General features: G+C 55.6%; 5 protein-coding genes across 8 annotated transcripts in view; all 5 read left to right on the top strand.

The window, feature by feature from the left end:
• The window catches only part of CSRP1 (cysteine and glycine rich protein 1), a 7,972-nt gene extending 826 nt beyond the window's left edge, over positions 1-7,146 (top strand). The window contains exons 2-5 of the mRNA XM_027706251.1: positions 3,913-4,081; positions 4,476-4,602; positions 6,251-6,344; positions 6,692-7,146. Coding sequence (XP_027562052.1) covers positions 3,913-4,081; positions 4,476-4,602; positions 6,251-6,344; positions 6,692-6,768 — 467 coding nt within the window. The 3' untranslated portion in view covers positions 6,769-7,146. The remainder of the gene's footprint in view (positions 1-3,912; positions 4,082-4,475; positions 4,603-6,250; positions 6,345-6,691) is intronic.
• Positions 7,147-10,857: 3,711 nt separating this feature from the next.
• Positions 10,858-12,799, top strand: PHLDA3 (pleckstrin homology like domain family A member 3). Its single transcript, XM_027706250.1, has 2 exons — positions 10,858-11,759; positions 12,156-12,799. The coding sequence occupies exons 1-2, from the start codon at positions 11,408-11,410 to the stop codon at positions 12,275-12,277; spliced, it is 474 nt and encodes a 157-aa protein (XP_027562051.1). The 5' UTR covers positions 10,858-11,407; the 3' UTR covers positions 12,278-12,799.
• A 10,706-nt stretch (positions 12,800-23,505) lies between these two features.
• TNNI1 (troponin I1, slow skeletal type) lies at positions 23,506-28,104 on the top strand. Its single transcript, XM_027706249.1, has 7 exons — positions 23,506-23,562; positions 24,361-24,402; positions 24,988-25,119; positions 25,207-25,296; positions 25,774-25,950; positions 27,286-27,396; positions 27,722-28,104. Exons 3-6 carry the CDS (start codon positions 24,994-24,996, stop codon positions 27,391-27,393), a joined length of 501 nt encoding a protein of 166 aa, XP_027562050.1. The 5' UTR covers positions 23,506-23,562; positions 24,361-24,402; positions 24,988-24,993; the 3' UTR covers positions 27,394-27,396; positions 27,722-28,104.
• Positions 28,105-35,563: 7,459 nt separating this feature from the next.
• On the top strand, positions 35,564-47,482 carry LAD1 (ladinin 1). Of its 3 annotated transcripts, none has more exons than XM_027706245.1 (10): positions 35,564-36,011; positions 39,410-39,550; positions 40,890-41,397; positions 41,814-41,954; positions 42,692-42,741; positions 43,673-43,745; positions 44,224-44,355; positions 44,722-44,811; positions 45,974-46,051; positions 46,397-47,482. In XM_027706245.1, exons 1-10 carry the CDS (start codon positions 35,974-35,976, stop codon positions 46,403-46,405), a joined length of 1,260 nt encoding a protein of 419 aa, XP_027562046.1. In that variant the 5' UTR covers positions 35,564-35,973; the 3' UTR covers positions 46,406-47,482. The 3 variants fall into 3 exon arrangements, with proteins under 3 accessions (XP_027562046.1, XP_027562045.1, XP_027562047.1); XM_027706244.1 differs by having other exon boundaries at positions 41,811-41,954; XM_027706246.1 differs by lacking the exon at positions 44,224-44,355 and having other exon boundaries at positions 41,811-41,954.
• Positions 47,483-47,984: 502 nt separating this feature from the next.
• TNNT2 (troponin T2, cardiac type) lies at positions 47,985-59,815 on the top strand. Of its 2 annotated transcripts, XM_027706248.1 has the most exons (18): positions 47,985-48,066; positions 50,427-50,474; positions 51,411-51,421; positions 51,561-51,578; positions 52,184-52,213; positions 52,989-53,045; positions 53,579-53,611; positions 54,213-54,248; positions 54,508-54,529; positions 55,496-55,556; positions 55,686-55,802; positions 56,432-56,509; positions 56,642-56,752; positions 57,168-57,277; positions 57,920-58,010; positions 58,425-58,465; positions 59,159-59,164; positions 59,734-59,815. In XM_027706248.1, exons 2-18 carry the CDS (start codon positions 50,437-50,439, stop codon positions 59,780-59,782), a joined length of 909 nt encoding a protein of 302 aa, XP_027562049.1. In that variant the 5' UTR covers positions 47,985-48,066; positions 50,427-50,436; the 3' UTR covers positions 59,783-59,815. The 2 variants fall into 2 exon arrangements, with proteins under 2 accessions (XP_027562049.1, XP_027562048.1); XM_027706247.1 differs by lacking the exon at positions 52,184-52,213.
• Positions 59,816-66,552: the final 6,737 nt, after the last annotated feature.

Here is a 66,552-nt window from a genome sequence, read left to right as displayed (position 1 = left end):
ACTCAGTGCTGAGCTCCCTTCCTCCTGTGCTCTTTGAGATCCTACAAGTACTGCTGGTTTCCTGCTGCAATCCCCCAGACACCCTTCCCCTCCCTTTGGGGATACCAGGGCCAGTAGTGTTACAGTGCAGCTCCATAAACCTGGGGCATTTGCAGCCAGAGGGGCTGCAGGACCTTTGAATCAAAAGATGAGCACTGTCCTCAGCCTGTGTTACCAGATTTCTGCCCCCTGCCCTTGAGGACTATCATGTACCAGAACTAGTGATTCTCCTGTGCTCACATGAGATGGGGCTTGGAGCAACCAGCTCTAGTGGAAGGTGTCCCTGCCCATGGCAGGGGTTGGAAGTAGATGAGCTTTAAGGTCCCTTCCAACCCAAACCATTCTGTGGTTCTATGGGCAGGAGCACACACGTTGCCTGTGTCCACTGATGGCTCCTCAGCACATTTCACCTGCCACAGAACAGCAGGAGTGCATCTTCAGAGCTGCCCTTGCAGCAGATCCTCACTCAGGTGTAACGTTTTCTCAGCTGGTCCCAGTGCCCTGGTCCCACTCTCACCATTCTGTCACAGCAGGGAGCACAGACAGGATCTTTCCCTTATGGGCAGCAGGCAGAGCTGGGATCTGTAAACAGGCCCACTCTGGGACCAATCTCGGTAGAGCTATTGCACAGGGAAATACCAGTGCCCTCATGGGAGGATTGATCCCTGCCATGATCCTGTGTCCACCTGGCCCAGCTCCTGGTTACTTCTTGGCCATCCTGCCTGGGATGCAGCACACACAGCTGAGTCCAGATGTGAGATAGAGAGGCTGTTGCTGTGTCTCTGCTCCCTGCACAGTGTGGAGGGCGGCCAGCGCTGGCCAGCAGCTCTCAGATGTGGGAGTTTCCAGGCTGGAAACTTGCTTTGGCTGGGAGGACTGAGCAGGGCAGTCATGGAGAGGTTTTCCCTGGCAGGGAGGTGGTGGCAGCTGAGTCCTTATTGCGGCTGTTCTGCAGGAGGAAGTCCTGTTTCTTCGGAAAGAAGATAAGGAGAGTGGGCAATGTTACCCTCACCCCCTGTGCTCACAGCTGGTTTGCCAGGGAAAGCTGCTGCCATGAGATGCTGGCACCCAGAGAGCAGGGCAGGCCTCCAAGAACCATGAAATGAGGCTAAAGGCATTGCTTCCAGATGGGAATACATGGCCAAAGTAGGGAAAAAGGTCATCCAAAATCTGCTCCTAGAAGGAAGTCCCCAGGGAGTGGTCCTGAGCTCAGGGCTCCTGTCCCTGTGTTTTGCAGTCGTACATAATCACACTCCACATGTGCCCAGCAGCTCTGCCTGTCCTGGCTGTGGGCTCCCCAGCTCAGGCCATGGCTCATGTGCCAGCCCACCGTGGTGCCCACTGTTCCCAGCCCTGTGCCACAGGCTGTGGGTGGTGCCCCCGAGCTCCTGCATTCCCAGCCTGTTCCCCAGTGCTGCGTTTGGGCCTCCTCGGGGAACTCAAAACATTAGCTTTAGGGGAGAATAACAGATACTTTGACCCAAGCTGCCAAAAAAATCATCAAAAAGGAGCCAAACCTACCACAGTGCATTAGAGCTGGAGATGGGCTCAGGGAGTGACTTGGTGATTGACTCCTGGCCTCGATCCAGCTGACAGGGTAGTACAGCAGAAATGTGCTGTAATGAGCCTGCTTGGCCTTGGAAAGCAGAGGCAGCTCATTTAATTGTTTTGTGGAGCGACTCAGCTGCTCTTAGAAAAACAAAGGGTCCTTAACTCCATGAGTGCAGCTCGCTGGAATTTCTGCAATGCAGAAACCCGGGAGCTGGGGAAAGAATTTTTCTGCTGCCCCTCACAGCTCTGTGATGAGTACAGATGAGGAACTGTGAAAGCTTAGGTTGGAGCTCCAGATCCACTGAGATGTCATTGAGATCATTCACTGCCACCCCGGGACAAAGCTCACAACAAAGCTCTTTGAATGTGCCAGTAAAAGTTCCCAAATTCCCCTCCTGAGGGTGTGCCTGGGTAATGCAGGGTAATGCAGAAAGCTCCAGGGTAATGCAGAAACCCCACCAGCAGCCCAGTAGCTTGGCAGCAGTGGGGGCAGTTGGGTGTGGTGGTGGCCACAGTCCTGCTGTTAGTCCCTCTGAACATCAGGAAAAATGCATTTGCTAACATTTCTTTGCCCTGAGTGCTTCTTGCTGTGTATTTGCAGGGACGAGCTGTGGGGCCAGGACATCCATCCCTGGGCTTGGGAATCCTGCAGTGATTTGTAGGGAAAATTCAGGAGACCAGCATCAAAAGGGTTAACAGAAAGACCAGGGTGGTCTTTCCCAACAGGGACACTGGATCCATCCAGCTCCTGCTGTGGTGGGAGCACATTGCCAGGAGAGGATCCAGCCAGATCCTCCTTAGATGGCAGGAGATGTTTCCCCGTCCACCTCCTTCTCCCGGCACAGCTCCCGGGGCCCTGGAAGAGAAGCACCATATTTAGTCACAGGGCCGAGGAAGGGCTGGGCAGCCACGTGTTCAGTGCTGTGGTTTGTGCTGCTCCAAGGGCGGGGCTCCTCTTCTCTGTTTGCATTCCTGTGATAGTGGTTAAGGCAAAGTAAGTGTTCTGCTGGCCAAGAGGCTGCTGGAAGCCTCGACGTTTAAGATGTGTGGCAGCTGCAACCGGATCTGTTTGGGGCTGGCTGCCAGCGCTGTGGACTCTGCCCCGGGTGTGGGGATCCCGCATGGGGCATGGAAACACTGGAGATCACTCTGAGTTTGGGTGCTGCTCACCTCCCGCTCCAGGGCTGTGTTCCAGGAAGGGTTTGGAAGCTGACGTGGCAGCTGTGATCAGGGCTGGGACAGGAGTTGGTACTTCCAGTACCTTAAGGGGGCTTGTAAAAAAGAGGCAGAGTGTGATAGGCACAGGCAGATAGTGACAGGCCAGGGAAGGATGGTTTTGAACTGAAAGAGGAGAGATTTAGATCAGATATAAGGGAGAAATTGTTTCCTGTGCGTGTGGGGAAGCCCTGGCACAGGTTGTCCAGAGAAGTTGTGGCTGCTCCATACCTGGAGGTGTTCAAGGCCAGCTTGGACAGAGCTTGGAGCAACCTGGTCTAGTGGAAGGTGTCCCTGCCCATGTCAGGGGTTTGGAATTGGATACTCTGGGTCCCTTCTGACCCAAACTGTTCTGTGATTCTATGATTCTAAAAATCAGGAGAAGGCCTGAGCCCAGCACCAAGCTGAAACTCTGGATAGGCTTAGCAGGGACCCTGAGCCTGGCTGCTTTCTCCTCCTGTCCCATCTTACATCCCACATTGACCCCCAGGGCTCCAACACCCAGCTGAGTTAGTGTTCATTCCCTGACACCACCTCAAACAGGGCACACACCCTCAAAACCAGGGCACAGTCCAGGGGTGACGTCTTACACAAGCCCTCCCATCGTCTCGGGCTCTGGAGAGGTGACTGTGCACAAGGTGCAAAGCCCCTTACAGTTCCTGGGGTGTGGTGGTGGCCACAGGCCTGCTGTCAGTCCCTCTGAACATCAGGAAAAATGCATTTGCTAACATTTCTTTGCCCTGAGTGCTTCTTGCTGTGTATTTGCAGGGACGAGCTGTGGGGCCAGGACATCCATCCCTGGGCTTGGGAATCCTGCAGTGATTTGTAGGGAAAATTCAGGAGACCAGCATCAAAAGGGTTAACAGAGCTTTCTCTTGGTATCAACCTCTTGGCTTTGGTGGTTGCTTCCTTTTAAAGCCAGACAATGTTCTTGTTGTGATCCTTATCTCTGGTGGTTTGCATTCACTCCCTGCAACTGGATCCTGTCTAGGGTTTCCTTGCTCCTTGAAAGCTTAGCTGTGCTCTCCCTGTGAGGACTTGTTTTGCCCAGCTAATTAGTGAGCTCTGGATGAGCAGGCTGATGGCACACCCTCCTCTCTTTTCTAGTGGTCTGTAAGAAGAACTTGGACAGCACCACTGTTGCTGTGCATGGAGAGGAGATCTACTGCAAGTCCTGCTATGGGAAGAAGTATGGCCCCAAGGGCTATGGATACGGGATGGGAGCAGGGACCCTGAGCACTGACAAGGGCGAGTCTCTGGGAATCAAATATGAAGAGTGAGTTTTGAGTCTTGTTTTTGAAACTGGGGCTGTTGTGGGCACCTTCTTCCCCGTGTCTGTGCTGTGCTGCTTGGCTGGGCAGCCCGTGCTGAGCTCCCAGCAGTATCCAGCTGGAGCCGTGGGCTGCCCTGCCTTTCTGCTCCTCAGGGGAAATCCACTGAACCCTGTTTGCCAGGTGAGATGGGGCTTGACAGGACACGTCCCAGCTGCCTGAGCACGCTGCCCACCCCCTCCCAGCACACAGCCCTCAGGCTGAACTTTCCACGGCGCTCAACACATTGTGCAGAAAGCTCCAGGCCCTTCAAAACCAGGCTGGGATTTGGGATCCCACAGCTCTTCCCTCTCCATCCTGCCTATGCATCCCTAACCACGAGCTTCCTCCCTTCAACAGGGGCCAGCCCCACCGACCCACCAACCCCAATGCAGCCAGGATGGCCCAGAAGGTGGGAGGATCTGATGGGTGCCCTCGCTGTGGCCAAGCTGTGTACGCAGCCGAGAAAGTGATTGGAGCTGGGAAGGTAAGATGGGGGATGGAGTGGATGTGGCACAAGTTGCTGTGTGGCAGGGAGACCTTCAGAGAGGGTCTTGACCTGACCCACAGGCTGCTGCCAGCTGGGCTGCCAGAGCCTCTGGCCAGGGCTGACTTTGGGGTCTGGTGGCCACACTCATCTGGAAGCCTGGCACCAAAAGGAGATCTTGACATGTCTGGACACCAGGTTCCCCGGGCTGCAGTGCTCTCACAGACTTGTAGATGGGAGAGAAATAAATTCAGTATTAAATTCAGAGCCCTCCTCAGCAGAGGTCACTGTGGATGTCCCTGCTGTGGATGTGTTGGGAGGATGAGCAGTGATGTGGGCCATGGCCACCGCCACCACTAACTGAAGAAGTGCATCATCCAGTGATCCTTTCCACCCTCTGCCCCAGGCTGGGATGCTGCAGCCTGAGTTCAGGGCAGGGAGTTAATTCTCGTGGTCAGTGCTGCCCATGGCAGGGTGGTTGGAGATGTGGGCACGGGCTCGGGGCACCTCCCTTGGGCCGCTCTGGTGTTGGACTGGGTCAGCTCAGGGTCGGATGTGAAGGACACTGTAACAGCTCTGGTACTTCCTTTGTCAAATTCATCACTTTATCAGGGTCCTTTGCATCCTGAGCTGCGGCCTTGTCACATCACTGGTGGGTGACCCTGCTGTGCTCTGTCCTCCTGGGGCCTCTGTGCTTGTCCTCTGTCCCCAGAGCAAGGAGAGGAGGCGTCTGGTCACAGAAAGGGCCTCCCAGCATCATCATCACCCAGCTGGCAGGGCAGGGACCTGTGATGGACGTGTTGAGGGTCAGCCCAGGGTCAGAAGCCAAACTTACCCTTAAAACAATGATCTGGGCTTCCTGGTCAGCTTCTGGCCTCAATGTTTATTGGGAACCAAAGTTGGTGAAGCAATTAGACTCAAGCAAACCCAGAGAGGATTCCAGAGCATGTATTTCATGTGCTAATGTTTGCTGGATGACTCCATCTGCTACCTCCTCCTCCTCCAGCCCCCTAATTTCACATTTTTTTCCAAAAAAGGTTTCATGTTTTCCAGAGTGTTTATTTAAATTCCTCCGTGAGCAGCTCTGGCTACTCAAGGTCTGCCCGAAGGCTGTGAGCTCATTTATCTCCAGGGGACTGCTGGAACTGTGTGTGGGGGGTTATTTTTAAACACTGGCTGTTTTTTGCATTCTTCCTGTCCGTTTGCTGCCTTCCTTGGAGCTGTGGTTGTGTGGGGGCAGGTTTCCCAACCCTGCTGCCACCCCCAGGCTAACGTCCAGCAGCCACGGGTCTCAGCTGGATAACTGGGGGGGGGAATTATCATGCTGGTTGAGGAGGACAATCCCCAAAGGGGGGGGATTGCTCCTTAAAAATTATTGTACAAATTATTGTACAAATTACTTCTGTGAGTGGGGGCAAAAGGTCTCCAAAACCAGATCAACACGGGAGCAGTGACCCTGGTGTTTTCCTCTCTGTATCTTCCCACTGGGGCTGGGAGGTCAGAGCTTTCCAGAGAAAAGCTTTTGTCCCATTGAGAGCTCTTTGCCAGCAACTTTGGGTCAGAAATAGAGAAGTGAGCCCATTGGTAGCCAAAGCCTGCTGCCCTGTCCCTGGGTGTTGTCTGACCAGGCTCTGCTCCTGTCCCACAGTCCTGGCACAAGTCCTGCTTCCGCTGTGCCAAATGTGGCAAAAGCCTGGAGTCCACCACCCTGGCAGACAAAGATGGGGAGATCTACTGTAAAGGTGAGTCCCACCTTTTTTTGTTGGCTTGTCCTGGGCTCTGAAGGGCAGTGGCAGGGGCCCAGGGACCCTGGATGGGGTGGAAGTTGCAGGGAGGTTGTGGCAGGGACCAGGGATGTGCAGGGACCCAGGATGGGGTGGAAGTTGGGGAGGTTGTGGCCCTGGCAGCTGCATATGGGGACTGGCTGTGCTGACTGGCCATGGAGTCAGGGAATTTCCTGCTGGGCCTGTGGCCTCCCTGTTTGCCCAACAAATACGGCAAACCCTGTCCTGTTTAGGCAGTGCCTGCTCCGGGAGGAGGACCTGCTCATGTGCCAGCCTTACCTGTCTCTTCCTTCCGTCCTCTGCAGGTTGTTACGCCAAGAACTTCGGTCCCAAGGGCTTTGGCTTCGGGCAGGGCGCCGGGGCGCTCGTCCACTCGCAGTGAGGCACCAGGAGCCGGGCTCTGTGCTCGCTCAGGGCTTGTCCAAACCAGCCTGTGCTGCCCGACCCTTCCCACGCCCGCCGTGAGCATCCTCACCGTCATCCAGAGCCACCCGCTGCTTCGCAGCACGAGCCTCTCCCTGCCCGCCCTGACCCAGCACACCCTGGAGCCAGGGCAGTCCCAGCACTGTCCCCACCGGGTCCTGCTGGGGCAGGTGCTGGTCTGGGGGCTGCTCACCCCCACCTCAGCGAGGCCCTTGTGCCCAAAACGTTCTGCTCCGTGTGTCCCATCCCAGGATGAGAGCTCGTCCTGCCGGGATGAGTGCTCAGCTGCGCTGTGCCGCGTCACCAAGCAAGCAATAAACATCCAAAACATCAAAGCCGACCCAGGCCTGACCTTGCCAGAGAATTTATTTCCTCTCTGGGGCTGAGGAGGTGCACTGGGTGCCCAGGGCTGGAGGTCAGGAGGTGAAGGGAGGAGAGGAAGTGTTGGCACTTGTGGTTTGGCAGGAATGTATCAGTGCTGAGTTCTGCAGGTCGGCTTAGCTGGGCTCTCCCCCTGCTCCCACTATGGATCATCACAGAACGGTTTGGATTGGAGGAGACATTAAAGCCTGTCTTGTTCCAACCCCTGCCATGGGCAGGGACACCTTCCACTAGACCAGGTTGCTCCAAACCCTGTCCAGCCTGACCTTCAACACTTCCAGGGATGGGGATAACTATTCCAAAAGCAGTGGTTGATGCTGGGAGGCCCAGGACAGCCTTTCTGGGGTGTGTCAGTAGCACAACATGTGTGCTCACCCTATCAAAACCCTATCAGTGCTTTTAGGTGGCACCTCTCCAAACAGGCGTACCCAGCAGTGCCAAATAATTAACAGCTTTTCACCTACTCCCTGGATTTTTAGCAGCTTGAGGATCATTAAGCCTCCAGTTTGGCAGCTGCCCAGGTTTAATTCGTTTTCATCTAAACTCTTTACTCCCTTTCTGTGATTCTCTTGTTGGACCGGTGTGACATACCCACAGCTCAGCTTCAGTGCAGCTCAGAATCAGGAACTCCACAGGGAATTTAGTTCTGGGGTTTTTAAAAGTTATAGACATTGTGGTTGAGCAAATGAGATGGGTAGTGTTCTGAGAAGCACAACAGAGGTAGAAATCCTTTGGTGGGGCAGGACCTGGGCTCCTTTATCAACTCAAGCACTTTCAGCTGTTCATCGCACGCTCATGTTTTTGAACACCCATGGTGCTTTTGAAGCTGAGATGGGGAGTAAGCTCTTTAACACCTCCAAAAATCCCTCCCCCCTCCAGGTTTCCCAACCTGGGACCCAGAATCTTGTAGGTCCCTTTGCTCTGGGGTGTGTGGTTGGGTTTGATGGTGGCATTTGACATGTGGAGCAGCAGCCCAGGTGCAGGGATGTGGTGGGGTCGGGAGCTGCAGCACAGAGGGCTCATGTACCACCCTCAGTGTGGAGACAGAAACCTGGTTCCTTCACTTGGCAGAGGCCCTGCTTCCCCATGGAGGCGTGAGGGGGGTCAGGAAGCTGCTGCCTTTTCCAGGAGCATATGGGAGATGTTGAGCTGCTGCAGCATGTCAGCTGGATGTGCCACAGACTGGATCATGCTCAAGCAATGCTGGTTAGTCAATAAAACCACAACAAGTCAGTCTTTAGTCCCTTCTGCCCGTAGCTGTAGAAGTTCTGTCAGAGAGGGGAGGAGTGGGAGCCCCTCTGCTCTGGAGACAGGCTGGGAGAGATTAGATGTGGGTTTTGGACATCCCCTGCCCTGCAGCAGGACAGCTCCGACCATCTGCTGGTCACTGAGCATGGCAGGGCCCCGGCCCTGGGGGTGTCCAACTCCCTTTAGAGGCAGCAGACCCACCCTGTGTCCAACAGTTCGCACCCCTCGGGGGCCTGCCAGCCTTGGAAAGGGGCTGTGGGACCCAAACCTGCCCCTGAAGAGATGAACCAGAGGGTCGGCTCGTGGCCAAGGACCCTGGAGCCTGGTGGTGATGACACCACTTAAAGGGTCAGACTGGAGCCTCTGAGCCCCATGGCCAGTGGCCCTTGTGGCAGGGGATGTCACACTGCCACTGTGCTTTGTGGGGATGTCACCTCAGGGCAGGACTGAACCCCATTACCTGCCCTGAGGGCTGTGTGTGGATGGGATGAGCGTGGGGACCATGGGCGGCCCACGGAGCATCCTGGCACAGCGAGTCCTGTTGGCTTTGCTGGAGAGCAGGAGCTGCAGGGTCACCCCCCAGGCAGCCCAGCAGGATGGGCCTCCTGCCCTGTGGATCTGGGAACAGACAGACAGGGAGAGGGGAGTGGGAAGGACCTTGTCAAAGCTCCTTCACACCCACAGCTGTGGGCCCATCACCTTCCCTTGGTGTCTGGAGTCCAGAAAGGCAGAGAGCACAGCAAGCAGCAGAGCTGGCATCTTGGGCAGAGGGTTTGGCAGCCCTTGGCTCTCCCTTGTGCTGTGAGGATGGAGCTTGAGCTGGATGCTGAGCCAAAACTGCCCACAGCCATCCCAGCTTACCAGAGCAGCACTGGGAGCAACCGTCCCAAAACTACTCACCCCCAAGCTTCCAGGGCTCAGCATCCCCAGAGCTGAGCTTTACCTGTGCGTGGGAAAACAGCCTGTGGAAGGGAACCCACACATCTGCTCCTCCTGGAGGTGCTGGGGTGGCTCAGGTGACCTTTGGGGAGGCACTGGCTCCCCGGCTGGGGGGGTGGTGAGGGCCGCAGGGGAGCCGGGGCCGCCTGACGTCAGGAACCCAGGTCTCCTGGGACACCCGGGATCTCTGCCAGCGTGGTGAGGTTGGCCCCAGGGAGCACGAACCAGTTCCTGGCTCCGACAGCCGCCCTGCCCTCTTAATGAGGGATAATGAGGTGCATCTCATCACCGCTGCAGACTTGCCCCCTGGCCACAGCAGCTGCAAGCAAAGCCCCCGGGAGGGACCGGGAAGGAAGGATGGAGGGACTGGGGGAAGAGGGGCTCCAGCCGGGGGCTCCGTGGGGTTGTGATCTGCAGGGGCACGGGCAGGGTGATCCAGGAGGTGGGTGCTGGGGTGGTGGCTGCGTGCCAAGGAGCCATGGGCTGATTGGTGGCCTCCAGCCCCAGTCGATGACCCTGGCACATCTCCGGGGGAACTTTTTCCCATTCCAGACCTCACCTGGGTGAAGGAACCACACCCTCAACATCTGTGAGGGCACATCCAGTAGCCCAGCAGGCTGTGACCGTCGCCCTGTCCAGTAGCCCACAGCCAGCACAAGTCCCCAGGTGTCCCCCTGGCAGCCCGGCACGGCACCATGAACCCCTCGGTGCCAGGTGCTGGCACGGGAACACACGGAGCTGCAGTGGCCGGGAACGAGACGGGCTGGAAAGGAGACTGGTGTTTCGCTGCAGGGGAGGGAGGACTCAGGCGGGACTGGGCTGTGCTGTGCTGCCCCGGCCCCGCTCCGACGGCTCATCCCCCCTGCACAGGTCACACGAGGCTGGGGGATGCTGCTCCTTGCTGTGGGACAGCCTGGGGACTTCAAATCCCTGTCCCAGCAGATTTGGGGCATGGGAGCTCTGTGTGCTGAGGGGTGGCCCAGCACCCCTGGGTGTGTGGCTGGGTGGGTGGTGGGTGTCAAGGGTTGTTCCCATTGCTACTGTCTGCTCTCTGCTTTTGACTCCCCTCTTGGACTGCACTCAGTGGTCCCCACAGCTCCTGCCTGGCTGGTGCTGCACCCACAGGCCTCTGTTGCAGTTGGCACGACACCACATAACCCCCTGCCCTGGCTGGCAATGCAGCTCATAACCCCATGCTCTGGCCGGCACTGAACCCCATAGCCCCCTGCCCCTGCTGGCACTGCACCCCGTAACCCCTTGCCCTGGCGCTGCACCCCCTTGTGCCTTCTTTGCTGGCACTGCACTGCACAGCCCCCCAGCCCTCATGGCACTGCACTCTGTAACCCCTTCCTGGCTGGCATTTTATGCAGGGTCCCCTGCCCAGCTGGTACTGCACCCCACAGCCGACTGTGCCCACTGGCACTGCACCCTATAGCCCTGTGCCGGTGGGGCTGCACCCCCAGCAGCTGGTGCTGCACCCCCAACATCTGGCACTGCACTCCACGCCTGGGCTGCCCTGCAGAAGTCCCTGAGCCCTGCCCTGGCACTGCTGCCGTGCAGACCCATCCCACACCCTGCCTGTTCACACAAGGACCCTGGAGCAGCACCTGCCTGCGGGCACCCCAAAAGCACCTCCCGGGTGAAGTGGGGCCTGGCCGGGCTTCGCCTGGGCGTGAAGGGAGCCTGAGCGCAGGAGGGGCCAGGCGAGGCGGGAGGAATGCGAGTGGGAGAGCGGCCGGGCATGTAGCGACAGCTCCTGGGGTGCGCGGCGCCGGATCCCACACGCTGCAAAGGGCAGGGAGCAGAGCCCCAGCAACAGGGCTGGGGTCGGCATGGGGCACCCCATCGCTCACCCCCTCTGAGAGGCGGGAGCGCAGGGCAGGGAGAACCCCGAGGGCAGCGCGGCCGCCGTGGGGGTCCCGGCCCCGGGAAGCTCAGCTCTGACGTGAAGGGGCTGGAAATCCCCCGGCGGGTGATGCCTGGCTGAGCCCACACGAGGTGCTGAGGATCCTGGGGGCCGAGGGGCCGCTATGACCCCCGAGAAGGTGCTGAGGGAGGGGGTGCTGGAGAAGCGGAGCGGGGGGCTGCTGCAGCTCTGGAAGAAGAAGCGGTGCCTGCTGACAGAGAAGGGGCTGCAGCTCTTCGAGCCCAAGGGCTCGCGGCGCAAGGAGCTGAGCTTCGCCCGCATGAAGGCGGTGGAGTGCGTGGAGTGGAAGGAGCGGCACATCTACTTCACAGTGGTGATGGACGACAGCCACGAGATCGACTTCCGCTGCGCCCAGGAGGACCCGGGCTGGAACGCCGAGATCACCATGGGCCTCGTCCGCTTCAAGAACCAGCAGGCGATCCAGGTCGTCCGCGCCCGGCACAGCTGCAGAGCAGGTACCAGACACATCACTGCACCGCGGGTTGGGGTGCAGGACCCACTGGGGGAGGAGGTCCCTGGCCACCAGGTCCCATCTCTGAGGGGTTTGGCTTCCCCAAGGGAATCACGGAGGTCCCATGGATTCGGGTGGTCTGCAAGGGTGGTAGTCCCATGTCCCCCCACACTGGCTGGGATGCCCCCATAGGTTTTTATCCCCCCACATCCCTGGAGAGGGACCTTCTATCATCCTCCCTCTGTCTGCAGTGGCCTGAGGGTCATGGGGCCCTTTGCCATCTTGCACGTGGGATGGGGTGGGGATGGTGGCTGGCTCTGCACCCCAGTCCCCTCAGGGCTGGGCCCTGCCCCATGTCCCACCACTGGCCAGGTGGGTGACAGGCGCCTTCTCTCTGCAGTGGTGCAGTTCGACACAGCCCCAGTGGGACAGCCCATGGACACGCAGCATCCAAGGAGTCGGATGGAGATGGCTCTCGGCTCGGCAGGAGGTGGGGAGAACGGGATCCCAGCGGGCAAGTGAGGCCACCGCTGTGCAGCCCAAGGACAAGGACGGTGGCCCCGGAGAGGCCAGTGCGGGCACTGGCTCCCCCTGCCCTGGGGCAGGACAGAGGCACTGCAGGGACTGGCCTGGCACGGCAGCAGGGGCCAAGCCACATCCCCTTGGCACGAAGGGGCAAAGGACACAGCCACGGCTACCACCCGGGGCTCTGGACATGGCAGGAGGTGACATCCTTGTCCAGGGGCCCACCACCCTTCAGCTGACATGTGCAGGACCTTGGTGCACTGGTGGGGACACCCGGGCCTCTCCTGCGGGACAGGGGATGGATGAGGCTGTGCCCAAAGGAAGCAGTGGAATAGGGAGCTCTGCCTGTGTGACAGTGACACTGGGACAGATGGATGGGGCTGGGGACACAGCTCCCCCTGAGCCCCCATGTTGAGAAGGGGTTGGACTTTGTCTTACCCTGGGATGTCCTTGAGATGATGGGGAATGCTGGGAGGGCACTGGGGACCCCCACTCCTTGTACCAAAAGTGTCCCCAAACAGGACCTTCTGCTTCTTACCCTGGTGTTGCTTTGATTTGTGGGACCCTGCAGCGTACAGGAGAGCACAAATCCTGTACAGAGCTTTGCCGATCGTTGGCATCCCCCTAAACCAGCATCCCACCGTCGGGCTCCAAAGCCCCCCCACTGCTGCCCCGAGCCTCTCCGGTCACCCATCCCGCTGCTCCCGTGTCCCCAGGGATTCCCACGGTGGTTTGTGGGCAGGCGACGCGGGAGCAGCGCTCCGGCTCTGCAGGCAGGGGAAGGGACGGCCCTGCCCCGACAGGCAGCGCAGACACCAGCGCCTGGAGCCACCGAGCTCCGCAAGCCGGAGCCTGAGCCCCAGCCTGAGCCCCAGCCCGAGCCCCAGCCCGAGCCCCGCGGCTGCGGGCGCTGCAGATCCTGCCGGAGATTGCCCGGCCGCGTGGGAACCGGGGAGAGCAGTGTCCTGTCCCCTCGGGCTGTGGCTGCTGGCCCCAGCCTGCACACCAGCCACCTCTGCCAGACCCCATGGGGCCCACGGGGTCGTGTCCCCGTGCCAGGGCAGAACCAAGGTGGCTTCGGGGAGGGATGGTGGCGTGGCTGGAGCCTGCTCACCGTGCAGGGCCAGGCTTGTGCTGGCTCAGTGCTGGAACAGGCATTTAGGTGTTTTTCCACCCAAGGAAGCCTCCTTGGCCACCTGGTTCTCAGAGCTGTGTTTGCTGAGAGCCTGCTGGCTTGTGAGTGGAGAGAAGTTGGGGGGGATAAGTTGGGGGGACACATAGATGAAGCTGGACCCAAACACAGTGCAGATGGAGCTTTGCACCATCCCATTGCTATGGCAGGAACATGGGGGGCTCCAGGGATGGTGGGACCTGGTCCCCCACCCACAGGAGATGGAGCCTTGTGTGGACCAGCCCCCACACACATTTTGGAAGAAAATGGGGCTGTCAGGGAGGTGCTGGTGCTCACACAGCATTTCCACGGCAAGGATCCCTGTCCTGGGGTTTTTCTTAAATCTGCAGCTCCCTGAGTCAGGGCATTCAGAGAGGCTCATTCAAAGCCCTGTGAGCATCCCGAGCCTGTGCTGTGGAGGGTACCAGGGGTGGGGAGAACCCAGTGCAAGGGGGGTTTCCAAAGTTGCCAGTTTTGGGCAGTGTGACTCCCCATTTTTGGCTTTTCTGCTCTCTTGCTCACCATAAATAGCTATTTTCCGTTTTCCAACTGCCAGCAACAAACTGGGGGAGAAAATGGTCAAGATGTGTGTGGCTGTAAGTGCCAGCCCTGGCTGTGGCACATCCCCTGTGTATGGATGGGGGAGGCAGCAGAGAGACCACAGTACCCTTGAGCTGGGGAGAAACGTGGGCAGTTAATAGAGGGAGAGGAAGAGAAGCCAAATTGCTATGTCAGCATTTTGGGCCCAGGCATGAGGAAAGCCAAGCTTTTCCATCCCCACCCTGAGCCCCCCATCGCTCTGCTGACCGACCCAAAGCCAGGCTCAGAGCCCCTGCCTGGACCACGTATCCTCCAGGGCCTGCACTGCTCCCCAGACCCCCCAGGTTTGGGAGTTCTTTGTGTGCAGACACCCACGTCGTCCCAATCCATCCTCTCTGGGCAGATTCCTGACCCTGGGAGCTGAGGCTGGGGCTGAGAGCAGAGGTGGGAGGTGGGACGGCTTCACCTGCTGCCCGTGAGGGCTGAATTACTCATGCAGAAGAAAAGGTCACCCAGAGACTGAAAAACAAATAAATAGCCAAGTGACTCGGCCAGGGAGCAGAGCAGGGACAGGGACAGGGCTGGTGTGTCCCCCAGCACCAGGGATGTGGTGCCAGCACACTCCCAGCCAGCCTGAAAAGCAGGGAGAGGACCATGGGAAGCATTTCTAATGCCTCCAGAGGTGGGGAAACTGAGGCAAAACACGGGGTTGGTAGGTATGTGGCCTCGCAGCCTCTCCAGCACATGGGCTCCTGCTTCAATGAGGGCAGGGCACCCCAGTGCCAGGGCCCCCGAGCAGAGCTGGGGCTCAGTGCAGAGCCCCAGAATGCAGCGAGGTGCCCTGGAGCTGCGGGAGTTCAAAGGCAGGAGCCTGAAAATCTGGCTTTTCTGCTCCCAGCCCCGCTGTGCCCCCGCTCCATCAGCCCTCCCTGCACTTCTCCGAGGGTGCCCCGGTGCTGGGGCTGCTCTGCCCGGGCTGGGGGCTGCCCTGTGCCTCGGCCCGGGGCAGGGGCTCTGCCAGCACCCAGGGGGGCAGGGACAGGCACCCTCCTTGTGGCACCGTGGGGTAAGTGCAGAGGAAGGAGGGCTTCAGAGCCCTTTTTTTCCACCTGATGAAATCCAAGCTCTGGGTTTGGGGTCAGTTTTTGGGGCTGGCTGGACACCCCCCCCCAAGTGCCAGGGAGGGCAGTGGGGGTGATGGTGCCAATGCTTTTGTTAGGTGAGACCATGTGTACCTCCTCCACCACCGTGTGCCCTGTGGAGAGGCTGGCACTGCCTCACTTCTCCTGTGACCATCCCTGACTTTGTGGGTGGTCTTTCCTCACACAAAAGTGAAAAGAAAAGGAAATCACAGCCGTAGCAAGCAGTGTTCTGGTTTTTTAGCTTTGGGTCATGTGTCTGACTTCCTTCAGATGATCCTAAAGTTATTTCATCATTGACCATCCTCAACCACAGTTCTTAAATCACTGGATTTTGGTTTGGAAGCCAACACCTGCCCACTGCCTGGCTGGAAAACTTCCCAGAGCCCTGTGATGTCTGTGTGCTCACAATCCAGGGGAGCAGAGGGCCAGGATGTCCACACTACTGCTGGGGGGGGCTTGGCCACCTCCACTGAAGTCCTCTTGGGATTTGGGTGTAGGAAGAAATGCTGTTGTCAAAACATGGAGCTTGTGATGCTGAGGGGGTCCAGGCAGGGATTGCAGGGATTGCAATGGGGGGTGTCCCGGTGGTGTGTCCTGGAGAGGGTGTCCCAGGGAGGTTGAGGAGTGTGGCTGTGACCACCACCCACCAGTGGACTGGGGCTATGGGAGCCAGTGGGAGGGTTGGAGCTCATCAGAAAGAAACAAAAATAGGGACCACACATTGCTGGAACTGCAGAGGGACCAACCAGCACATCCCAGCACCCATCTGTCACCCACCATCCCTGAGCAGGAGTCACTGGGCTGCTCTGGGAGTGGGGGTGGCTCATTCCAGCCAAAAGGGGATGCTGAGATGCATCAAGTGTCTCAGAGACAGGTGGGAGGGCCTGGAAATACCCTGAAAATGTCCAAAAAGTGTATCAGGGTCCCTGCCTGGGCCGGAAATTTTGGATTATTTGGAATAGTCTTTTATTTTTCCTGTGGAATATTTTGCCTCAGGCTGAAAAGCAGCCTGGATTTTGGGATACTCAAGCTGACATCGCTGCTGAACCGTGGCCACCCACTGACACAGAACAGCCAATATCTTCCTCCTGGTTATAGGAGCCGACAAGATCAACATTAGGAAGGTTTCATGTGTCACTTGGCAAAACCATGGAAAGCCTAAAGTCTTCAGTGGGTGGCTCAGCTCCATTTCAATAATGTCTTCCCACTATCCCAAAGTAGATAATTCCTCCTTGTTTAGTAAAGACGTTTCTCTGTGCCAGTGGCACAGGGCAGGAGCATGTGCTGTTCATAAAGGGCCTCTTGGCTTTCCAAGGACCCTCCTCAGCTTTGACACCTTCTGCAAACATTTCACATCTCCCCAGAGTGTCCAAGATGAGAAAAACAAATTGTCCCACAACATTTCTGGAAGTGGAAGGTGTTTCTCACATTTTGGGGAAATTGTCCTGCTTTTGGATGCAGCCCCACAGCTGCTTCCACATGGATTTGCTGCCTGCAGCCAAGTGGGAAGAATCAGTCTCATGCCCATGGATGAAGGGGCTGTCACAGGCACCATCCCCAGCTGCACCACATACAAGAGGATATCCAGTCAGGGTGGGGTTCTGAGAACAGGGGCTGTGGCTGGAGAAGATGGGGCTCTCCAGCTGCAGGATCAGCTGTGTTCGCCCTGGGAGACCAGGACAAGGAGCAGCAGATCCCAAAGGGATGAGAAGCATCTGCCCTGCTGGGCAGTAGGAGATGTGGGTGTCCTGGGGCTCATGCAAAGGGGTGGAGATCCCTGAGCTGGGAGAGATGTCTCAGCCCTGTGGGGCATGTTTGGGGTCTGGCCTGGGGCTGTGCTGGTTCCCAGGTTGGGCTGTGATGATTATCCAAATTCTGGTGCACTTTCCATCTCCATGGCTGTCCCCACTGCCTGCTCTGCTTTGGTGCCTCGGGGCATTGCCCAGGTCTGGTGGGACTCACTCACAGATGCAGTGAAGTGAGGGAATCCTTCCCAAGGCTGCAGAAAGCATCAGCTGTTGGAGAACATTGTGGAGGTTTTCACCCCTGCTGTCACCAATCCATGGAGCAGGTGGGACTGGCTGGATCCTTCCAGCAGCTCGTGAGGGATGAGAGCTGCCAGATGATCTGTAGGAGAAACACCCAGGTGGGACCATTCATCAAGAGCAACAAGGCTGGTGAAGGGACTCGAGCACAAGTCCTGTGAGGAGAGGCTGAGGGAGCTGGGGGGGCTCAGCCTGGAGAAGAGGAGGCTCAGGGGAGACCTCCCCACTCTCTACAACTCCCTGACAGGAGGTTGTAGCCAGGTGGGGGTTGGTCTCTTCTCCCAGGCAACTATCAGTAAGACAAGAGGGCTCAGGGTCTTCAGCTGTGCCAGGGGAGGTTTAGGTTGGATATAAGGAAGAATTTCTTTCCAGAGAGGGTGATCAGCCATTGGAATGGGCTGCCCAGGGAAGTGGTGGACTCTCCGTCCCTGGAGGTTTTTAAGATGAGACTGGATGTGGCATCAGTGCCATGGGCTGGGAACCACAGTGGTAGTGGATCAAGGGTTGGACTTGATGTTCTCAGATGTCCTTTCCAACCCGGCTGATTCCATGATTCCATGATCAGGACAAGTCCCATGGACCCTCAAGATTTCACTGCAACATGACCCTGCAGCCTTGCAGTCACCTTGCTTGGAGGAGGTGACCTCAATGTCCCCTTGTCTCTGAGCTGTCTCACAGAGGGAAAACCTTCTCCTGCCCCCACGGTGAGTCTGTGAGGCATCCTCTGTCCCTGAGGCAGCCGGTGGTCTCCTGCCCTCTGCCTGGCACTGGGGGCTGGCTCTGAGACTGGCAGCTGAGGGTTGGGATGGACTTGTTTGGAGGTTGGGTCGCAAAGGACACCAGAGGCTCAGCTGTTGTTTCTAAGTCTGTCCTGGATGCCCCGGGGGAGTCTGTTGTCTTTGCGAATTCCACCGGGGTTGTCAAAACTAGGACGGTGCTTGGGAGAGGGCAAGGGCAGGAGGGATGGGAAGGCTCCAGAGAGGGAAAGAGATTGCTGCAAGTCCATTTCTTCAGGCAGATTGGCTTCATGTGGGACAACTAAACTGCTCACATGGGTCAGATACCTTCGAATTTGGAGTCCCAAGACCCTGAGGAGCCAGAGACCGTTGTGGTTTTCCCAAAGTCAGAGGGCAGACGTGGAAGCCTCTGCCACATTTGTGAGGCTGATGTCCAAGGATGAGGAATCACCAACACCCTCCAGGGACTTGGTATGTCCAGAGGGAGAGAGAAACTGCCCCATCCATCTAAACACATGCCAAGGGGGCCACTCGTAAGAGACCAAACACAGATGACCTGTAGGTCATGGGGACATTTAGGGACAAACAGCTGTCCCTGGGGACTTGGTCCTGGGTGGGTCTGACCTCCCCATACAGCTCTCTGGGAATTTTCTGTTGACATCCATCCCCATGGGTGGCAGCCCATGGGGACTCTTCACTTCAATCAGTGGCTCTCAGTAATAGGGACATTACTTTGCTTTGAATTTGGCTCAGCACTGCTCTGCCCCGTAGATCCTGATCCTTCCTACCCCCCAGAAGCTCAGAGTGATGCACAACCTCAGGTGGTACCTGACAAAACAGCCCCCTTACCTTGAGGCAGCTCACTGTGGTTTGTGAGCTGGGGTTGGAGATGGAGACCTGAAACATCCCCCTCATGTCAGCTGGGGAGGAGGGATGGGACATCCCGGACTTCTGCCTCTTCTCCTGCTGCAGTCCCCCATGGCAGTGCTGGAGCTTTGAAACCGAGGGGGAAGCCCCAAGTCGAGGGGTCCCACTACCCCATCCCTCGCCTGCCCTTTCCTCCTCCTCACTCCAGGTCCCAGCAGAGGATGAAACCTGAGCCTGGAGCAAATGGCATCTGAAGCAGCCCCCATCCCATCCCCGAGCAGCGGGAGCTGTGGGAATGCAGTGCCTTTGTCACAGGCTAATTTTGGCTCCTCTGTGCTCTGAAAACAATCCCAAGGCAGCTGGGAGGAAAGATGCTGGAGGCCTGGCCCCATGGGGCTTTTGCCTTATAAAGGTCTAACGGGGTGGTTTAAACCCTCCTCCTCTTCTGCAGCCTGGAGCAGATCTGCTGCACTGGCTCTTGGAGCCAGGGAAGGGGAGAGGTCCTTGGAGGGGTCCCCGAGGTGGGTGGGCACAGGGGGGTTTCCCCCTGCCCACTGGGATTTGTTTGGTGCAATTCACACAGGGATGGCACTGCCACTGTCACCATCACCGATCTCCCCCCAGGTGTCAGGGCAGGGGGAAGGAGGCCCTGCATCCCTGGCTCTGTGGGATGGGGGGGCTGTCTTTGCCCCCCCCCCCACGGGACCTGCCCCACGCAGGCAGCTGTGTGTCCCTCCGTGACCATAATAGCCCCGGGATTAACATACCCGGCATTGTCCCTGCTGGGCCCCATGCTGGGAATTGTTTGCTCCTAAATTTGTCCCTAAAAATACCACAGGGAACAGGTGTTGCTGGCCCTGTGATTCTCTGCCATGCAAAGCCTCCTTCCACAGGGGCACTGGGCAAGGGGCTTTGTAGGGTGCAGGGGGGTGAGACAGCAGCTTTTTCCCTGCTTTTCAGGAATTTCATTGGGAAAACTTCAGGGCTTGTGAGAGGCTCAAAGTTGCTTGAGCATCCCAACCCACTGGGCTGTACTGAGGGAGACTGGATGGTCCTTATCCCCATAGGGGGACAGCTCCTTGGTCCCAAATCCATGTTTTAGCCCATCACCTCTCAGCAACCTGGCTGAGGGGGTTTATCCTCTTCTCTGGTGGCTCTGGTGGCTCCCAGGAAGTCCCTTGGCCAGTGCTGCCCTGGGGACATCGTTCTGTGTATGTCCCATCATTCAGGGGGGGTCAACACTGCAGCACCTCCCCAGGCTCACAACCCCCCACCCCCAACCCAGCAGAGACCTACTGAAAGCAAAAAAGAAAAGAAATAAAAGGAAAAAAAAACACAACAAAAAGAAAGGAAAAAAAAATCAAGAGATTTTCTGCAAAGGAAAAGCACTGCAGTGTTTCAGCTCATAGGTTCTGTCTCCCCCAGAAAGACTCAGGGGTTTTGCAGCATCTCTGGTGCTGTTTCACATCAGAGAGGAGCAAGGCAGAGGTGCCACGAGGATGCACCTCATCCACATGGGCATCACTATCACAGCCCAGTCAGCCTGAGCTGGAACCTCTGTGTGTTCACACACAACACCCCTGTGAGCAGCAAGTGCTGCCCAAGCCGGGGGGATTCCGGTGCCTAAAGGGGCTCCAAGAGAGCTGGACAAGGGATGGAGTGACACGACAAATGGGAATGGTTTCCCACTGCCAGAGGGCAGGGTTAGATGGGATATTGGGAAGGAATTCCTGGCTGTGAGGGTGGGGAGGCCCTGGCACAGGTTGCCCAGAGAAGCTGTGGCTGCCCCATCCCTGGGAGTGTCCAAGGCCAGGTTGAACAAGACTTGGAGCAACATGGGATAGCAGAAGGTATCTCTGCCCATGGCAAGGGGGGTAGAACAAGATGAGTTTTAAGGTCTGTTCTAACCCAAACCCTTCTGGGATGATCCACATGCAAACAGCCCCAGAATTCACCAAGTCAAGGGGTGCTCATGGGCGCCCTGAGGCAGCGGGCACTAACACAGGGGTGCTGTGTGTGTCACCCTGTGTCCCAGGCAGTGCCCCAGGTGTGTGCAGCACGTCACAGCAATGCTGGGGCTCGCAGCAAACGCCTGCAGCAGGAGGGGATTTGTGCTATTTTTACTGACCACTTACAGGCAGGGCTGCGATTCAATACTCCCCCTCGGCTGCTGGCCCCCTGCACTGTGTGGCTCTCTGGGGTCCAGGCATCACCTCCCTCCTGCACAGCCCCAGGTAAGGCACTGCCCCCGTGTCCCCCTGCCCGAGGCCCCTTGGGTGTGCTGGGGGTGACACAGGTGAGACCCGTGGCACTCGCACGTGGTGGAGTGGAAGGGAGGGATGTGAATTTGTCTGAATGTCTCCCCCTCTCTGAGGTGGATCAGACATTCCCTCTGCTCTTGGAGAGAGGACTGGTGACGGTGCAATGGGGAGAAATATTTTGGAGCTGATATTTGATTGGTTTTTTTCGGAGAACTGGCAGACAGGACTGCTTTGGGGAGCATTTCCCTGTGTGTCCCAGTCTGGCTGCTCACTGGTGTGAGGTTCAGGGGCAGAGCAGAGTGCGGCATCCTGTTAACTGGGAGCGTGCTTGTGGTTTGTCTCCAGCCTCCTGGGATGGGGGAGGATGTCAGGATTGACTGTGTTTGACTCACGGCTGGGTGAGTGCAAACAGTGCAGGATTAGCTTGTCCAGATCCTCTCATCCCCATCAAAGTCTCTTGTGGATGCTCCAGATCCAGCTGGATCCCAAAAGTCCTGGCACTGGGGATTGCTGGGGATGTCTTACCAGCACAGCTCAGTCTTGGCTGTCCTCTGGGAGGGCAATTTGGAACTATTTGGCCCTAAAAATTGACTGACCTTGATAGAGGTCATCAGCCTGAGGTGCTGTGTGGATCCCACCTCGTTGGGACGCTGGGCTTTGCTCCAACGGGGAACACTGGGGACACTGAGAGGCTTCACTCAGCCCTTGTCACCTCCAGAGAGACAAAGGCTCTTCTGCCACCCCTGAAATAAACCAGGGGGGAGCAGCTGGAACCCGACCTGCTCAATGCACCAGTGCTGAGTTGTTTCCTTTGGGATGTTTGTCATGGCACCAAAAACCTCCCAAAAGGCACAAAACAGGTGGCTCTGACTGATGTGGCTTTGAGGACAAAAAAACTCCTGTTCTTGGGATTTTTCCTTGTAAATCTAGGGATCTGGGAGGCTCTGGGAGAGATTCTTTCTGGGATTTTATGGCATTTCACCCCCCTTCCCCCCCGAGCTTCAGGACACAGCTCTGGCCAGGTTGCAGGGAATGCAGGGAGGAGACAGGGACAAGTGGACAGAGCCAGGAGGTGCCCTGAAATTTGCTTGGCACAGGCTGCACACACACCTGGCAGCAGCATTTTGAGACCAGAATTGTTCCGTTTTCTTTCCCCCAGCAGGAATCTTTGGGTTTAAACCACTTTCCAAATTTAGGGAGATGCAAAATGATCAGGGGAAAAAAATCCCAGTGTGGCCATTTCACTTCTAAGGAAAAGGACTAAAAAGACCCCTGGAAAATACTGTTTCTTTCTAAAATATGGCATCTAAAATATGCTGGTTGGAAAGAGGAAAAAGAATAAAAAATGATTGGCATTTTGCCACGTATTTTTCTGTTACTGGGGCTCACACGGTGCCCTGGTTCCTTGGCAAGTGAGGGCAGTGCCAGTGGCAGGGCTGGGGGACCGAGGGAGGCAGCACAGTCTGGAGCAGCTGCCAAGGCATGGGATTACCAAGCAAATATAAAATATGAAACCCTGAGTGTTTCACCAGGGATGGGGCTGCTAAAGGAACCTCCTCAGCTGTGGGCTGTGACTTACTGAATCCCGGAATGGTTTGGGTTGGAAGGGACCTCAAAGCTCATCCCATTCCACTCCCTGCCATGGGCAGGGACACCTTCCACTATCCCAGGTTGCTCCAAGCTCCGTCCAACCTGGCCTTGGACACTTCCAGGGATCCAGGGGAAGCCACAGCTTCTCTGGGCAACCTGTGCCAGGGCCTCCCCACCCTCACAGCCAGGAATTTCTTCCCAATGTCCCACCTAACCCTGCCCTCTGGCAGTGGGAAGGCCATTCCTGTTTGTCCTGTCACTCCATCCCTTGTCCAAAGTCCCTGTCCAGTTCTCTTGGAGCCCCTTTAGGCACTGGAAGGAGCTGTAAGGTCTCCCAGGAGTCTTCTCTTCTCCAGGCTTAGCACTTCCAGCTTTGCCAGCCTGGCTCCATGGCAGAGGTGGTGCCCCTTGCTCCATCACTCCCCAGATGAGTTTTGCCTCCCCCATCCCTGCCGTTGCCCTCAAGGAACTGCAGGACAGGACTCCCCGAGCCGACACAGTGCGGGGAGCCCCAGGGCACCCCATTTCTCCCGAGATTTCCAGCCACACTCCCCTCCATCCCCTTGCTCCGAGCAGGGGCGGGTGATGCAGCCGGCGGGAGAACAGCTCCGTGCTTGGGAAAACCCCCGAGGAGCAGGAGCCCGAGTCCTGCAGGGCCGGCTGGCGGCAGGTTGGAGCTTGCCCGAAATGAAATCAGGTTTCCTCGGAGCCAGACGGCTCGTCCCGGTGTTTCACGGCGCTGTAGAGGCTGCGGAGCCGCTTCCCTCGGCCGACAGCGCGGGGCAGCACCGGACCTCGGGATCGTTCTGTCGCTGCTTTCCGGCTTTGTGTGGATTTGGGATTTGCACGTTTGTTTCAGCTTCTTCCCTCTTTTTTTTCTTTTGGCAGGCGAACAGCAGCAGCGCATCGCCGCAATGCCAGAGCCGTAAGTAGCACGAGGTCCCCTGGGATTCACTAAACCCTCTCCAGGCTGCTCGTGCAGTCTGAGCTTGGAGGGGTTCAACTGGGAGCCTGGCCCCAGCTGAAGACTACTGTGGCATTCCCCTTGCAAAAAACTATCTTTAAATAACACTTATCAGTGATTTCGATGTCACAGCTCAAACCTTTGAGCTTTCCTGCATCCTAGAATGTGGATCTGAGGAGGGCAGCACCTCACTTGATTTGCTGTGAGGCTCCTCATAGCACATTGGACAAATAGAACATGTTCCCTGGTGTGCAGAGAAGGGAGAAACCTCCCTTCAAAGCCCCAGCCCTTCAAACCTGAGCAGGATCCAAACATCCCTGGCTGCTCAGGGAGAGGGTGGATGAGAGTGTTGTGGCCTGAACTGCAGGGACTGAGCTGGGACTGGCAGGATGGGCACCCTGTCAGCTCACCTGAGGCATCTGAGTGGCATTTTGGCTTTCTGAGCAGTGGCTCTGAGCTCCCACTGCATTTCCAGCGAGCACCATCTCAGACCTGGCTCACATGCTGGTGGCAACCATTAGATACAGAAATAAGGAACCAACTGCAATCACACAAGATGCTTTCCTTAACTGTTCCCTCTTTTTTTTTTTACTCTCACTGATGCCCTGTTTTCTCCTCTTGTTTCTTATTGCTCCTTCCTGGCTGCTCACCTGCCTGCAGGGAGGTAAGTGCCTTTCCCTTCAGGAGTGATCTCGATGCTGCTCTGCGTTTGTTGTGAGTTTGTTTTCAAAGGGTGTTTTCTTTTTCCTCCCCTTTCCCCTAGAGAAAATCCAAGATCACAGCCTCACGCAAACTCTTGTTGAAGGTGAGTCCTGAGGGCTGGAAACTCCCCGGGATTTGTGTTGCTGGGGGAAAGGAGCCGGGGTTGGAGTGCGTGGTTGGTGGGACAGTGATGAGGAATGGCACAAATATGGGCCGTGGGAGCAGCTCCTATCCCACCACTTGTCTTCTCACTCATGTGGGCTTTGTGGTCCAAGCACCAAACAAACCTCCCCTCACCTCCCCTTCACTAAGATGGGGAGAGGCTCTGACACCTTCAGCTCTGAAGCCACAGCCCCTGTGTTGGTGCTCCAGCAGCTCTGCAGCGTAAGCCTGGGCGCTCCCCGGGACGTGGCATGGGATAAACATTGAATGCCCAAGCAGAGCACAGAGAGTGCCAACGTCAGCACCCATCGGGACCACAGCCTCAGGGGCTTCTGCTGCTCCCTCTGCCTTTGGGGTCCCCACACGAAAGGTGTAGGGAAGTTTTGATGTGTGTTTGGGGCACAGCTACAGCAGGGAGGAGGTTTGGCAGACGGGACCGTCCCATCCTACAGATGTTGAACAAGTAGGCTCGGGGGGGGGAACAGAGGAGCCTGTTCACACTTCTGCCATTGACTTGTGCTCGTAGAGTTTGATGCTGGCAAAAGCGAAGGAGGAGTGGGATCAGGAGATCGTGGACAAGCAGTCAGAAAAGGAGAGGTACCTGTCGGAGCGCATTACACCGCTGCACACCAGTGGGCTTTCCTTGAGCCAGCTCCAGGTATTTCGCAGGTCTAAGGGTCGAGTGAGCTCCTTGGGAGCATGGAGGGGCCTCCCTCACTGCTCTCTCGTTGTGCTTGGCCCCCAGGACCTGTGCAGGGAGCTGCATGAGAAGGTTGAGATTGTGGATGAAGAGAGATACGACATTGAGGCGAAGTGCAACCATAACACCCGGGAGGTAGGAGGCAGGATGGGCTGTTTGCCTCTGCAGTAACTCCCTCCCAGGGGGCAGCTCTGGCCTCCATGGGGGTCTGACAGAGACTGGGTTGAGCTCAGATGTGGGACATGCACCAGGGTTATCTAAGAGCTGGTGTTTGCTCTGCAAGGCACCGCTCAGCACAAGGTTCATCCCTGCCCAAGGGAACTCAAACTGTCCACGGGGTCCACAGGCAACCTCCTCGCCCTCCAGATCACCCTGTGTGGGTCTGAGATTTTCTCATGGTACAGCTGCCATCTGAGCCCGCTGGGATGAGGCCATGACAGCAGCTCTGTGCTTGGGTGGACAGTCCCTTGGTGAGGACGGTCCTCATGGCTGCAGGAGAGGCCCAGACCCCTCTGGGGCTCAGTGTCAGCAGAGGCTCCTGTTTCACACACCTTTTTGTGCAAAGCAGCCATGCAGTGACTTCCCACTCATCCTCCTTCCCTCGACCTGCAGATTAAAGATCTGAAAATCAAAGTTCTTGATCTCCGAGGGAAGTTCAAGCGGCCCCCCCTGCGGCGAGTCCGTGTGTCCGCCGATGCCATGCTGAGGGCTCTGCTGGGCTCCAAGCACAAGGTGTCCATGGATCTCAGAGCTAACCTGAAGTCTGTCAAGAAGGAGGACACGGAGAAGGTGGGTGACTCTTCTGGAGGCAGGAGATGGAGATACTTCCTAGGAATGCCCTTGCCCTTCTCCAGGGTGCCCTTGTCATTCCTTGTCAGCCTCAGAAAGAGCCTGACAGTGAGGCACTGCCCATTATGGGATGTCACAGGATCACGTAGGAGCAGTTTGACCAGGCCAGGGGGATGGTAACAAGTGAGATTTGGGGCTATGTCCATGGTGCTCTTCCTTCCTAGAGCACATGGGTGTCTTTCATTTGGGCCCCCTTGGCACGACTGTTGAGCTGCATGTGCAGAGAGTTTGGTCTTTGATTTTCCAGGGAACCAGGAGAGCTCTGTTGGGAGCAACAACATCCAGAAAACTCCCAGGGACCTCCCAGACCCAGATTAGATAAAACAAAGCAGCCCAGCAAGCACACTTGACCTGAGACAAACGGCCGAGTTCCCACCAGCTTGGCAGAGGTGTGAGAGGGAAAAGTCTCAATACCAGTGATGAAGAGGGTTGCCCAAACCTGCCTGGGGTGTGCAGATGCCCCAACAGCAAGAGTTGTGCTGCTTTCCTAGGGACCCTCCCCAGAGGGCTTTTACCCTTTGGTCCCAGCTCAGCAGACTGGATGAGATCTCAATTTTCAACTACTTTTCTTTTTTCCTCTTGTTGCTAGTCTAGTGCTTTTCCAGTCCTTTGGATAGAAAAGTGTGCTCACAGCCCATAGCACCAGGTGGTGAATGGATCTGGGTTTATTTTAGATGCCATGAGATGATGTCGGGGCACAGCTTGTAATCTATGGATGCTGTGGATTGGCAGAGCAGACACCTGCACGTGGTCCCAGAGCTGCCATCACCTCCCCTGTCTGCTCTAGAAGTGGCTGCCAGGCTCTCACTGCCACAGCAGCAATCCCAGTCCCCTCTGAAAGCTTGGGGAAGGTGGAGGTGGGTTTTATGGGAGCTGGAAAGTCGAGGCAGGAACTGGGTTTGTTTAGCTCTGCCCCAGTGTGTTGGTGTCGATCCAAAGTCCCAAGTGCTGGTTTTCAACTCCTAAAGAAATTTTTCTGGGACTTCTGTGCCTTCTAGTGCATGAATGCAACTTAGCCAGGCTTTGAGGGGGGAGTATCCACATGAATCCAGATGTCCCCATGGAGATCAGACCTTCCCAGTCAGCTCCACGTGCAGGGACACAGGGCAGAGCTGGATCTGCGGTAGAGGGTCTTTGCAACAGGGCAGCTGCCTCCCCCAGCTCCTTGTGCTCCAGGGCTGAGGGCTCTGTGCAAGGGGCAGGGACAGCGTGGGGCTGCTGCTCCCCCCATCCCACAGCCCCTGCATCCCTGCATCCCTGCATCCCTCCCGGCAGGAACGCCCTGTGGAAGTGGGCGACTGGCGCAAGAACGTGGAGGCCATGTCGGGGATGGAGGGGAGGAAGAAGATGTTCGATGCTGCCAAGTCCCCCACGGGGCAGTGAGAGGTAGGGCCCTGCTCCTCCTTTCCCCTGTGCTCCCTGCAGCATCCTGGTCTGTGCTCATGGCCAGGGAAATGCAGAAACCAACCCCATCCTTACAGGAAAAGAAAGGCATCACATCCCCCTGTCCCACCCCACACTTGGGATGAGTATCTGTCCCGCACATCCCTGCCACGAGGCCCCTGCCAGCAGCTCTTCTCTCTCAGCTTGTCCATGCTGCCCATGTCACACTCATCCTGTGCATCACAGGCATTGCTGACACTGACTTCAGGCTGCTGAAAGCAGCCCAAAACCTCCTCTTCTGCCCCACTGCTCTGTTTCTTTCCCACAGGAGCATCGGGAAGAAGAGCTGCCCCATCCCTGCTGCCTGCCTCCCTTTCCCTCACTGCCCCTCCGTGCTCTTTCCACCCTTACCCTGAATTCACCACTGAGCTGAAACATGTGGACAACTGTGTGGGAAGGAGACCTGAGCTTCTTTCTTTCAGCACTGCCATCAGCCCTGCTCCTGCTCAGCCCTGGCACAGCAGCTCCCCAGTATCACCTGCACGGGCCGTGCTGTCTCCAAGGGCCCACTGGCCATCCCTCCCCTCCCACCACTGCAGAGAGGTCTCAGAGATAGCTCCTGGTCCTCCCTCTCCCCCATCCTCTGGCAGGTGCAGCCTGAGATGTCCCTGTGTGGCTGCACATGTATTAAAGGACGGTGTCCCAGGCAGAGCATCGCGTGGGCTCATCACTGGGGACACTGGCCAGGGGCAGGGGCTGCTCCACAGCCCGGTGGGGAGGACACCCCGGTCCTTTCCTGACCCCCTGCACTGTCCCCGTGCTGGCCTGCAGGACAGCAGCACATGCTGGGCTCAGACTGGCTTTGGGCTCATCTCTTCCAGCCCCCAGGCTGCTCCCTCATGTCCCACCATCCCTGCTGAGCCCCCCTGGTCCTGTGCATGGGCCACCCTTGTTGGGCTCCAGCAATGCCCCAACCTGCCAACCACCAACTGGGGGGTCTGTGAAAGAGCTACCTGCTGGCTCCCCCAAACCCCCTTTCCTCTGGTTTTAGAAAAGCCTTCAGAGCTTGCTCCCCAAGACACCAACTCTCCCACCAGCTGCCCCATCACAGGTCTGGGAGCTGTGGGAACTGGGGCAGCCCCATTCCAAGGCTTCATTCAAGCAGCGTTTCAGGAGAGCACGAGACGAATCCACCTTTCAGGCCAAAAATCTCATGCTCCCCCCCAGCCCCATCATTTCCTGTATCACAGCTCCCCAGACTGCATCTGGTTGAATGAAAGCAGCTGGGAATGTGTCAGCTCATCCCCAGAGCAGGAGGGGTGAATCAGTGAGCATTCACACCACATTGGGTCTTCTGGCTGGTTGCAGTGCAGGAGATGCTCAGGCCCCACAGAGTGCTGTTTTTGGTGTGTGTAGCAGTGCCTTGTCCATGTTCCCAACGTATCCAGAGGAATTACAGCATCCATGGTTTCAAACCCACATCACACTGTGGGTGTGTTGCAGCACACCCCATCCCTTTGTAGTGAGCTTGTAAAGTGCAGAAAATGCAATAAATTGGGAGCTAAGTACAGGTCTCTAGATGGCTGGAAGGAAACAGCATCAAAAAGTGTGTGGCTTCCAAGGAACTCAATCTTCCCAGGGAAACATTAAATTCCTTAGGGATAGAAAAGGATGTCCCCATGCAGATGGCTCCTGCAGGACTCTCCACAGCAGACTCGTGGCTGACAGTGCAAGCAAGGAAAGGTGGGTTTGGGTTTGGAAGCTGGATTGCTCTGAGCATCACATCCCCTCCTTTGGCCAGTTCAGGGATACTGAGCTGAACTGCTCACTTTTGTCCCTGGACAAAGAGGGTGAGGGTAGGTGGTGACTGATGGGAACCCTTCTTTCCAGCATGGTCATTGGCACTCGGGCTGCCACAACACCAGCAGCTCCTTCACAGAGGATTTAAAACTCATATGAAAACTCATCCCAAAATCAGGGTTAGATCAGCTGGAAAATGCATATTTGTTCCATTAGCAAACACTGATGCATGATCTTTGTCATTCCACCTGACCCTCCAGGCCTTCTGCATCCTCCTGCATGACTGGAGCAGTTGCTTGGCACACAGAGCCTTTTCCACTCATTTTTTTCCTATTCGAGCTTGATTTGGCCAAGCAGCTGCAGCCTGGCACGGCTCCAGGACTCACTGACCCCTTGTCCTCACCCCACACATCCCAGGACAGGCTCTGGGCAGGCACAGCTCTGGGAACTGAGTCTGTGTCTTGGCCAACCCAAGCAACTCCTCTCTCGGAGGTGATCAGAGATCATTCACGGTGAGATCCCAGGATCTGCCACGGCCCAACCTGCCCCACCACTGGAGGCAAAAGGTTTTTTGGCTACGATCTTACCCCTCCAAGCTCAGTGCCCAAGTGGGCACCGTGCCCAGGCAGCGTCCTGGGATCCCGCCGTGTGCTCTCTCCCCAGAGGGAACTCACACACTCGGCAGCGATCCTGGCACAGGAAGAAAGATGTGCAGGGAGAGGTAATAACTGTTACCTGACCAACTGGTAGAGCTGGAAAATGCAAGAGAGGATTCATGGAAACAAAGCCTTCTTGAGACCTGGAACATAAGCAGAAAATGGCACACCAAGGGTTGAGAACAGTTGCTCTGAGCTTCGTGCAATTATGCTTATTTGGTAATTAAAAAAAAAAACACAACAAAAAACGGGGTGGCATTTGTGGGATGGGGAGGGATGGAAGGGAGATGAAAGACATTACAGGTGATGGGTGCTGTGGGACCAGGCCCCAGTTGATGCAGCCAAACTGTGCCAGTGCCCGTGCCCAGCTCATCGTCAGATCCCGCACACCAAGAGACCCGAAACTGCTGCAGAGGAAAACCTCAGGGCTCCCCAGTGTGACTCTGCAGCCACTGCAAGGGCCAGGCTGGGTGTGCTCAGCAAGGTCCAGGGCCCACATGCACTCAGGTGTCGGCTGCAGGTGGCTTTGTGTGGCTGCCTCGTGTTTTAGATTGAGGGGGAGAGAAAAACCCAACCCCAAAACTCTTCACTCTCCAAGTTCGCCTACTTTTCCAATGCATGATGCTCCCCAGTCACCGTGTCCCATTTTCATCCCTCTCTGGTGGAAAACCACACTGACTGTCATGGGAAAACACAGGTTTATGGATTTTAGTTTTATTAGGAACGTGGAAAAAACATGGGGGAAAAAACACTCTTCAGTGGGATTGAATCTCAAGGCGAAGATGCCACTGTCTGCTCTGAGCATGAGGCTCTCCTGGTTTTGGATCAGGGGACTGGGAGCCAAGTCTTCTTCTTCACCTCTTGAGCTGCTTCTGTGGCTTTGGGCCAGCTGGGAGCCCAGCTCTTCCCTTGGCAAAGGGGGAAGGTGGAGCCTTTCATCCCTGGATGCCCCTGGCTTCCCTCACTCCGGGCCAGCTCTGCAGTCCCACGGTTATTTCCCTCCCAGATGACAATGATCTCAATTTCTTCTCACTGAATTAGAAGGCAACCCTACAATAATCCCCTTTTACTGAAAATTCTGCCCAAATAGGGGATTTACAAGGCTTTTGTTAGGGAGAGAGACTGATGCTGGAGGAGTCACTAATGAAATGGTGTTTCTTTCAGTAGAACTGGAAGTCAGTCCTGTTTCCTTGAGCTGAGGAACTGTCCCACAGTTTGCTCCATTGCAGCCAAAAGCCCTCAAAGCAAAGCAAAGCAAAGCAAAGCAAAGCAAAGCAAAGCAAAGCAAAGCACTGGAAAGTTACAACCGCACAAATTTCAAATGAAATTAGACAGTAGAAAAAAAACATTGATCAAGCCAATGATTTTTCTACTGGAAAAGTTTTGCCAGGAGAACTGCAATGAGGGAGATGCAAGCAGCTTGGTCCAATGAGGACCTTCCAAAATATCCCTCCTAGTCAGTTGTGAAATGGTCCTTTCCTCTCCTACGATGCTCTTGCTGACCAGTCATGCTTAGAGACATCTGAACTGTGCCCAAATATTTCCCTGAGTGTATTTGCAGCTCAGCTGGAGGCTGGACCTGTGGAGGGAGGATGGGGAGGAAGGTTAGTGGTGATGGGCAACCACTAGGTGGAAAGGGGTAAAGTTTATCCCACGGCCTCTGACTGTGGCTGTGGCACCCTGCCCTGCACAGGGCTGACACCAGGCTGCAGCCCCCCGTGATAAAGGTTAAACAGCACCCCTGTGACCTCTGTGGCCTCTGTGGTGCAGGATTAAACCCCATGGCTGAATCAGCAGGTCTTGGCACAACCCTGGGACTTGTCCCATGGCACAACCACCTTGTCACTCTGGGCACTGCAGCCTCCACCCCAAGGACAGGCTGGTCCTGTGTGTTCTCCATGGTATAAAATGGGAAAAAATGGGTTTCTTCACCCCCATTTTCACCTGAAGCCTCCCAGGCTGGGGTGCTGCAGCCCCTGGGAGAAGCAGGGCTGGGTTGGGGTACAGTGCATCTGTCTTGTCCATCTTCCCTTGCTGTGGCCTGAGCCCTCTCACTCCCTGCTCAGAGATTTTTCATGAATTGCAACTAATTCAGAGTTGCCCAGTGACAGGACAAAGAGTGATGACCATAAAATAAACTGCAAGAAGTTCCACTTCAACATGAGGAAGAACTTCTTCCCATGGGAGGTGGCAGAGCCCTGGAACAGCTGCCCAGGGAGAGTGTGGAGTCTCCCTCTGTGGAGACATTCCAATCCCACCTGGACGTGTTTTCCTGTGTCACCTGCTCCAGGTGACCCTTCTTTGGCAGGAGGGTTGGACTGGGTGATCTCCAGAGGTCCCTTCCAGCCCCAACCATCCCGTGGCTCTGTGATTCCCTGTGCTCTGAGGGGCACAGTCTGACAGGCAGCTGCTGCCAGTGAGCCAGGCTTGTTCTGTCCTTGACTGGAAAAGTTTACACTGGCGTCACTTTTGGGGGATGTCCATTGTTTGCCACTGTTGGATCTGGGGAATCACAGGGGAGCATCTGCCGAGAAGGACAATCTGCAGGGAATGGAGTGGGAACCTGAAGGATAATTTAGCACCTGTGAGGCACCATGGTGGAATTTCTGAACCAAGAGTTGTCTTTTTTTTTTTTTAAGTTAAGTAATAGATAGAAAAAGGCCCTTTGTGAGGTGGGTGTGAGGCACTTTGGACAATGGTTATTCCTTTCCTGCGGGAAAGTCTATGGTTGGTTTTTGTCCAGTTTCTGAGCAAGCACACACCAATTTCAGACACTCTCTGACTTTCCTCTCACAGCAGAGGTATCCCTGTACCATCAGTGCATGGCACACCTCTCCCCAAAAGCTGAAGGAATTGTAGTGGAGGAAGGAGAGCCCTGGACCATCCCAGTGCTGCAGAGCACCAGCACAGGGATACAAGGAGAGCAGAGATTTTTGAAGCTGGTGGGACCTTCAGGAGCTGTGGCACCACTGCAGAGATGGGATGGAGCTGAGCAAGGGTGAAAACCCCCTTTTCATGGCCATGGAGTCCAGAGGGGAAGCCTGGGCAGATGATGCTGCTCCTCCTCAGCAGCACAGCAGGTACGAGCTTGAGGAGCTGAGGGAGGAGCTGAGCCACAGCCAGTGCTGAGGGACTGGCACAGCACAGAGGGTGGAGGTGGAGGGTTCACTGCTGGGCCCCAGGAGAGGCTGAGGAATGCCCTAATTACAGCACAGTTGTGGAAACTGGAAGCTCTCCACTGCCCCGTAGCCAAAGAAACAGGATCTGCGTCGGGATGAGACACAGGACACTGTTCCCAAGGGAGAAATACCCTCTGTTGAATCTGATCTAGCTCCTAAGTGGGTATAAATGAGTGTCTTCTGCTGATCTGCATCAGGTGAAGGTCTGGCCTCCCTGAGGTAGATGCAGGTCCCCTGGGCAGAGTGGTTTGGCCCTGGAGCTTTCCTGCTCACAGCACAGTCCTGTGGTACCCAGAGCACAGAGCTTTGCTCTGCAGGTTGTGGCTCTGGAACAGCAGATACAACATTCTGGTGCATGGAGTGGATCAGGATGAACATCAGACTGGTCCCCCTGAGCATCCCTTCCCCCACAGACTCACCCCTCTGCCCTCATTTCATCTCCTTCAGCTCTGGGAACCTGCAGGTTGGGCTGGGCTTCGGCAGTGAGCTCAGGGCAGCCAGAATAGCTTTGTTAAGGGAAATCCGGTTCCACAAAGTGACTGGTGTTTGCTGAAGGCATCGAAGAGCTTGTGGACAAGGCAGACAAGAGTTTTCCTGAATTTCCAGAAGCAAAGACCTTTAGGTCAGACACGGCTAAGAGGGAAAGTCCAAGCAAAGCTAAATAATCAACCAGCAGATAGGAAACAGTAGCGAGATAACAAACTGCTGCTGATAATTCTTGTGAACTCAGCACAGCAGAGGTGTAGACTGGTGACACAGACTTCAGAAGGATATGGCAGGACTTGGAGTTTGGGGATAAAATGGCAAAGGATGTTTGGAGGAGTATAAAGTAACACACAGAGGGAAAAATCCAACAGGGCTTCATATATGAGATGACAGACTTGGGGCTGGCTCTTGCCTGCTTGGGATGAGTATCTTGGGAGTATGGTGGACGTGAAAACACCTGAGGAACATCAGGGCAAACATGAGCTCCATGGCAGCAAAAATCCCAAACCATGAGAGATCAATGCTTTGTGCTGTTGCACAGCTCAGCAGGACTCGTCCAAGTTAAAGGAGGAGTTTTTCCAGCAGTGAGGAATAGACCTTGGGAACTTCTTGCTGAAGGATATTTTCTGTATGAAAAATTTTCCCAGGTTTGAGTGAGGCTGGGCAAATCCATGGAGGAGAAACCCACTGAGAAATCTCAAAGAGTAAACTGCATTCAGCTCAGAAGGTTTCTGAGCTGAAAATAAAATCTGGGGGAGTGTGAGGGGCGAGTGTCACAGAGGCTCATCCTCTGCCTAATCCCCAGACACTAAATGTCCGTCTAGAATTGCTCCACCTTATTAGTATGGGGAATCACAAACTGTGAGGTTTTATATTCCTTTGCTGTGCAGATCCTGGCTGGGGCCGTTCTTTCACTGCCACGTTCAGTCTAATCCTTTTGAAAATCCTGCTAAGTCCCGTGCTCCAGTGCTATCCTTTGGCAATGAGTTTTGCAAGCGCAGTGCTTGCCATGCATTAATCAGAACTCTTTATTGCTTTATAGTAGCTCAGTGATGCTCCACTGCTATATATAGTTTGTTAGCAATTAGCAGGATGCTTGCAAGGTCATTTAAGTAATTTTTTTTCCCTTTATGCCACAACTCATGGAATTTTCTGTACATCTGAAAACATTTGAAAGACAAGCAGTTACTGCAAGAAGAAAGAAAGACAGAGAACAAGCCCTGCTCGGAGCGGATGGCTCATTTGACAGGGTTATCTTTTAGAAATGGGATTTTAATCAGGAACCTTTGATTGAAATAGTTGCTCAGGCCACGGGCACACCCCTGTGGGCTGGAGGCGTGCAGGGCAAGCCCAGCCTTACAACCAGTTCCTTGGGCTGGCGGAGAGATGGATCTCCCTGGGTTTAGAGGCTGAAGATGTACTCAGGGGGTCCTGGATGACATTTCCTACAGCAGTGGGAGCACAGGGTCCTGGCCATGCTGTGTGCTTGGGTTGGACCCTGGTAAAAACCAGGCTGGGACCTGCCTCTGCTGTGCCTGGACCCCCTGTCACCCCAATAAGTCAATCACCCTGTCACCCCAATCAGACAGTCCCCTGTTGCCTTCACCCCTGCCCTTTGAAGGCGGGTGTTGCCCTGTGTAAGTGTGGGGGGACGGGGGTGTCAGGGCGAGTCCAGAGGGGATGATGGGTGTGGTGGGCTGGGTCCAAGCATGGGATGAGCCTGGGCACACAGCTCCTCTCTGGCACAAGGCTTTAGCACCCCAAAAATTGGATCCCCCCGTGCTTCAGCCCCTTCCTCTGAGACTTTGTGAGTGTTCTCTGCTGCGGGAGAGCTCATAACAGTGGCGAGGCCATGACAGCTCGATCCGAGGTATCTGGAAAAGGGCTGGAAGGAGCAGGGAACCCTCCCATGCTCTTTGGAAAGCGCTGGGCTGCACCCAGCCGGAGGTGTTTTAATGACTGTTTTGGATCCCTGGGAGCCAGCCTCCTCCCACTCAGCCCAAGGTAATTCACCTCCTCCACCGGTGCTGGAGGAGTTGTTGACTGGTGGAGGGCGGCTGGTAGAACAGGTTCTCCGCAGGGAGTTGTCTCCGAAACCCTGGGAGACCTGGATGGATCGAGCCCCGAGCGCGGGTCCCTGCTCGGAGCCTGGCACGGCAGGAAGCGAGGAGGGAGCTGCTTTTTTGTGTGGCACTTCTGGGCAGGGCGTCTTTCGCTCCGCGCCGCTGGTAGACAAATTACAGCCTTGCCTCTGTCAAGGTAGATAAGGGAACCATGTGATGCAGCGTGGTGTAAACTGGTGGCAGGCAGGGTAAAGGTGCACAGGGAAATAACCTTGCAGGGAGTTCTTCCCTCCCTCCTCAGGGGGCAGAGTCTCCGGGCAGCGCTGATCAAACGGCACCTTGGCCTCGATGCCTGCGCGAGTTTTGGGGGCTCTCTGAAACTCACGGGAAGCAGGAATGTCTTTTAGCAGGAGGAATTGGTCTGATCTCTCCAGGTAGGTGCTGTGGTTTAATGCCTGACCCTTCCCACAGGTGGGAGGCAGGGGGTGAGGGTGGGCTGCTGCACGGCCAGCTGGACAAAGGGGTGTTGGGGAGGATGGGAAGAGGGGCAGCCACCCTGGCGGTGTTGTTTGCAGAGGTGTTGCCAGCCCCATGGAGAGCTCAGCACTGCTGGGGTTTCTTGTGGGTGGGCAAGATCAGAGGCATTTTTGTTTCTGCTGCCGGGGGAAGCTGAGCATTGCATAGGAAAATTACCCTGGAAATGCATTTTCACTCCGTGTGGGATATATTTTTGGTCTGATTTGCCTTTCTTTGGGGCACAGGCCGGCTGGGCTGTGCCTCCAGGCTTGCTCTGGAGATGGCTGGGGGGTTTTCCACTCAGCCCATGCCCATACAGCCCCTGGGTGTGTGTCCTGGCTCTGCCCATCTGGTGCTGAGCAATCCCTGATTCAGCGGCAGCCGCTGAGCCATCCTTGCAGCCTTTCCTAAGGAGAGATTCTTGGCTCCAGTGGGAGCCAGGGTGAGTGAGACTCCTGGGCATCATGGGGTGAGTCAGGGGCTCACACGAAGCTGGGGATCACTCCTGACCTCCTGCAGACCCCAGGGCAGCACTGCCAGCCAAGTGCAGGTGGAGTGATGGAGACTCAAACACAAAAATCTCTCACAGAGAAGAAATCCTGGTTTAAGTCGATGTGATGGCTCTGAGACTTAATTGCAAACCCCGGTAGTTCGTGTAAGAAAGGGGAATCCCAACTGGTTGGGGTTGGAAGGGACTCAAAACTCATCTTGTTCCACCCCCTGCCATGGGCAGGGACACCTTCCACTAGACCAGGTTGCTACAAGCCCCATCCAATATGGCCTTGGACACTTCCAGGGATGGGGCAGCCACATCTTTCTCTGTGCCAGGGCTTCACCATCCTCATTGTGCAAAACGTCCTTATATCTAATTGAGACCCCCCTGCTCGGAGGTTGCCAGCTCACACCCTGCCCTTTCATGAATGGGATGGACCCAGAGGGCACTCCAGCCCCATCCAGATCCACCTCCTCTGAGCCACAGACCTGCCCAGCCACAAGCCCAGTGGGGTCCTGCACCCTGCATGTTTCACAACTCAGAAGGCAGTTCCTGTGCTCTCATTAGATGAGGCAGCACTGAAACAGCAGAAATGTCAGAAATCTCTGCACTAATGATTAACAGGAGAGGACAAGGCAGGGACACTTGCCAAATTTTTTACTCATCTCTTTGAGATTAAAAAAGGTAAGACAGCAAAAAATAAATCCCCCTTTGAAAAGAGGAGGGAAAGGTTGGCGAAGCAAATCCGTCGCCTAATGGGTGGATTGCTTAATTAGAAATAACGAGAAGCTGCATGTGGAGGTTACGTGCTGCCTCAGAAAGAGCCAAGGAGGGAAAGAGCCAAGGCAGGAAAATCCCATTTTCATTTTGAAGGAGCCTGTCTGTGCCTAAAAACAAAGAAGTAACTGGCTGTCACGTGGATTTAAACCGACATCAGTGCTCTGTGCTGTCACTGCTCGAGGGACTGGAGTGCTGAGCAGAGGCACTGGCACGTGTATGTGCCCATGTACCTGCCAACCTTTCCAGGTGGGAATGTGTGTGCAGGGATTGCTGCACTGGGACAGCAAACACGGCTGTGCTGCCCTCCCAGCCCCTCTGAGCAGGGGCAGCCCAGGGAGGTGAGCACAAAGGAGGTGTCCCCACCTGGGGATGCTCATCAGCTCCCCAAGGGCACATCCCAGCCTTTTTCATCCCTGTCTCTCCCGATGCCAAGCATCACATTAGGGACCACCTGGAGGTCCCTAGCAGTGGGTCCGATTGCTGTTGGGGTGTGCAGGGTGTTTGGGGGTGTAGGGAGTGATGGGGGCAGTGGGAGGGAAGGGCATCACCCCCCCAGCATTACAGAATCACAGAATCTGCTGAGTTGGAAGGACCCACAAGAATCCAACCCTTAGCCCTGCACGGGATCATCCCCAAGAGTCACACCCTGTCCCTGAGAGCACTGTCCAAAAGCTTCTTGAGCTCTGTCAGGCTTGGTGCTGCGACCACTGCCCTGGGGAGCCTGTTCAGTGCCCAACCACCCTCTGGGGGAAAAACCTTGTTCTAAGATCCAACCTAAACCTGCCCTGACACAACTTCAGGCTGTTCTCATTGCCCTGTCCCCAGCCAGGACCTGCCCCTCCTCGCTCTCCGTTCCGCTTTGCTGGCCCTGCTGAGCTCCCCCGCCTGCCCTGACCAGGAAGAACAGAAGCCACAAATAGTTGCGGGGGGCAATGTGGTTTAATTTATGACCCAGCTTTGATTACACAGTAACTCGTAACCACGCTGAGAGTCACCCTGTTCACAGCGGCGCTCACTCGCCGGCCCGGGGGCGTGGGTGCCGCTGACTTTCACCTTCTTAAAAGTCAAATCCACGGTGCACCCTGAGCCTGGACGACACTGGAATGCCAGGGACAGAGGTGGGATGAGGTTCTGGGATGGACCCTGTGCAGAGAAGGCTCTGCCCCAGCAGGCTGTTGGTGTGCTGGGAGCTCCGTGGTGTTCCCTGCATCTGTTTGAGGCTGATTGAGGTGCTTGAGGTGAATGAACACTGTTGTGCAAAGCCCAATCTAGCCAATAAAAATATTTTCCAACACAGTTCATGCACTGGTACAGAGGGTGGGAAGGTTTAACTCAGAGAAAAGACAGGAAATGTGGTGTTTTCCAGGCACCTTTTTATTCAGGGTGACATTTTATAAACCCACACGCATTTGACTTTTGCAATATAAAATGTTCAAAGATAAACCATGTCTTTTTGGTACAATTTGTGATTATAAATCCAGTCCAGTCACATGCAGGGAGGAAGAGGAGTTCCTGCCAGCCCTGTCCCCAGGCACAGCATCTCAGCGGTTGCCTTCAGCATTTGTGCTTTTGCATCTGAGGCTTTTTGCTCTATAAAAATTAAATTGCCATCACTACAACTTGCTTTTGGGCTAAAATCTTCTGCCACTAGTGGTTACCCTTCCAGTTCATGTAGTTGGGGTCTGTGTGGTGGCTCTAGGCTCCAGGTCTTGCTAAGTTACAGGTTCAATATCCTTCCTCCAGAAGGTTGCTTCATGCAGGGATTCCTTTTGAATGAGTGATCCCTCCAGCAGGAGAAATTAGGAGTTGTAAAGTCAAGTGCTTGTGATGGGAAATGCCTGCATGAGCAGGGTGGAGTGAGAGCACTTTGCTACACTTGGCTCTTGTTGGCCTCCCTCTCCTCCAGCCCTGTGCAGGGTAACTTCTGTCATCCCCTGGGCCTTGCCCAGAGTGTTTCAGTTTCCTTTCTTGTGTGGCACCAGGGCTGCAGGCTCCTCATGCAGGACACAGCCTCACCACCTCCTTATGTTTCATCCCAAACAGCCTGGCCAGGCAGAGGACCCTCGAGGATGAAGAAGAGCAGCAAAGAGAGCGCCGGCGAAGGCACCGGAGCCTGCTGTCCTCCACATCCACGGATGAAGAGCCTCCCAGCCCTGGGAAGGACCCCAGTCCAGCTTCCAGCAGGTGTGTGGGGTCCTGCTGGCATCAGTCTTGCTCCTGACGCTGAGGGCTCACATCTTGCTAACTTGTTTTTCTCACCCTGCTGCCGCAGTTGGTGCGAGTCTCTCCTGGAGGAGGGTGGGCTGAGCTGTGGGATGAGCTGGAGTCCTCTGGGCAGAAGGATGGGCTCCACAGGAGGAGTAAAGAGGGGGATATCTCTGGTGGGCTCAATCATGGGCCTCAACATGTCCCATGGCACAGGGAGCTGGTGTGCCGTGGTGAGGGCTGGGGCTAAGGCTGAGCTCAGGGGGATGCTGGCCCTGCCCTGGTGGGGCAGGATCCCACTTCTGCAGAGCAGGTGAGCAGAGCATCAGAGCTTGTGTGTCCTCCTTCTCTGAACCTTGCAGTGATGTTGTGTGACCTTTGCTGACATGGGGAGGTGACCCAAGGGCTTTCCAGTGGTGCTCCCAAAGTCCCTGGATGCAGGGAGGTGCTCTGGGACCAGGCTGTCCTTACACAACATGACAAATGCTCTGAATTGAACCTGGAAATGTCCAGTATTTAGATGGGTTTTGTCCACAGAGACTCATGCTCCAGAGGTGTTTCTCTGTGTTTCAGACAGGATGGAGTTGGGGTGCTTGGGTTGGATCCAGGTTGGATAGGGGCTGGACATGACTAATATGAACCAGGTGGGTAGGACAAGTCCCCCTTCCCTGGTGCTGGCACAGGCTGCCCATGTGGTGATTGCAATTCAGGAGGAGGGCAATTATTATCCCATCTCCTTCCCAAGCCCTGGAGACTGTGTGGATACCATCTCCATGGCCCTGGCCAGGTGTCCTCCTGCCTCTTCCCAGACCTTGGGCTCTTTGCCGGTTTGTGAAGGAGGGGAAACATCTGTTTCACAGGTTGTGTTGGGACTGTGGTTGGACCCTGCCGGACCAGATTGACTTCCAACCAACTCTTCACACTTAAACATACTGGGATATTTTTCCCAGTCCAGTGAAGAGCCGCTGACACACTTCTCATCCATCTGCAGACCCAGCACAGTGCCCTGAGCCCACCCCTCCTTGGCACAGGACTTGGCAGATGCTGGTGTCCTGTGATGAGGATGCAGAAATGCTTAATCTCTGACACAAAGAGGAAAAAAAAAAGACTTTTAATCCAATCTTGTTCTTGGAAAGCCAGGCTGGGGTGCTGGGGAGGAGTATGGCTGCAAGACCTGGTCTGATTGGGGGACTCCAGGATGTCGGTGGGACTTTTATGTCCCCCCCCTCAGAGCCTTTTGCCTCACTGCCAACAGAAAAGCCATCCCTCTGGCCCCAGGGTGCTGAGGTTTGCCTCCCAATTTTGTCTCTGTCTCTAGACCTCAGTCCCTGGTGAAACCAGTGTCTCCAGAGGACGGGGAAGAGCAGAAGCTCTCGGAGGCGCTGAAGACACAACAAGGGAGACGGACAAGGTGCCTTCCACCTGTCTCTGAAAAACTGAAGCAGAAGAAAGAGCAAAAGGAGCCAGGGCTGGGAGAAAGCCACACGGAGGCAGGGACACAGCCACGCGTGAGGCAGGAGAGCATCCGGGCGGGAGAGCGGGATCAGGATGCAGCCAAGGGCAGAGGGGACCCAGCAGGAGACCAGCACCTGGAGCCTGTCTCAGAGACAAAGGCAGCGGTGAGGGGACGGCCCCGCGACAAAGAAGAACAAGGTGTGGGGACTCCTCGGGGGGAGCAGAGGAAGGAGCTGAGGGAGCTGCAGCAGCGGGAGCCGCCGGAGGTGGGGGGCTGCCGGCTCCGGGAGGTGAAGATCCTGACCAGGCAGGGAAGCCGCAGCACAGAGGAGAAAACAACCTCGGTGGTGACCTCACCTGTGGAGCAGCAGGTGAGCAGGAATGGGCAAAGCACCAAGCCTTGGGGTGTGGGGTCCTGGGTGCGGGAAGGACAGCAGAGAGAGGGAGAGCCCAAAAGTACCCGGAGGGAAATGGGACCTGAGGGATTTTGGGGGAAGTTTTTCTGAGAGCTGCAAACCATGAGGTGGTGGACAGGGTCCCATCACCTCCTGCCCTCCCTTGCTTGCACTGTTCTGATCAACTTCTCCAGCAAGCCCCTACTGACATAGTGGTTTAACTGAAGAGATGTTTGGGGCTTTGCATATCCAAGTGAGGCAGCCAAAGTTTGCAGGATTTAAATCTCAAACTCCTGCCTCCAAACCAGTTCCCACCATGGCTGTTCCCTGCACCTCAGCCTTCTCTGCAGACTCTGCAGGGATGCATCTGATGTCTGCTTTTTCCTCAGCAGCCATCCAGGAATCCCTCAAAGCAGGTTATACAACTGTCTCCCACACAAGATGAACCTGCAGAAAAGCCAGACCCTTCTCCAACTCATGTCACCTACAGCAGCTCCATCAGACGAACGAGCCCAAGAACTGTCTCCTTTCGAGTAAGAGCTGAAGCAAGTGGTGAAAGAACCTCATTGAAGCAGTGGAGGATGGGAGGGAGGAAGGAAGGGTTGCTTTGGCCTCTGGATTATGTTGGCAGAGCCTGTTCCCAGAAGTGTGTTCAAAATCCACCCTTGGGCTGGGCATTGCAGTTCTGCTTCAGTCTTCCCTTCATTTCCCTTCTCTGTGTCTGACCAAAGGCCTGTGATGATGAACATGCCCATGTTCATATGCTTTGTGCTGGCCAGAAAATTTATGGGAAGTGATGAGAAAACAGGGAGCTTGTTGTCCTCAGAATTTCCAGAGTCACAGGAATTACCATCCACCTTCTGGTCTTTCCAGTCTTATCTGAAAGCACAGGATAAAAATAAAATCCATCTCCCTTCTCGTCCCTTGTTACAACTCTGAGAATATATTCAGTTTCTGCCCTCCAAAAAAGATCTGTGGAATAAAGTGGTTGGAGAGGCTGGGAAAACCAAGAACTGTTGAGACCCTCCCTGCTGTGGATCAGGGCTGTCTGGCTGTGCTTAATTGACTTTCATGTGGCTTTATTGGGAATAAAACTGTTATCGCTACAAAGCATCTTTAGTCTGGGGAGCTTTGAGATAGGAGATAAGCTCTGGTGTGGGTGCAAATGGAGCTTGCTTGGAACTGGGGGAGATAGCAGAGATAGTTTGTCCCATGTGTCTCTCTGATAACCAAAGCTGGCTCTGGTATCTCCTTTCCTTGTGTCTTTCAGATCATCTCAAGAAAGCAGAACGAAGAAAGCCAAAGCCCTCTCACAAGGAGGTCAGCACCACAAGGGGGTCATGTTACTTTGGTCTTGCTGGGCAGGAATTGTCCTCCTTTGTTTTCCAAGGGAGGAGGAGGAGGAGGTGATGGGACCTGGGAGTTAGTGAGTGCCCTGGCACAGGTCTCGGGTGCCTGGCTGACCAGGCAGAGGACAGGACAATGTCCAGTGTGCAGCTTGCATCTGTACAAGATCACGGAATCACAGACTGCTTTAGGTTGGGAGGGACCCTAAAGATCTAGTTCTAACCCCCTGCCATGGTAGGGATATCTTCCACTAGCCCAGGTTTCTCCAAGTTCCCCCCAGCAAGGCCCTGCTGTCCCTTGGGTATTGTAGTTTCATGTCTGCACAGGGGTGGTTGTGTTGAGTGGTGCAGCACCACAACAGGGTCCCACCCGTGGGGATATCAAAACACCCCTGCAGGTCCATGAGAAACATGACCTGGCTTTGGTGGACAGACCAAGGCATCTCCCACATCTCCATGGGAAGGTTTGGCCAGGTGGCTTAAAAACTCGAGGAACCGAGAGCTCAGACGTGAACACAGGGAGCTGATAGGATGCCCTCTCCTGGATGCAGGGCAGGGGAGTGGGTTTATGGACACCTGGGCTTGCTCCTGTGCTGTAGGCAAACCCATACTGGTATCAGGGAGGATGCAGTTCAGAGCTGGCAGTGGTCTGTTCAGGGATGCAGGGCAAGCTGAGGAGCTCAGAGATGCATTTCAATGTACAGCGTGGCCCAAGTAAGACAGTGAGACCCAGAGATCTTGGCCACCAGCAGGAAATGAGTTGCCTGGGTTCACTTGGCAGATGGATGCAGGAGTGCCTGGGTGGGATGGGGTCTTCTCCTGCCAAGTGCAGTCCCCCAGGACCAAGAGCTGAGTCCAGGAGATCCTGAGGGGGCCGTGTTCAAATCTCCCCTCTTCTTCACCAGTGCGAGTCTGAGGATCCCAGGTAGCAGCAGCACCATTGGGGAGAAGCTGGAAAAGTACAACTCGGCCGTGCAGGTACCAAATGCACTGGGCATAGCCAGGCTGGGGTGGGAGGGATGTACGGGAAGAGAGAGGGAGGTGGCCCGTAGCTGAGTGAGGAGGGGAGGGACTGAGCTACACTGAACACCAGAGCTAATGGGGTTGAAGAAGATGGTCCCAGGCAGAAAAAGGAATTGGCCTCAGGGTTTAGGAGCAGAGTGGTTTGAACTGATAGAACCACAGAATGGTTTGAGTGGGAAGGGACCTTAAGAATCATCTCGTTCCAACCCCCAGCCGTGGGCAGGGACACCTCCCACTAGACCAGGTTGCTTCTTGCCTTGGGAAGGGTCTGCACAGTCCTGCTGGGGGGAGGCAGTGGGGCAGGTCTGTGAGCTGGTGACGGGAAGGGAAGGAGCAGACCCCAAGGGGCTCAGGGTGTGAGCCAGAAGCAGGACGTTGCTTTTTACCCCTTGGGGTGCAGCACGGCCCCGCTGACGCCCCTGTCTCTCCCCAGCGCTCGGAGGGGGTGAAATCCTCCGTCCCTGTGCAGAAGAGCCGCCTGCTCTCCTCGGAGGGGGTGGCCAGCAAGCGCAGCTTCTTCGAGGCCAGTGCTCCCAGCAAGGCGGAGCCTCTGGCTGCCAGGAAGGTAAGGGCGGGAGCTGGACGGAGCCAGGACCTCCCAGCAGCGTCCTGTGCCAGGGCAGGCACTGGCTTTTTGGGCAAATCTTCCTCCTTGCATACCCACGCACAGCCTGGCAGGTTGGGTGGGAGTTGGGTGCCTGTTGAATGGTGCCAGGCAGGGCTGGGCTTGGGCACCGAAACTCCTCTGCCAGTGTGTGGGTTCCTGTCGATGTGCTGGTATTTGAGGAGCTGGGATGGAGCCAGCATGTGGGCTGGTCTCTGCCTGTTGCAGCTTTGCTCAGTCTCCCCGTGCCCTGGGGACTGTCCTGGGTTACATTCGTGCAGTGGGAGAGCTGGGGCTGTAACCCTGGTGTCCCTTTCTATCCTGTAGGACAACCTGAAGATCCCAGGATCAGTGACATCTCGCATTAATCTGTGGATCAGCCGAGCTCAGGAGCCTGCCAAGGAGGACAATAGCAAGGTACCATCTTGTGCCAACTCCTCGGGTGAGAGCCCTGAGGCCAGGCAGCCTGGCAGGACGAGGTCCTGCATCTGGGATGGTGGGGCTTGAAGGGTTGATGAAGTCTTGGCTGAACCCATTTGAGAGGAGTTTGGAGGTTTGGAGGTCTGAGTGCTGCAAGGCCACAACGATGAGGTATCGAGGCTCTAATTGTTGTTGTGCCCTGGCCCCAAGCCCCAAATGCCTGAGACAGCTGATTCCAGCCTTTGGTGAGGTGAGGAGGGAGCAGGTGCCAGCTGGGTGTGCATCCCAGGACATATAGGGGTACCTGACCCTGTCACCTGTGAAGGAGATCACCCCAGCATGATCCCACCTCTACCAGTGTCTGGAGGACTAGCTCTGATCCAGGGGCCACTGGGAGTTGAGCTGTGTGCTCAGTCCTTTTGCACTGGGCTCTGAGGGGCTTGGACACCTGTGTGTGCTCTGAGAGTCCTGATGCATGTGTGATCTGGGGCCATCTGCACCCCCATGTGTATCCCAGTCTCCCAAAATAGGGCGCCTTGTAGCTGTGGGGGCTCAATGCCCAGCTAAGGGGCCTCAGAGATCATCACTTTCCCCCTGTGGCTGCTCCATGGATATGGATGCACCAGAGACAGACAGAAGAGTCTTTGGCCTTGGGGTGGTTTTACTGTTCTTGGAAAGGCTCAGCAAGTCCTGGGCAGGTATCACTGCTTGCAGCAATGGGGTGTTTGGCCACTGCATGTAGCAGTCTCCTACAGCCACTGGGGTACAGGACCAGGAGGGGCAGCTCCAGCCCAGCCCCACAGCCAGGGAAGGCAAGCCTGGGCACCCCCAGTGCTGAGCTGCAGAGATCAGCTCTGCCCAAACGTGTCTATACCAGGTGACTGTGCTGGCTTGGTGTCTGCCAGGAAAGGGTTTGCTCCTGGGGTCACTCCTGGGCAAAGCTTGTGGCTCCTGGATCAGTTTTCCTGTAAAAACATCTGCTTCCTCTCTGTGGGCTGGAACTGCACTTGGTTTTGAGGGTCTACCAACATCTCAGAGCTGGCTGGTTTTACCTGAACAGTGTGTGCTTCAAGGTTTGGTTGAAGTCAGACCAAGGCAACGCTGCACCTGATACATGGAGAAAACCTTCCCGTGGCACTTATGACTCTCCTGTTTGCAGGAAATCAGGAAAATCAACAGCCTGCCAAAGCGTGATGTCTGGATAAAGCAGCCTGGAGCCACCCCTGGGGACACCAAGGTAGACACAGAACTGTTCTGGTGCATCCTCTTGAGCCAGGGGCAGAGCCAGGCCCTGTCTGCTGGTGCCTCACCCATAGGGCAGGAAAAAAACAGGCTACAGGGGGAGAGGGAACATGAGGGTCATCAGGACCCCAGGACTTGGGGGAGTCAGCAGGAGGAGACAACTGGAGGCATCTGTAAAGGTGAGAAGGAGTCTGGTCTGGGAGAAGAAGGGAAGTGGCATGTGGAAGGATATAGGGGTGCCTGCCTGCCCCATCCCCTCTCAGGTCCTGGTTAAAGCAGCTGCCTCTGGGGGCTTTGCAGCCTCAGGCCCAGCCTCACTGGTTCTCACTTTCTTTTCCAGTTGCAATAATACCAGTTGTAATATCAGATGATCTGGGAAAAACTGGTTTGCTCTGAAGAACAAACCCCAGCCCTACCCAACCATCCAACAGCTCACTGCCATGAGTGCCCCATGCCATGTGGAGCACCGGCCTCCTCTGCTTGTGGGATGGGAAGGAAGAAGGCTGGAGGAGTCTCCCTGTGCTCCTGGTCCTCATTCACTGCCTGCCTGGGGTTGTCCAGGCCTGGAGGCTCCTTGCAATGCTGAAGGCAGACTCCTGTCTTGTTTTCCCACAACATTTTGGTGTTCTGCTCCTGATCTCTGCCTGTGCCCCATAACTGCCCTTGCAAAGGGGATCAGCCCACATGTGTCCCTTGCAGCTGGAAGGGGCAAGAAACTGCCTGGCCAAGGGAGTTTCAGCTGCACATCCATGGACGTGTCCATCCCTTCTGCCTGGCCTGTGTGGGATGAGGTGGGGCAGGCAGATGTCCCTCCCATCCCAGGATGTCACTGCCAGAGGGACCCAGCCAAAGGCAAATAGTGTTTGCAAAGTCACACAAGTGCTGGTGTTGCTCAGAGATGCCTCATGGAAGAAGGTGGACCTGGTTGCCCTGGTGCTTCCCTCCAGTACTTTTGCAGCTGAACCAGAGACTTGTCCTTCTCCCTACCTCCCCTGCCCCTACAAGCAGTGACCCCTCTCATTTAGTGATACAGGGAGGGTGGGCTGGCCCTGGCCATGGCCCTGTTTTGGGGGTTGCATGGAGCTGAGCACCCTGTGCTGGGCCCCATTTCCCTCTCGTCCTTCCCCCTGAGCCCTTTGCCCAGTGTTATGCAGGCCCTGATCCTGCTCTGGGAGCTCCCCCAGCAGGGATGCAGGATGCTCTCTCAGGGCTGGCTTTTAGGGTGCCATGGGCAGAGGGCTCAAATACTTGTGCTGGGGCCATTGTATGAGCTTGGGCTGTGCCTTGAGCAACCACTGCGGTGAGAAATGTGGTGTGGGACTCTGCTGCTGCCCCTGGATCTGAGCTTGCTTTTTGGGCTTTGGAAACGACTTGGTTTTCTCTGTGCATTTTTTTTTTTCTAATAAAAGTTGCTCTTTCTAAAACACTCCTGGTCACCTGTCCTCCTGGGCTGGGATGGAGAACTATTCACTTCCCTTCTCCTGACAAGGGGAAAATAGGGAAAAAACCTGAAACGAAAGTGTCCTGAGAGGGTAAAAGCAGCCTGAGAGTCTTCCCTTCTCATTAGAGCATCTCGAGCTCAGTGCAGGGGCTGAGTGAGCCGGGGCCGGGGGTTCCAAGGAGGGTCTGCTCCTCCACTTGTGGCAGCGCTGCCTTATCAGCATCCCCGGCCCCGGGTGACAGCTGGCCTGGCTTGTGTCAGCCCCTCGGGCACTCACGTATCTCGGTGCGGAGGGTTTAAAATAGCAAATCTCTGAGGCCACACAATAGCTTGGGCTTATATGGGCTCCTGGGGAGGAAGGGGGAGCGGCGGAGGGGGCCGGGGCCGCGGCTGCCGAAATAGCAGCTCACAAGTGTTGCATTCCTCGCTGGGCGCCGGGCACATTCCTCCCGGCGCTGCCCGCCCCGGGGTGGGCGCTGGAGCCCCCTTAAAGCCTCCTGCCCCCCCAAGAGCATTTCCCAGACACCCGCCGGCTTCCCCTCGGCTCCCCGGGACCTCCCGCGGCACAGGTAAGGCTGGGGCAGCCCGCTCCTGGTGTGGATGCTCAGTGGAAGGCAGCACTTACAGACCCAGAAGTGATTCGGCTCAGGGTTCATGATCCTCCCCAGCCCCTGGCTCTGGGCTGTGCTTTTGCCATGAAGGCATTCCCATGGAAAAAGCATCAGGACCATCTCCAGCCCGCTGTATTTGCAGTTTGTCCAATGCCTTTTGAACCACCCTGATGTGTGCCAAGGTGGCTGAGATGGATCTTGGCTGCCCTGGTTCTGGGGGAATCTCACAGATCCCTGATCCCTGTGTCTCTGGAGAGAACAGAAGGGATGTGATGCCTGGGGGAGGGTTAGGCCAGCCTGGCCCTGGCTTGCTGGCAGCCCGTGGGGTGGGATAGGGGTGGGATGCTCCTGGGCATGGTCTGATCCTGCCAGGCAGGACTGGAGCAGTGACATGACCCACACTGGAGAAACGGTGGGAAATGGGAGCTCCATGTCTGGGCAGCCTGGGGGAAGGGAGAGACCATGAACCACGGATTAACTCAGCCCCACAGGTGTGACCAGCCAGCCCTGAGCTGAAGGAGAGGGTGATTTTAAGGAGTGGGAGGAATATCTGGGTTGTTTAATACACAGCAAATTATATGAGATTTTTTGCAGTCAATAATATGTGCAATGTTTCCTCTTTAACTCTGTACTATATCTACTGGTTCTCCTAATTCTATCAAAACAGAATTTCAAGCTTTAATGGAAAAGTTTATCTGTTTCTGTGCAGAGGATGGATAAATACTCCCCAGAGCCACTTTTTTCTTGTGTACCCCCTTAACACTCCTGGGTTTGGTGCTGTTCCCTCTGCTCTGTGGGATCTAGTGATGTATGAGATAGGAGGGGGATGGAAATGTAGGAATAAACTTTCACGTGTTTGCACTGTCATGGCCAGGAGGGGCCCTCCACTCCCGTGTCATGAGAGGATGATATGAAGCCTTGTGCTTAGAGGCTTAGAGGCCACATAAAAGATTTGGCCAAACTTGAGGTTTCAGAACCATGCTGAGCTTGGGGGAAAAGCAGGACCACGAATTGATATTTGAGGGGAAGTGGAAATTGAGGGGATGGTGCTGGGGGGGTTGCTGAGGGCCAGGCCCCACATCCGTCAGAAGAAAGAGAACAGCAACGTCAGAAGCAGGAGGTGATCCCGAGGCAGACAGGGCCCAGTCCTGACTTCGTGTGTCTCCAAAAGCCCCTTGTGAGTCATTGCCCAGAAGTGAGATTTGACAACCCCTGGAGCTGTGGGTGTGCCCAGACACCCCTCCTGTAATGCCTTTCCCATGCCTGAGGAATCCAGCTCTGGATTCAGCATCTTGAATAAGCAACCCTGAAGCCTGTCCTACCCATCCTGGGTAATAAAATGCTCAACAGATGTAGCCAGGACCAGTTGTTCCCAGAGTCTGGGCAGCAGGAGAAGTGAAGCACTGTTGCTCTGGGAACAGGTGGTTTAGCACATGAAAGTTATTTCTAGAGCTGCTTTGCGTTGTCCTGAGGCATCTCAGCTCTGCTGAGGTCTGGCACGATCATGAGCAGTGCACAGGCTGGGCAGGGGATGGGGCTGATGCTCTGGGCTGCCCCAGGATGCCCAGGGATGCAGCTGGTCAGTGCAGACCTCACAGTGGAGTGTTGGGTGAAGGTTAGATGAGGTGGGACGATGAGCAAAGTCCTCCTGACCACAGCTGGGAGGGAAACAGATGTGCTGGGAACATAAGCATGGCCAATGCTGCAGAGTTTTTAGCCCTGTTGCTAAACCGGGCTGTGAAATATCCCTTTTAGCTGCCCTCAGGCCCAGAGCCAGCACCAGGGGAGAAATGCTCCTGCTGAGCCCAGGTTGCCTCTTTCCAGAGCACTTGGAGGGCTGGGCTGGGAGATCTCCCTGAGGCCTCGTGCTGTGCCTTGTGCAGGGCTGTAAATCCAAGATAACAGGTCGTCCCTGAAAGCTTCAACTGAGCTAATAGGAAACAAAACAAGCTGATCATTATAGTGGGGTGATTTTCCTGCCCCCTGAGCAAACACAGCCCCCTGAGAGGGCTGAGGAGAGGGGAGCTGTGCCCTGGACATGGCTCCTGACAGAGTTATCAGTGCTGCATGAGGCTGTGTCTAATCTCCTGCCTCCTATTTGAGGCGAGCTGTGATCCTGGGACAGGAGGGGAGGGGGGAGCCTTATCTCTGCTAAGATAACACTGTCACAGCCCAGCTGGGGACAGCTCCAAGCTCCAAGTCCTTTGGAGAGATGCAACATCTCTGTGCCCATGTCCCAGCGCTGGAGGACGGGCTGTGCTTGTCCTTATCTCAACTCCTAACCCTCACTTTTTCCAATCTGCCTTGAACTCTGCCAGATAACCAGGCATGTCGGACACTGAAGAGGTCACTGAAGAATGTGAGCAGTAAGTGGTGTGTTTTTAAACACACTTTCTTTCCCCCTATTCCCACTTTCCCAGAGTTGTAGTGTTGCTCAGAGGTGCCATTCAGAGGGCACTGGCTCTTGTCATCACCCCAGCACCCAGCATGAACCCCCCCAACCTGTGCCCACCTGCACCACTGCCCTGGCAGTGCCAGACCCCCAGCAATGAGGAGTTTTGGGTTAGGAGCTGTATCCACACACATGGATGGGACAAGGGATGGTTCATATATTAAAAAGGCTGCAGTGTAAATCAGTGAGATAGAGCTGGGAAAACCTGATGCCACCAGTCTGTTGCTGATGGGGTCCTGCTCCCACACCCAGACCATCAATCCCCAAGGCCCAAATTTGAGAGAAATTTTTGCTGGTGAGGGTTCCTGGGCCCTGAGGCTTGTTCTGGAGAGATGGGATTCAACATCTGCACTACACAGTTACAGGGATCAGTGTGAACACAGCTCCTGCTTCTCATCCACCAGCTGAAAAAGCAGATTTGCATCCTTCTCTTCTGTTTCAATGCCACGACAAACTCGAATGTGTCAGCAACCTGTCCCCTGGGTACACCTGAGGACAGGCTGTGCATCTTCCCCAAGGTCAGAGAAGGACTTTGGGGCAAAGGTGGGATGTGAGATGAGTGTTTCTGGGATTACAGGCCACGGTCACTCAATCTTCTCAAGCTGCAAACTGGTGGTGTGCTCTGACCACTGTCAAAGTGTCAGCCCTGCTGTCCACAGCCTGCAGAGTGACCTGGGTCTTGTCCCTGTCCCCATTGCCACCTCAAAGCCACCCACACAACAGTCCTTGCCCATTGCTACGAGAAAGGGGAGGCATCCTCGAGGAAATTCCAAGTTCCCCTCCCAATGGATCCACGTGCCCCGTTACAGCAGGTTGGTGTAACTCCAGATATTTGTGTTGTGCTTTGCAGGGAGCAGGAAGGTAAGAGGACGTGGAGCATCTGCAGCTGCCCCTGGAGCACCTGCAGCTGCCCTGAGGCCAAAAAGTGATCAGAGAAACTTCAATAACCTGCGTCTTCTTTCCCTTCTCTCTCTCCCGTGCCTGTGTGTGCTCTGTGAAGAGGAGTACGTAGAAGAAGGTAGGTGTTTACCTGCAAGGACCAAGAGACAAGTGCTGTGGGTTAATGTTTTGCTTAAGGGGATGTGGGGGTCAACTCCTTGGCTGCAATGGCCAAATCATGCCCAGGAAAGGCATGTTCGAGATTTCTCCACCTGAAACATCAGTAGGATCAAAACCAGACTGAATTTTCCCAGGATCTCTTTTGTCAGAGCGAACCCTTGACTAAAAACAGGGGTGGAAATGCTGGACACGGGTGTCGGCAGAGGTGTGAACCCAATAACCCAACAGGAGCTGGAACTTCAGCTGGATGTGTGTTAGTGATGCTCAACCACAAACCTCTGTCTGCCTCAGCTCGATGAAGACACAAACTCCCCTGTGCACGGAGCTGCTCTGGGGCACAGCTGAGCTGGGCTTTTGGGCTGGGCTGGGGAGCTGGGCTTTGCTGAGCCTCTTGCTGCTTCAGGGCACTGCCAGGCAAAACATCCTGAGCATTAAGAGCAAAAAGAGGCACAAAGGGGAAACCACTGCAGTGTTTTAGTCCTTGTCTAATGCACACCAGAGCTCCACAGCTTCATGGCCTCCAACTAACTCTGTGCTTATTCCTTTCCCTCCTCCCTGGCCCAGAAGAGGAAGAATGGATAGAGGAAGAAGACGGTAGTTATTGAACCTTTCTTTATTTCATCTCTCCACTCTTGCTGTGAATATGTCGTGGGTCATGTGTCTTTTGCCTCTCCCTGTCTAGGAAATGGTTTTCTTTCATTCTTCCACTTCTCTCTCTTGCTCCTTGCACTCTCCTCTCCTGCCGTGCTGTGCTGTGTGTGGATCTGCTCCTGTGTCTGTGGCTTCTCTCTTACATCTGCCGATCAAATGCACTCATGGTTTGCTCCCTTTACTTTCTTCTTTCTCTTTCCTTCTGTCTTGCTGTGGGACCACAAGTCTTCCCAAGCCCTGCGGGCCCCAGCATTGCTCTGACTCCAATGGAAGACTCTTGTGGGGACACTGCTCCCTCCAGTGGAAAAATGCTCCAACAGTGTCACAAATCAGATTGTGAAGGTGCCGAAGGCACGTTCTCTAGTGCCAGCCAGCCCTGGGCTTCGCTGGCTAGAGGAGAGTGATAGAAATCACTCCCCCCTTCCTGGGGTGTAAGGGAACGATAGCATGAGAGGGAAGGAGGGACAAGCCAGGAAGTGGCTATAAATCCTTTAATTTCATTAATTTATTTTTTTTTCCCTGCCTGAGGACAGAGCAGCCCTTGGGTAAAGTTTAGAGCAAAATCTTCTGCTTTCTGAGCCTCTGTTTCTCTCTCTTGTGGCTGCGTCTCCTCTGGTCTCTCTCAGTCAGCTCCGTGCCACAGTTGTCCCGACACCAGGATGTGCAGGGAGCCAGAGGGAACGGTGCTGTTGGACTCACACTGCCCCTTATCCCACAGGTCAGGAAGAACAGGGAGAGGAGGTGGAGGAGGTGACCAGTGAAACCAAGGCAGAAGGTGAGTGGTGGCTTTGCCAGCGTGGATTGGCAGGAGCCACGCTCTGCTCCAGTGCAGTGCCAGGCAGGGGCTGAGATGTCCCAGGATTTCCTGTGACAGGGGTCAGTAGAACAGAGGGGCAGCTCTCCCCCAGATCTGTGGTGTCCAGTGAGGGGAGTATCAAAGCCGAGATGCCCTTTCCTGATCTGCCTTGGCCCTGCAAACACGAAGATGTTTGTGTTTTCTGCTGGTTGCTGATCAGTTTGTGTCCAGCCCTCTGAAATAATGCCAAAAATGAGTCAAGCCAGTTCCATCATGGGGTCCCCACAGGTGGGGTTTCCAGAGCAGGGGTCATGCTCTGATGTCTCTCACCATCTAAAGAGCGCTGGTGTTCATGGGACAGCTTTGGAACATTTGGGGTGGCCTGATGTGTGACCCCATGCTGTTAGAGCTGGTTGAGGGGCTCAGATCTCAGCTATGTCCCCCCAGGTTTGAGTGCTGGGACCCCTCTGTGGTTGTCCTAATTCATATTCTCCCCATTTCTTTTAAAACAGAGCAAGAGGATGAAACAAAGGCATCAGGAGAAGGTAAAGCAGGAGCAGAGGAGAGATGGTTTTGGCCATTTCAGTCTTGACCCCAGTCCCTCAAGACACTGGGCCCTTGGAACAGTATTTTTGGTGTTGAATTAATTTCTGCCAAAGGGAGAGAATCTGTGGTAAACAGGGCAGAGCTGCCCTGGCCTTGTCCTGCAGCAGGGCAGGGGCAGCAGGATGGGTGGCTGTGTGCTGCCTAGGAAAGAAATTCACCCAAAATCAGAGAACCAGAGAATCACAAAATTATTTGGGTTGGAAAAGACCTTAAAGACCATCCTGTTCCAATCCCTGCCCTGGGCAGGGACACCTTCCACTAGACCAGGCTGCTCCAAACCCTGTCCAACCTGGCCATGAACACTTCCAGGGATGGGGCAGCCACAGCTTCTCTGGGCACCCTAGAAGGGTTGAAGTACAGTTTTGAAGTATAAAATACAAAAGGAGAGGGTGGCACTGCTGGTTTTTGGACAGTGCTCTCAGGGACATGGTGGGATTGTTGGGGTGTCCTGTGCAGGGCCAGGAGTTGGACTCGATGATCCTGATATTTCCCTTCCAGCTCAACGTATTCTATGATTCTATGGCTCTGTGTTTTCCACAGGTGGAGAGGGGGACAGAGAGCAGGAGCCTGGGGAAGGTGAAGTATCACCCTCATTCCTTTCACCTGTGTAAGGAGGCAGCAAAAACTGCTCTGCCCAGCCAGGAGCACCAAAGTATGTCTCGGGTTTTGGCACGTGGATGGACACCTCATTGCTGGAGGATGATCCACAGGGCAGCCTGTGCTGCTGGGAGGGAGGGGGAGCTCGGCTCAGGGTGGTGGGTTTGGGTCAATGTGTGAAGGAAATGCCTCTGTGACCCTGACCTTGTCTTTCTGTCCTGCTCCTGGGGACCTGCAGGTGAATCCAAGCCAAAACCCAAGTAAGTGTCAGAGTGTTTTTTCTGGGGAAAGGTCTGAGCTGGGAGCTGTGCCAGGGCAGAGGCTCCATGTGATGGGCTTAGCACCCTGATCCATAAAGGGCATGGGACAGTGAGGCCTCCAGAGCATGGAACCACAGTGGGACTGGGAGATGGAGAGAAAAAGGGAGAGAAGCAGACAGGTAAACATGGAGCATGAGGGGATCCTGAGAATGAAGTCTTTGGGCAGTTTTGAAGCATTTTTTGTGCTCCCTGGGAGAAGTTCAGTTGCCCTGTGGCCCTGTAGCTGGAAGAAAATCTGTGCACTCCAGCCTGGGATAGAGAGTCCATGGCACAGCCAGGGTCTGGCTTCTGCAGTGTGCTCCTGGCCACAGCATGAGTGCCAGCATCCCAGGGACAGAGCACCTGCCCGAAGGAGAGGGGCTGGGAACCACAGCCAGGAACCTGTGAGTCCTCATGGAGCCCCAGAATGCTGTGGTGTGGGAGGCAGATCTGTTCTCAGCCATCATCTCTCCATCCCTTTGTGTCTCTGCGTGCCCCTACTGAGCATCTCCTGCCCTCCCTCAAGCCCACAGAGAGGATGGTCTCCGTCTCCCTGTGCCAGGTCACACTGGAGCTCGTGGTTCCTCTGTGCCCTTTTGGGTGAGCAGTGGGTTGGCTGCCAGCCCCAGGGTGCTGGCAAAGGGTCGTGGCCACGTTGTCTGCGGCTTGCACAGTTATTCCAGCCATGTGGGAGCCTTGGAGTGCTTCCCGGGAATGCCACAGGTCTTCCTCCAAGGCTGTCCAGCTGGCAACTGCCAGCAAGAAGTATCACACTTCCCTGACCCACAACTGTGCTCACTCTTCACCCCTGGGGACTGCAAGGCTCAGGGAGGAGGGCTGGGTGGATCAGTGGATGGACGAAAGGCATCATCCTGCCCCAGATACCTGCTGTAGGCCCACCATCCTCCTGCTCACCTTCCACTGCAGGGTCTTCATGCCAAACCTGGTGCCTCCCAAAATCCCAGATGGCGAGAGGCTGGATTTTGACGTAAGTTGTCCCCTCAATTCCCACTCCCATGGGGTGATCCTCTCACGTTGCTCCCCTCACAGTGCCCGGCAGCTCCCCAGCTCCTGGAGGCTCCGCTCATGGGAGTGTTCCTGTTTCTATCCTGTGCAGGACATTCACCGCAAGCGCATGGAGAAGGACCTGAACGAACTGCAGGCCCTCATTGAAGCCCACTTTGAGAGCAGGAAGAAGGAGGAAGAGGAGCTCCTGTCCCTCAAGGACAGGATTGTACGTCTTCAGCCTTCCCCCTCCACCACTATAGCCACCCCCTCCCCTGTGGGCACATGGCCACCATCCTGCCCTCACAGTCCTGACAACAAGATCCCTGCAGGACAGAGCCTGAGATTTGAGCCAGATTTTGTACCTCAGTGCCAGGAATTATAGAATCATAGAATCTCCTGAGCTGGAAGACACCTACGACGACCACTGAAGTCGAATCCCTGGCCCTGCACAGGACACCCCAACAATCCCACCCTGTCCCTGAGAGTGTTGCCCAAATGCTCCTTGAGCTCTGGCAGCCTTGGGGCTGTGCCCACTGCCCTGGGGAGCCTGGGCAGTGCCCGGCCAGCCTCTGGGGGAAGAACCTTTTCCTGAGATACAACCTAAACCTCCCCTGACACAGCTCCAGCCATTCCCTCAGGTCCTGTCACTGGGAAGCCCCTTGGTCCCTCTGCTGCGGTGCCTCATGACGATGCACTTTGCTCGTGGTCACTGTCCACACATTCCCTTGGGAGATGTGGGAGCAGCAGATCCACCCTTGGGGCTCTCAGGGCTGTGAGAATCAGGGATCTGTCCACAGGGACAGAGAGGATGCAGATTCCCCGGGGTGTCCAAGCCAACGTCCTCTCCTTCTGCAGGAAAAGCGGCGAGCGGAGAGGGCGGAGCAGCAGCGGATCCGCAGCGAGAGGGAGAAGGAGCGCCAGGCCCGGATGGCCGTGAGTGTCCCTTGGGAACGGGGGGGCTCAGGATGGGCTGGGGGGCCCTGGGACCATGAGCTGTGTGCTGGGGGTAAGACAGCCCGTGATGTGCCCGTCCATCTGCTCCTGACCCACTCCTGACCTTGGCAGGAAGAAAGAGCCCGCAAAGAGGAAGAGGAGGCTCGGAAGAGGGCTGAGGAGGAGGACAGGAAGAAGAAAGCTCTCTCCAACATGCTGCATTTTGGAGGCTACATGCAGAAGGTGTGTAATCCTACCCCAGGCGGTGCCAGTGAAGCTGCTGGTGCTCCTGGGAAGGGCTTCACCACGGGCTGACCTCACCCAGTATTGATAGACTGTGGTTTCTAAAAGCAGAAGTCAGGTCACCGTTTTTGGGTCACAGCAGAGGTTACAGGGCCAAAGTGAGCTCAGAGCTGCTGTGAGCTCAGCTCTGCTGTGCAGATGCTGGCCAGGGCAGCTCCAGCCTTGCCTCAGGGACAGGGATGGGGATGGAAACAGAGGTGCCTTGTCCACTATTGCCAAAATTTCCTTAAAGACCTCATGTGCTTCTGGAACCCCAAAAGCTGAGGGTCTTGGTGGCAAAACTTTGGATGGAGTAGAGCAAAGGCTGGGCAGATTTCCTATTTCCTTTCCTCCAATGAACTGATGGTTTCCTCAGTCAGAGAAAAAGGGTGGGAAGAAGCAAACAGAGCGGGAAAAGAAGAAGAAGATTCTCAGTGAACGGCGGAAGCCCCTGAACATCGACCACCTCAGTGAAGACAAGCTGAGGTGAGCACAGGCTGCAGGAGAGATGTCCAGGGTAGGAGCTCAGTGTTGGGTCTCACCTCCTGGGGCAGGATCCTGGGTTGCAGAGGGATGTCTGTAGCACGATCCTGGCTGTGAAGGGATGTCTGTGGCAGGATCCCAGACTGGGAAGGGATGTCTGGGGCTGGATCCCATTCTTGGAAGGAATGTCTGGGGCTTGCAGCCCAGACAAGAGGGTGATGGCACAGATGGCACAGATGGAGATGGGCTCTGACACCCCTCTGGGGACATGGCTCCATGGCTCTGCCGGGTCACCACAGCCAGGCTGCGGCTGGTGGCACCAGCCATCAGAGGGAGCCAGGCTCACACACGTGGGACATGTGTGTCCCAAGGGAGCCAGGCTCACACACGTGGGACATGTGTGTCCCAAGGGAGCCAGGCTCACATGGGTGGGACATATGTCCTGAGGGACCCACTCTCACATGTGTGTGACCTGCATGTCCCCATATGCACCGACCTCCACCGTGGCTCTGGTCCATGTGTGGGACTGGCATCACCACCTGGGTAACACATTCCTGTCTGGACAAGCAGCCTCCATCCCCTGCACTGAGCTCCCTGGGAGCCATGTCCCTTTCCTGCACTGTCATCAGCTGGCTCTTCCCACAGGGAGAAGGCCAAGGAGCTGTGGCAAAACATCCGTGACCTGGAGGCTGAGAAATTTGACCTGCAGGAAAAATTCAAGCGGCAGAAATATGAGGTGAGCCACCAGGTCCTCTGTGACTTGTTCACCCTCCGTGTTCCTGGCTGCTCCTTCTGCTCCCCATCTGGGAGACGAGGTGGGTTGTCCAACTGGCCTCCCAGCTCCTGCTTGGCACTGCAAGAGGCTTCCTGCTCTGCTGCACAGCACAGCCCTGTTCAAGGCCAGGTTGGATGGGGCCTGGAGCAACCTGGTCTAGTAGAAGATGTCCCTGCCCATGGCAGGGGGTGGGATGAGATGAGCTTTAAGGTTCCTTCCAACTCAAACCATTCTGGGATTCTGTTATTCTAAACCCCACACAAGAACTGCTGGGAAAAAATAGAGCAGTGATGCATCTTCAGCTCGACCCTTGTCCCCAGCCAGGCGTGGGGCATCTTGCCAGACCTCATCATCCACCTGCGTTTTTTCTTGCAGATCAACGTACTCCGAAACCGTGTCAGTGACCACCAGAAAGTGTAAGTCCCTGGGCAGGCTACACCTCCCTTTTGAACATCTCCTGTCCTTCCAGCTCCCTGTGGTCCTGTCCCTCTGTATCTCCCCACTCTCTCGCACCCTCGCTGAGCCACCTCCTCTTCCTCCCACCCCTGCCTCTGCTCCTACTGGTGCCCAGTGTTCACAGACCTGCAGGTCTGGCCCAGAGATATCAGTCTCTGCTCTTCTGCTCCCACTGACAGACCCCCATGACTTACTAACACCACCAGCTTCCCCCTGTCCCAGAGACCCTGGCTGGGGATGGGCTCTGGGGAGACCCCACCTCTGCATGGGGAGCCTTGTGTCCTGTGAGGTCCTTCCAGCAACTCCCATCCCTGCAAGGGCTCTGCCCAGCATCCCAGGAAAGTGCTGGAGATCCCAGCTGCTCTAGGAGGGGAAATCTCATGGGCTATGGGAGCTGTGCAGCCCTGCAAGGGCAGGGGAGCCCGTCCCCATGTCCACATTCCCTGCACATGACTGGGGGACCCTTTGTAGGAGGGTGGAAGAGGGTGTTTAACCCCCACTCCCAGGAGCACCATGCTGCTCTCACATCCCCATCCCAACCCTTCTGTCTCACATGGGAGATGCTCAGCCCACCCCGTGTCAGGTGCAGCATCTCCCACCCACTTACACCAGCCCTCTCTTCTCTTCTGCCCCAACACGGCCTGTTCCTGCAGCAAAGGGTGAGTACAGGTGTTTCTGAGCATTGTGTGTCTCCCACTGCACGTGTGCTGCATGGACACTGGGACAGCAGGGAAGCAGCAGGGCTGAGGGACAAGGCAATGCCAAGAATTGGCAGCCAAAGCCAGAAATGCCCTTCACTTTCCACCCAAGTCTCCTCCTCCTCCTCCTCCTTCTCCTCTCTGCTGACTTGTGCCCGAAGCAGTGCCTGTCCCCCTAAGCTGGTTAAGGAGAGTGATGTGGTGGGTCCTGAAGGATTCTGCAGGAATCCCTCTGCAGCCAGAGATCCAACTCATCAGTTCTTCTCCAAAGGATCCTTAGATGGGGAGGGAATTGGGGCTCCTTAGAAACGCCTGGCAAATGCATGAGCTTGTTCCTACAGAGCCCCAAAACACTTGACTCAGGTCCCAGGGTTTTACCTGGGGCCACTGAAGCCCTTCACCCCCGTAGGGCAGTGAACATCAGTCGGAGGTATCTCACTCCTTTGCAGGACTGCTGACAGCACCCACCTCACCCCTCCTGTCATGATCACTAATGCCCTACTGCACGTGCTTTTCTGCTTCCCTTCCAGGTCAAAGGGTGCCCGTGGGAAGACCATGGTGGGCGGCAGGTGGAAATAGCTGAATCAGGAGGCACAAGAGGCTGAGCCACAGGGAGGGGCATTGCCTTAGGGCTGCACCACGTGCCCACCTGCCCTTCCACTGCATGAGGCCCTGGCTCATGCACAGGGCGGGCTGGGGGGGCAGATGCTTCACCAGGTGCCATTTCTCATCTCCACATCCCCAGCTGGTGTTGTGTCTGTAAATAAAGAGAGCAGTGAGGGGGTGTGGGTGTTGTCTCTATCCCGACGCTCTGAGCCCAGAGGGAACAGGCACAGGACAGTCTCAGCAGAGCTCAACATAACCAGCACGGTTGCACACCTGCTCCAACCACCCAGGACCTCCTGAATAACATTACCACAGAATATTCTGAGTTGGAAGGGACCCACAAGGATCATCAAGTCCAGCTCTTGAGTGAATGGCCCATATGGGGATCGAATCCACAGTCCTGGAGTTATTAGCACTTTAGTTCCTGCTTTTGCTGTACCTGAGCTCCTCTCTGGTCATCTCTCTCTCCCACAGTGCCTTGTGGGGGCACTGCTCCCAAGTCTCTTGGTCCATGGAATAGTCACAAACTCACCCTCCAGGCCATTCTTATTCCTATTTCCGCTACTTGTTACAGGGCCCAGACCAACTGGGTTTGCCTCCTCTGCATGTTTCTGACAACATCCAGTGAAGCCTTGAGATAAGTCACTGTGGAGAGGCCATTTATCTGTGCCTTAGGGGTGTAGATCTCTTCCATCTGGCTGTGGGCATCTCTGTAGCACGTTCACACGTGCAGTGCCCGAAGTGGCACATATCTGGATAACCCCAAATGCTCCTGGTGGATCTGGACTGTAAGCCAGCTGAAGACACCAGCCTTGCCTGCCCATCTCACAGGGCAAACTGGCCCATGGTGTTGATAAACAGCATTCATTAAGCATTTCCCAGAGCAGTGAGGAGGGGAGGGATGCACAGGGTGGTGGATCTTCAAAGGCTTCTTGTCCCTTGGCAAGATATTTTGTCTCCCCCCTTGCTGGGGCTGCCTGTCCTCCCCTTCCCCTCCCCAGTGATATGGGGCTATCCTGCAGGTTGAGCTCCTGTTGGAGGATGATTTATTTTGCCTAATTCAACACAACCATCAGGTTTTGGGGAACAAGGCTCTGGGAGGCCTCACACTCGGTGAGGCAGCAAATGGAGAACAACCAGCTCCCTGTTGCCCACTTCCTCAGAAATGGGGTGTGAAGGGCTGAGCGTGATCCCTTACTGGGACAGAAGGGGAGAGCTGGGGAGGGTGGCAGTGCTGGGACATGAAATGTCCGGAGGGTGGCTGAGTGATGGTCCAGCAAGTGACATTTCCACCCTGCCTGACACACGGCAACAGGAGAGAGGAGCACTCGGGACAGACAGCGGCGTCTGGTTTGGAAAGAAAACATCTCATTTTCCCAGGCTCGGAAGGTCCATTCCCCAAACTTTTCCGGCAGGTAAAGGCTGGTGCCGGTGCCCGGTGCCGCACAGCGGCACTGCAGCCGCTCTGCCCGTCCCTGCGGGGCTGGCAGCGCCCAGGGCGGGGGCACCCGGGCACTCCCTGCTTCCCACAGCGCTGCCTGTCTCGGCAGCTCCTGGCTCCTCTCCAGCCCTGCTCCCTGCGCGCCGGGGCCGAAACCTGCGCGCTCCCTCCCCGCCCGGCACCTCCCGCCCGGTGCGGTGGCACAGCCGTGCCAGCGCCGCTGAGTCAGCGCCCAGCCCCGACACCGACCCTCCCCTGCGCCCCCTCCCTCCCGTGCCCGTGGATTCCCACCCTGAGCGGGCACGGCAGAGCGTGGGCAGGGCGCAGCGATCCTCTGGGACGCGGCAGAGCACGCTGGGGGCTTCCCCGGGGTCTTCCAGGTGCTGGCATCGCCCCCAGCGTTGCGTGGGCTGTGTGACGATGGCACTGGTGCAGTGGGTTGTGCCAGGGATCGCTGGAGCGTGGCTCGGGTGCTGTGTGCTGGGGAGCAGCTCTGCTTTGTCACCCCTCCTCGGGGTCTGCAGCTTTCTCCCGAGGGGCAGCACCGGTCCCTGCTCTCTGTGATCAGCGACAGGACCCGAGGGAACGGCTGAAGCTGTGTTAGGGGAGGGTTGGGCTGGATATTAGAAAAAGGTTCTTCCCTCAAAGGTTGGTTGGGCACTGACCAGGCTCCCCAGGGTAGTGGTCACAGCACCAAGGCTGCCAGAGCTCAAGAAGTGTTTGGACAGTGCTCTCAGGCACGTGGTGAGATTGTTGGGGTGTCCTGTGCAGGGCCAGGAATTGGACTCAATGATCCCTGTGGGTCCCTTCCAACTCAGGATATTCTGTGATTTTATGATCCTGTGATCCAGTCCAACCTGCCTGGTCAAGCAGGGTCCCCATGAGATGTTGGGGGAAGCAATGCTCCAACAGGCACAACACTCCCCACTGCAGGATGGGGGACCTGAGTCCTTTAGGGCTGGAGAGGGGGTGCAGCACAGGATAATGCATCCCCACACTCCTAAACCCATGGTGGGTCGTGGGTGGCACACAGGGTCCCCCACTGCCCAGGCACAGCCCACCATGGGGTCTGTGTTTTGGGTGACATCCAGGGTGTCCAGGGCAGCACAGCTCTGTGGAGCACAGAGTGGGTGGTACTGGATGCCAACCCTGTGGGCACTGCCCATCCTTGGAAGTGTGCTGTGGGATTCACCACTCCCACCATCCATGAACTCAGACACATGGTGGCCACACCACACTGATCCACTGTCCCCAGGTAAAGTAGGGGGTGCCCAGCCTCCAGCTCAAGATAAGGCCAAACACCAGCAAAAGAATTGTAGAAAATGAAGCAGTACAACCCCTGATTTCTTGCAGGTCAGGGCCAACAACAACCTGTAGTTTAAAAGACTGAAAAAAGATGTAAATGCTGAATTTTGAAACACCTTCCAGACGTGGAGCTCTCACTTTCAGAGTTCCCAGCCATCATGTTGCTGTGCCATGGCCCTCCCCAGCACACTCCCTGCAGGCCAGGCCCATTTGTGCAAGTACCTGACGTTTGCAAGTTTCTTATGATTATTTTTAAATGCCTTATAAAACACCAAGTTTCGTGGAATGCCTTAGCCCCGTAAAGCACTGCCCATAGCAACTCATTCATAGGTATCAATTAATGGCCTTTAATTGGTTGAAGTCAGCCGTGGTTTCTGCTGATTCCACAGCTGTGTTAAGTCATCAATGAAGTCTTTAATGCACCGCAAATATGGTTTAACATCCACACAATGACCCACGTCCACGAGACAAGTCCCGCTGACACAGCACCCAACGATGATCTGGGATGGAAAGGAAGAGGCTTTGGCTGCTGTCTGGAAGTAGCATTTTACTGGCACTTAGTGGAAGGAAAAGAAGCTTCCTGGTGATGTCTGAATCACTGTGTTTGCATGTGCTCTCATGCCTCGGTTTCAGTGCAAGGCCCAAGTGTAAACTCTGCTCCTTGGTGCAGGGCAGCCACCACTGGCAGAGCACGGAGGGGTTGAGTCATAACAGGAGCTGGGATCTGCCCTTTGCCCAGCATTGGATCCATAAGGTACATGACTGGTAGAGGTGGTGCCTGCCCTGGTGTGGAGCTGAGCACCAAAGCTGCAGTGATGCTGCAGAGGTGGCTCTGGCAGTCCCAGGCCAAGAGACAGCACAGATCTAGGGAGGTTTGGAGCACTGGAGGGAATTGGTCCCCAGTTGCACAGATCCTGACCCATCTCCCCTCCCGAAGGCACTTGGAGACCAGGCTCACCCCAGTTTAGCTGCAGCAAACAGTGAGCTGTGAGAAAAGAGCCAGAGCCTCTAGCAGCATCTGTCTTGGTATCACCTCTGACAAACCCCTCAGAGCCAGGTCTCAGAGCCCACGTTCACAGTTCTGAGGCCAAATATCACCAGAGCATTCCTGCCTCTGCTACTGCCTGACACAGCCCTGCTGCCCAGGGAGGAAGGGGGCTGGGAGCTCCCTTGCATACACACACATGTGCAGAGTCCCAGACACGTGCACAGGCACAGACAGTCACAGGTACCTCCATGCACACCCACACAGAGCTCCCAGAGCCAGACACCTCCAGAGGAAGGTGGAACAGCAGCGGTGGGTACAGAGCAGTTGTGCCCCTGGCACCCCCAAGGCACTGCTGGTGGCTGGGCTGTCCCAGGACAGGGGTGGCCAGGGACAGGGGATGTGTTTTAGGGTGTCATTCATTTCCAGTCACCTGAGCCTGTGCTGGGCAGGGGAAGCTGAGGGCTCGGGAGCTGTGCTGAGCTGGCCCAGGGGAGCACTGGGCAAGATGTGTCAGAGATGCAGGTGGGGGAGGCTGGTATGGAGGGGATGTGGATGCAATGCTGAGTTTTAGTTTTATTCCCTCTGATCCTCTCAGGTTCCAAGCCTGTTGATGGCCAAAGACCCCTCCATGAGTACATTTAATGAAGGATGTGATTTGGTTCACAAAGCCCTGTCACCTCTGCCAAGTGCAATGTCCTGCACGCTGTACTCTGCCTCCATGAACCCCCACACAGCATGTGCCCTGTCCCACATGAGCTCCAATTTGGGTCTGTTGGAATCTGAAAGAGATGGAAATGCCCAGGTGTGAACTCTCAGGCTTTGCCTTTAGACCCCGCATGACCCAAGCCTGGAAAAATCCTCATTACCCTGCAAGTCCCTTTGTATTTCCCGTGGGAAATAAATATACAAGAAGCTGGGCTGCTGCAGATGACTGAAGTGCATCACCAGACCCAGGAGTGCCTGACCCGTGCCCTGAGATGCCACCACACCTCCCTCATCCCTGCCTGCTCTCTGCTCCCAGCTCATGCTGCTGCAGCCTGACCCTGCTGAGCAGCTCAGCACTTGCACAAACTAGAGGGAGGTTTTGTCCAGTTTGCCTGAGAGGCTGAGCCTTAAACAATAAACAGGGAAGAAGGGAAAAGCAGCAGAGGAAGGCAGTGCATCTCTTATCTAACAGCTCAGAGGTTACAGCACCTGCTGGTGAGGTGGAAGATTCAAGTTCCTGTCCTTGTCTGATACGAGCAAGGCTTTGAGGTCTGGGTTTTAACCTCTGCTGAGCTGCAGCACTGAGTCCTGCCTTTGTGTGATGCTGGTTTACCAGAGAATCCCAGAATGGTTTGGGTTGGAAGGGACCTTAAAGTTCATCCAGTCCCACCCCCTGTTGTGGTCAGAGACACCTTTCACTATCCCTGGTTGCTCCAAGCCCCGTCCAACCTGGCCTTGGACACTTCCAGGGATGGGGCAGCCACAGCTTCTCTGGACAACCTGTGCCAGGGCCTCCCCACCCTCACAGGGAAGAATTTCTTCCTAACATCCAACCTAAATCTCTCCTCTTTTAGTTCCCCCTTGTCCTGTCACTATCTGCCCATGTAAAAAGTAGCTCTTCCTCTCTTTTATAAGCCCCCTTAAAGTATCAAAAGATCACAGAGAGGTCTCCCCTTTGTACCTCAAGTTTATGAAGCTACACAGCCGTGTTAGACTGTGGCACAGACAATACTGAAATGGCTTTGTGGCCTGTGCTCTCCTGGTTTGGGAAGTGCTGTGAGCCACTCTCAACTTTTATCTGCACCTGTAAACAAACACAGTTGTGGCTTGGCAGAGTACCTCTGATATCATGACAAAGAGGGAACACTTTGATCCAGGGAAACACTTTGATCTCTCACTGTGAATCAGATGCTGTTGATTAGCTGCAAAATTTGGGATAGCAATTACCAGAAGTTTTCCTGTGGTGTGGCACTGCCTGTGCCACATGGCCTGTCCTGTATTAGCTGTGTGCCAGGCCACACCTCAGAAGAAAATTGACAGGACATGAAATTCAAGAGATATGAAATTCGATTGAATATAAAATTCAACTAAGTTATGCCATTCTCAAATTCTCAAATTTTTGGACCAATATATTCCGGAAAAAAGAACATTTGGCTTTGAGAGGTTTTCCGCCTCAGGGTTTTCACCCAGGCCACTGTTTCAAGCACTTTGATGTGATTACAATCAGCAGCATCCTGGAAAAGACTAGGAAGCATTTCTGAGTGCTGGAAGAGGTGCTCAAAGGCCCTTGAGGAGGACAGGTCTCCTCCCCTGGGCTGAGCATCTCAGGGATCTCCCCATCACCCCCTGGCTGCCTAGAGCTCATCCTCCACAGCTGACAAGTTGGGTTGGCTGCACCAAGGTCTCCACGGGGAAGAAGGCACAGCATGGAGATCTCACCATTACTGGGCTCCAGATCTTCCCACAGGATCCCTGGATACCATCAGCCCAAGACCTGCCACCTCTCCAGATGCATGGAGTAAATCAGCCACAGTAGGTCCAGACTCATCCCAGCTCCCAATGACTCTTAGCAGATGGCCTGAATTCAATTCCAGGTCTCTCCTGGCAGTGGGTAGAGATAAATATCTCCAGAGCATGGTTCAGTGTTGTGTGACGTGGCAGGGCAGAAGCAGGATGGGGTCCTGGCTGGAAGGAGCACGCTGAGGTAGGATGAGAACCAGCTCTGGTTGTTTGCCCGATGGGGCAATTAGCTCTGTATGTTCCTAAGCCCTGTGATTAACTGCAGCCATCCAAACACCTTCATTGAGAAGGATGAGCAACTGAAAGATTGTGGAAATTGTTGGCATTTCTTGGCGGCTGCAGAAAGATCCCAATTGCAGTTCGAAGGTCCTTGGGCTACGGGCAGGACAACCTACAGATAAACAACTTGGAAGGAAGAACTTCTCTTTTAGGAAGGAGGAAAAGTGATCCAAAAATCCCCAGAGCTTCTGCCCATGAACCAGGTGAGGAACCAATTGGGAGGGA

This window comes from Neopelma chrysocephalum, unplaced genomic scaffold, assembly GCF_003984885.1.
Source record: "Neopelma chrysocephalum unplaced genomic scaffold, ASM398488v2 Primary Assembly neopelma1_366, whole genome shotgun sequence".
Taxonomy (NCBI): Eukaryota; Metazoa; Chordata; class Aves; order Passeriformes; family Pipridae; genus Neopelma; species Neopelma chrysocephalum.
Note: the sequence above shows the minus strand (reverse complement) of the source record. Positions and strands in the feature narration are given on the sequence as shown.

What these genes read in the sequence shown, in the direction of transcription:
- TNNI1 (XM_027706249.1), top strand. Translation starts at nt 24,994, where the DNA reads ATGCTGGCAAAAGCGAAGGAGGAGTGGGATCAGGAGATCGTGGACAAG. An exon ending in TTTCCTTGAGCCAGCTCCAG is followed by an intron (nt 25,120 to 25,206) that starts GTATTTCGCAGG and finishes CTTGGCCCCCAG; the next exon opens with GACCTGTGCAGGGAGCTGCA. An exon ending in GCAACCATAACACCCGGGAG is followed by an intron (nt 25,297 to 25,773) that starts GTAGGAGGCAGG and finishes CTCGACCTGCAG; the next exon opens with ATTAAAGATCTGAAAATCAA.
- TNNT2 (XM_027706248.1), top strand. Translation starts at nt 50,437, where the DNA reads ATGTCGGACACTGAAGAGGTCACTGAAGAATGTGAGCA. An exon ending in AGAGCAGGAGCCTGGGGAAG is followed by an intron (nt 54,249 to 54,507) that starts GTGAAGTATCAC and finishes GGGGACCTGCAG; the next exon opens with GTGAATCCAAGCCAAAACCC. An exon ending in TTGGAGGCTACATGCAGAAG is followed by an intron (nt 56,753 to 57,167) that starts GTGTGTAATCCT and finishes TGGTTTCCTCAG; the next exon opens with TCAGAGAAAAAGGGTGGGAA.
- LAD1 (XM_027706244.1), top strand. Translation starts at nt 35,974, where the DNA reads ATGTCTTTTAGCAGGAGGAATTGGTCTGATCTCTCCAG. An exon ending in CAAAGCCCTCTCACAAGGAG is followed by an intron (nt 42,742 to 43,672) that starts GTCAGCACCACA and finishes CTTCTTCACCAG; the next exon opens with TGCGAGTCTGAGGATCCCAG. An exon ending in CCAAGGAGGACAATAGCAAG is followed by an intron (nt 44,812 to 45,973) that starts GTACCATCTTGT and finishes TCCTGTTTGCAG; the next exon opens with GAAATCAGGAAAATCAACAG.
- PHLDA3 (XM_027706250.1), top strand. Translation starts at nt 11,408, where the DNA reads ATGACCCCCGAGAAGGTGCTGAGGGAGGGGGTGCTGGAGAAGCGGAGC. An exon ending in CCGGCACAGCTGCAGAGCAG is followed by an intron (nt 11,760 to 12,155) that starts GTACCAGACACA and finishes TTCTCTCTGCAG; the next exon opens with TGGTGCAGTTCGACACAGCC.